The sequence below is a fragment of the Chiloscyllium plagiosum genome, unplaced genomic scaffold (assembly GCF_037043375.1).
Source record: "Chiloscyllium plagiosum isolate Xiang-an unplaced genomic scaffold, Cpla_swu_hap1 HiC_scaffold_21, whole genome shotgun sequence".
Taxonomy (NCBI): domain Eukaryota; kingdom Metazoa; phylum Chordata; class Chondrichthyes; order Orectolobiformes; family Hemiscylliidae; genus Chiloscyllium; species Chiloscyllium plagiosum.
The window spans coordinates 25,210,246-25,282,334 of NW_028270159.1; the positions used below are offsets into that span (position 1 = coordinate 25,210,246).

The following is a 72,089-nucleotide window of genomic DNA, read 5'->3' on the forward strand; positions in this document are numbered from 1 at the left end:
TTGTGGTAGGAGAGTCCCTTGTAGATTAATCATGGACCATCTTTCCACAATCGTTTTCTTGCCTACATACAATCATGATGCCCAGGCTGTGTTTTGCCCAAGGTACAAAACCTTCATGCTGACTAGAATTGCTGTGAACAATAATAGACTTTTTAATTGGCTTCAGTTGGCAACCTGACACTTGAGGGTGGATAGCCTTTCTGACCTCAAACCAACCTTTTTCGAAATGGCAGTTTCCCTCATGGTAGTTCAGCTACCAGCAGCTGTGCTGCAAACACTTGGGTAGCACAATGTAAGAGCATTAAGACAGGCAAAGACACCACAAAACAGCAATTGATAGAATAAGTCTATTTTTTGAATTTTGATGGAAGTTGTGTGTTTCATTGGATAAAGCTATGGAATAGTTGTCTTGTGATGAATTGTATTTTGCATTTTGTGGTCAAGGGAATGTTCTGATGGGAATTTTCCGATGGGTGATGAGGTTGGAACACAATGAAGTATCGGATTGTAGTCACAGGAACTAATTTTAACTTTATTACCAGACTGGAATATGGATATGCTGGCTATTTTCTGCCTTCTCTTCCCTTGTCTTGAATCACTGGTGGCAAGATAGTGCTCTTATGGTAGTCTGGATGTGGATAATGGAGCACCATAAATCTACATTTTCACTCCAGCGACTGCTGCAAGGCTCCTCCAGATTGCTGAAGCACCAAAATCATGCTTCAGTACCCCAGTTGATGCATGGCAGCATACCTCTCATTGCAAACATGCTGACAATTTAATTGCAATGGAAGCCAGTTTTAAAATGGCTAACCTTTGTCACCTAGCAGCAGGATTTACTTGATGACTGCATATTAATAGATCAGTGGATTGTGCAAAATTAATAAATCATGTCTGCTGCAAGGTAGTGGAATAGCAAAAATGATTTGAGTGTGATCACATACCAACTACACATTAAGTGACTTGCAATCTTTATTCCATTATCAACATTTTAACAAGCTAGTTCAATATATCTCATGGAATGGCTTGCCAATATGCTGAACTTTATGGAATCCCCACTCTCAACACCTTAGAAGTAAGTATTGACCAGAAACTGAACTGCATGAGCCTTAAAAATACTGTGGCTTCAACAGCAGCTCAGAGGCTAGGAATTTTGCAGTGAGTAACTCACCACCAGAATCCACAAACTCTGTCCAGCATCTACATGGTACACATCAGGACTATCTGGATGAACCCAGCTCCAATAACACTCAAGAACTCTGATGCCATCCAGAACAATGCAACACAACCACATTTACTCCTCTGCCACTGATACAAGGGAACACCAGTGTGTGCCATCTACAAGAAATCCACCAAAGCTCCTTAGACAGCATCTTCCAAACCCATGAAAACTATCATCTAGAAGGACGAGTAGTGGATACCTGGGAACACCACTATTTGCAAGTTTCCCCTCCGGGCCCCTCTGCATGCTAACTTGGAAATATATCACTATTCCTTCTGCGTCGCTGAGTCAATATCCTGAAAGTCCTTCCCTAACAGCATTGTGTGTGTACCTGCGATAAATGGACAAAAGGCAGCTCACTACAACCTTTTCAAAGGCAACTAGGGAATGGCAATAAATTCTAATCCAGTGTGCAATGCTCACATTCCATGAATTAATAAAAAAAACCTCATTACTCATTGTTTGAACTAAAATGCTGACAGGTGTACATGAAATGCAAAATTGACAGGATAGAAACAAAATCCCAAAGAACGTATCCCAAATTATTTTCTTAATTCTCATCTAGTATCTGAATTGACTTTTCAGAGAAATGAAATGGCCTACATTTTGCACAAATGCATTTTTCACAAAAAAATGATAAAGATACACAACAGAACCTTGTGCCTTCTTTGGCAATGAGCTTGGAGATGGACAGGTTTTTAATTAGGCAGAATGGCACTATACCTAAACACTGTTGTCTGTTCATCTCCACTACCAAGTAAATTATAGGCGGAAGGGTCCATGATCAACAATCCCACCCAGCTGTCAATTGAAACCCTTAAGTGACCACTAAGGGCATTATTCCATCACCACTGGATTAACTCAGCTCCAGAATGGCCCATGCACGGCTACTTAAATCAAGTTAAATACCTTGATCAAGTGTGGTAAGGACCTGATTGAGGGACTCAATATTGGGGAGAAACTGATGAAAAAGCTGCTCAGAACAACCTCCTTGCCCTTGCTGTTGACACTCTTGAAGTCCTCTTCCCATGACCGTTAACGTATGAAAGCAGCCAGGCCCATTCCAATATTACAATTGTGACCTGGGTCATTCAGCAATCCCGGGATTCCAAAGCCTGTTCTTCGAGCAACACCCATTGCCTCCCCGGCATCAGAGAGACTGGCAACTCTTGGTAAAACCTTTTCTTCATGACCTTGATTTCAGGAGAAGGCCTGCTTGATAGTCTCGACATTCTTGACTTAATTATGGATTGGTGAGCTTTATTGAAAAACATGAATGTTGTGCTCTTCCAGCTAACAGGTGAGAGTCCTGACATTTCAATACGATTACACCCACGATACTGACAAACACTGACAATTCATTTTGGAATTTCTCATAAGCTAATTGTATACAGAAAAATATAGTAATGGCTTTTTCATTAAAAACACAGCAGAGCTGAGGTCGGCAAATAAATTGGGCATTATACATATTTCATCCATGCACATTTGTTCAATTATTTATTCTGAATTGATCTGTGCATGAATAAACACATAGAAGTTTGTAGAAAGTTACCAGTATGTTTGGAGCATATGATATGAACAATGGACCATTTTGCAGCCCTTTATTACTACGTTATTATTTTATGCCAAATGCCTCACTGTACCTGTGGTTAGATGTAGAAGAATAATTCCCACAAATCATCATGATGGTGAATGTTACAGAGTATGTAGGATAAGTGATGTTAAATGGCTGTTTCAGGTCTCTATATCAGCATATTTCTCTGTTGAATACTGTATATTTAAATGCTTACCTAATTTTAAGAAGTATTGGATTGGAACACTGCTTACTATTTATTGATATTGCCTTGCCTCAAAATTATGAGTATACCAGATAAGTATGCATGATATTGCATAATGAACATTGGTCACAAATATTGGACTTTGCTATTTGTCAAAACATTGGGGATAACTAACCAAATAACAAGATATGATTACTTCCTTGCTGGCTTTATTCTATTTTGAAATTCTATTCAACATAATTTTGGAATTAAAACACTGTGTGCAGATAATCAATATGAGCTTAGCCTGAATTTGTTAATTCAAAGTAATTGCGGAAGTCTGGTACCCTGTATGTAGCTGAGTATTGAACAACAACTTGCAATGTGCATAATTCATTATTCTCATTAAAACAAAATAGTGACTCCTGTGTGCAAAGTACCATAGTTGAATATTTTATAATAATTTTAGTGAACTATCACATGGATGTCTTCTGGACATGGGGTTAAATCATCTCACTGTATCATCATTATTCTAAACTTCTCAGGCAATCAAAAATCAACAACTATATTGCAATTAAAGATATTTAACAACAAAATATAATTGTATGATATTTCAGGATTTACAGTCCCCAGAACAAAAGAAATTTGGTTACGTGACATTATAATTTACATTAGAGTTTGTGTACTAATTTTTATTCAGCTTCTTCAAATTAAACTAGATAGAAATATTCAATCAAAATAAATTGCTTGAAATAATTTCTGAAACTTAAAAACGGTGTCTACAATACAGAGTTCAAATATAGCACATAACAGCTGTAACCTTCCGAACAGCTACAATAGAACCAAGTGTCATGATCAATTATTGGCTAAAGTGAGCTGTGATAATGTGGTTGTTAACCTGAGCTCACTTTTCATAGTAGTTAATTTGGCTTATATTGACAGAATCTCAAAAGCAGATGGAATAACATATTGACCAGGAAACCCTAATTGTCAGCACAAAAATAAAGGGGGTGGTAAGTATTTGACACAAACATCTTTCACAAGAGTTCATTAGCAGGGTCAAACTGGAAAAACGGCATCCAAGGAAACTGGCACCATCCCCTACCTGCTGCAGCTACCAGATTATTCATAAGGGCAACTTAAAGCTCATCATACCAATTAGAATGCAATTAAAATAAACTAGAAAAGATGGGTACCAATTCAATTTTGAACAAATGTTTGTATGCCAAAGCTTGACCAAGACCATCAACTATTGCCTGCTTAAGATATTCACATAGTACTTAAATCTGCTTCTCCAAGCTTATTTTTGGCTTTCACATCAGTCACTAGATAAATGATTAAAACAATATTTGTAAATGGTTATGAATGTTTGGATTCTTTGAAATTGATATATCTTTGTAGTGATATCAAAGACTGCAGATATCTACAAAACAAATCATTCCTTACTTGATAACCTGTCATGTCCATTCCAGATTTGGTTGTGATCTTAACTTTAAAATAATTCCTTATTACACAACAATGCTCATGTACTATTCTGGACTACAGCAGAAGCCATTGGTTTATTATGCCTGTGATAATTCTCTGTGCAGCTGTGCAAATAATTTTGCTGCTCTTTGACAAAAACCCTGTTAATATTTCTTTTTCAAGTATATGTCCAATGGCATTTGATATTTACTGCTGAGTTTACTTCTCACAACCTTTCGGGGAGTGTTATCCAGATCATTATAACTCACTTTATAAAAGAATCTCTCTTCCACTCCAAATTAGTTCTTTTGCCAATTATCTTAAACGTGCCATTTCTGGTTATTGATTCTCCTGCCAGTGTAAAGTTTCTCCTTTTCTATGAAAATCCCTCATAAACTTATAAATCTTCATTAAGTTCTTCCTTAATCATCCCTGAACTTCCTACGTAATCAAATAATCAACTTTTTAAGAGGAAGCACTATTGTTTGGTATGTGACAGCTTATTTTGGACCATTTGTACACTTGATATACATGGTTTATGCTGAATATTCTGAGGTCTAGCCAAGAAGTTAGTTTGGTCAATGACAACATAGCGTTGTGGTTTCCATGTACTGGATCCAACGGTCTTTGATTTTTCTTTGTCATTTTTTGCACAGGAAGTAAGAGAAAGATTTTCATTAGCATTTGATTGTGAATTGTTGACATGTGTGTTCGCCTGGAAACTGTGGTCCTCATCCAGTTCAGTTTCCAAGTCATATATAGTTAAATCAACTACTGGACGGTTGACATAATTGTGCTTTAATGGTTGTGTTTGACTTAGTCTGTTCCAGGGATGCTCTGATATTTCAGAATACTCATTTTCTTCTATAGAATAAACAGTAACTACAGGAACAGGAACACTCTTCCTTGCACGTGTTAGCCTTCTCTGCATCTGATCCTGGAGCCCAATACCATGTGCAGATGCCCAGGCAGAATCTTTAACCCTGTTGCCATTCTTATCATCTTGCTTTGTTTTAGTATTTTTGCAATTCTGTTCTCTCTTTAAAACTCCATTGGTTATGACAGGATCCTGTGAAACATCTGCAGGTGGTTCCCTGTGAGATAAGTTAAAACAAAGATTTCTCAAATGTTGAAATACCAGCTTTTTCACTATTCTTTCTTTTTCCAGCAATTTTTAGTTACATTACTAACTTTTATAGATATGACCCTGAATGGTGCATGCTTTGCTGAAATTTCTGAAAGGATAATAGCTTAATTTGTCAATAGTATGTAACCATTCATATTACAAAGACAAGGTCTCAAATTCAATTTGCGGTGTGTGCTGAGTTAAGCTCATATACATTAGAATTAAGGTGGGAAAGGTCAATGTATTGAGTATCGGAGTTGGGATGTTGTGTTGCAGCTGAACAGGACATTGGTTAGGCCACTTCTGGGATATTGTGTTCAATTCTGGTCTCGCTGCTACAGGAAAAATGTTGTTAAACTTGAAAGGGTTTAGAAAAAATTTACAAGGATGTTGTCAGGGTTGAAAGGTTTGAGCTATAGGGAGAGGTTGAATAGGTTGGGGCTATTTTTCCTAGGGCATTGGAAGCTGAAGGGTGACCTTATCGAGACTGATAAAATCATGGGGGCCATGGATAGGTGAATAGGCAAGGTCTTTTACCCAGGGTAGAGGAGTCCAAAACTAGAGGGCATAAGTTTAACTTGAGAGTGGATAGATTTAAAAGAAGCATAAGGGGCAACGTCTTCATGCAGAGGGTGGTGTGTGGATGGAATGAGCTGCCAGAGGAAGTGGTACAGGCTGGTACAATTACAACATTTAAAAGGCATCTGGATGGATACTTGAATAGGAAGAATTTACGGTGCCAAATGCTGGCAAATGTGACTGGATTAATTTAGAATATCTGGTCAGCATGGAAGAGTTGGACCACAGAGTCAGTTTCTATGCTGTATAACTCTATGACTCTAGGTAGTGGCATGATAATTGATGATATAACTTGGGAAGGAGTAGAATAGGAAGCCAGCATTTATGCTTCTGATTGCTATTCAATGTCATCAATCTCTTCATTAAAAACTTACTTATGTGAATTTTGCGTTAGAACAGGCTCACCCATAACAACTTATACTGTGAACTAGCCTGTCAACACCACAAATATATATATCCTCTCTCATGTGAAAAATACTTACTTTGTTAAGGTACAGTGCTGCTGCCTGTACCCCTGGAACTGTTTGCTAGCATGAATTTTACTTCTTCAGGAGATGACATGTTTTATTCCAGGTTTCATTTTGCGAAATGTCTCTACAATGGTCGTACAATTAATTAATGTACAATTACAATGGTTGAAATATATTTCCATTTTGAAAAGACTTTTGATTAGATACTGCATGGTGGAATCATGACTAAGGTTAGAACATGTGGCATCCAGGAAAGGTTGCAGAATACACAGTAGTTGTTAAAAGTAACTATTCAGATTGGTGAGAAGACGTGTTCAACAAGGATCAGTGCTGGGGCCACCGATTCATAATTTATATTAATGATATAGACCTAGGAATCAGAAATTTATTTTCAAAATTTACAGCGACACTAAATAGGGTTGCGCAGTTGGTACAAAACAAGAATGTGATAAAATACAGGAAGATACTAAGAAGCTTATAGAATAAAAAATTAAGTGACAAATCAATTTCTTCTTAGTAAGGGTAGTACATTTTAAAGGGAAGAATAACATTTTGTTTGTACAAGTCTGAAGTGGCTAGAAAGGAAGTGATTGTGAAGTATAGATATGCAATTCATTAAGCAGATAAATAATTGAATATTTTAAAATAACTGAAATCACCGGGTTCGTTATGAGAGAGCTGGAATCGAAAAGCAAAGAATCTGAGTTAATCTTGTGTGTGGTGTTTGCTAGACCATGTTTGTGAATATCATGTGCAGTTTTAGTCTCCAGATTGTAAAAATGATATTGAAGATTTTGTGGATCTTCTTTGCACTTTCCCCAAAGATTTCACACAGAGGGTGGTGCGTGTATGGAATGAGCTGCCAGAGGACGTGGTGCAGGCTGGTACAATTGCAACATTTAAAAGGCATCTGGATGAATAGGAAGTGTTTAGAGAGATATGGGCCAAGTGCTGGCAAATGGGACTGGGTTAGGTTGGGATAGCCAGTCAGCATGGATGAGTTGGACCAAAGGGTCTGATTCCATGCTGTACATCTCTATGACTAGGATACTAGGGCTTATCAGGAAGGCTGAACAGGCTTGGATGGTTTTCTCCAGAAAAAGGAAGGTTGAGGGGTCTTGTGAGGATTTGATAGAGGACCTAAATATATTGACACTTTGGGTTTGTGGTGAAGTGCAAAATTCGAGATCACAAACACAAAATAATAATTGCTAATAAACCTAACAGGAATTTCAGGTTAAAACTAAACGCTCTTCACCCAAAGAGTGGAGTAATTGAGAAAAATAGCCAATATGCTTTAATTGCTTAACATTGCACATCTTACGTATACAGTTTTTAATCATTATTTTTTACTTGAAAATAACTAATTATCTGCGTTATTAGTTTGCATTCCTATTATGAAAGGATTGTTATATGGCCACTTTTAGTTTATATTATCTTAACACTTTTTTCTTTTTAACTATGTGATTGTCATGAGAAGTAAATTAAAATTACTTTATGATTAAATGATTTCAAAAAGTCAGTTCATTAAATTGACAGAACAGTTTTGCCTGTTATTGTGCAATTGAAATTTTCTGCCTGATTTTGGATATATGTTTTTAATTGGCAATGCATTTACGTATTAATTTCTAATTCTATATACTTAAATTATCTAAAATGAGTTATATTTAAAGAAACGCTAAACATCTAAATTCAACCTGAACAACTAAAGGAATAATTTAGATTATAATTGACTTCTCTGTAATAAGACTGCTGTAACATCTGGTTTTGAGTAGTAATTCATTTTCAACATTTCAAATTGATAATTTAACATTGAATTTTCCATTTTGCAAGTTCATTTGTACATTTTGTGACATAATGGTGATGGAATTGATGTTTAAAAATAAATAAGACTTTTATTATCATGAAATTTATTTTTAAAAGCAAATGTGACTCTTATTTGGTTTGAGAATAGTTATCTTGCGTTATCGTAAAGGTTTTAAACAAAACACACAGGAACTTGTGATATTTTTCTTTTGTCATATTGTGAGATAAAATTGTACTTTAATTTTATCAAAACATTTTTGTTGATCTGTCCAAAACAGTAAATGGGGGATATTCATTTTGAAATGGTTTTTGCTTATAGAGATCCATTTTAGTGCAGGAAATGGATATTGTAGAGTGTGGACAGGAAAACAATAAAACTTTACATTACACTTATGTAAATACGTCGAAGAAACCAGCAATAACTAATTGTCTGATTGTTATGACTAACAAATCACAAAATGATCTTTTGCTGCTACCAGCTGTCAGGCATTGACAATTCAAATATAAAACACATATTCTCAACTTAAGGGACAACAATATTTTGCAAATGTGTGACACCCAAACAGATATTTTTTAGTTGATGATACAAGTTTTGGCTTTCAGATTTTTGGTATAACTGACCTCATACAAGTAGCCAGCTGCTGTTTGATTCTCAAAGCATTGTCAATCTGAGTTTTGCAGGTAGCATTTCAGCATTATAGGTCATTCACTATCATTCATTTCATTTCATAACAATGTATGATTATCATTGAACTGTAGTTTGGGTTCTTTCCAGCAAAATTGCAAAGCTAAGGACTAAGAATGATGTACAGCCAGATAACATGCAAAGGCCATTATTCTTCTGCTCTGTTTCTGCCCCCAGTCATATCTGTATATTCCAAATCAGTGTTTAAGGTCCTTTCAACACTCATATGTTTGAAGATACGTCCTGGCATTAGAGTACAAAGCACTGCAACTTTGGCAGTTCAACGTCATTTCAGGAAAATCAAAGATGACAATTAAAAAAAGTTGAGGAATTGATCCAAATTGTTTTGTACTCAGTCAATTGTGACAAGCTTCAAGGTAGTTTTGTGGAAAGCTTGGCATCTAGAAACTGTATAAATAGTTATTTGCAGATAACTTGTATTTCCCCTGTTATCTTTGATCAAATTATTTCCAGCTTGCTACCGAGAAATTTATGTTAAATTAAGGCCCTCATTCAGGGTATCCTGGATTTACTAACAAAAAAAATTATCTTATTCTAATCTTGCCAAATAGATTTGATTCTTGCAAAAATGTTACATGAGTTAGTACATCCCATTTTGTATACAAAACACAAAATTAAAAAAGTCAACCTGACTCTTCAAATTAGTTTTATTTCCAATTTTCTGCTGAGGTGTTTTGAGTCTGATGCTTTATTTAGAAATATATTACATTTGGGTATATAGAGTTTTGAATAAAGAATTTGTTTGAAAATATGATTAAAAATAGTGAGAATTGTGACCATAATTATTTGTAATTACCTTCACTAATGGTGACACTCTGCAAAATTCTAATAAAATGTAGTTATACACGTTCCACTTAACTAATTTACCATTAATTATTTTATATAACTAACCCTCACTATGTCAAAACTACTTCCAGTTTAAACATGATTTTTAAATTGAATGTTCGCGTTGACCCATGTACTGCGTCTAGATTATATGAACCTAGCATTCCCAGAAACTGTTATTGTTTTCAATATCCTTTCCTTGATGAAATCTGCTTATGTTAGAATCCACATCATTCAGCATACTGCTAAAACAACTGTACCATTCAAGATCAGAGATGGTTACAGAGAGTGGTGAACACGGCCCAGACAATCACAAAAGCCAACCTCCCATCTACAGAATCCATCTTCCTGGCCTGTTGTCAAGGAAAGGCTATCAGCATTCTCAAAGATCCATCCCATCCTGGCAATGTTTTTCTACAACCTCTACCATCGGGGAGAAGGTACAGAAACCTGAATACACGCACCAGCCAGTTTCGAAATAGTTTCTACCCACTGTTGTTAGAATACTGAATGGACTCACAAACTCTTAACATTCGCCTGTACCTGTGTTTTTGTATTTTCTGCTGTTTATTATCTATGATACTCTACTATGTGATCTGCCTGTATTGCTTGCAAGACAAAGCTTTTTACTGGGCCTCAGTACATGTAACAATAAATAAATTCAATTCAATAATAGACATTATCATGCAATGTGTTTACTCTATATTTTCCTGTAATCATCCCTAGCTACTTCCAATAAAATTATAAGCATGTTCTTGTATGCTCATTGATACTTTCACCAGTTGTACTCTAATTTCGAGAGAACAAGGGCCAGAATTACCCCATATTAGAAAACTACTACCATAGGTAGTACCATAATATAGACAAGAAACATTTGTCCCATTGCATCTTTGCTGGAATGTTGATAAAACACTCCAAAATAATCTTATTACCTTGCTCTCTCATCTTAGCCCTATAATACCTTCTGTTTCAACTATTTATCATCCACTTGGTCTTTACCACCTTTATTACTCCATATGACAAAGTATTACATGTTGACACTTCTCTGTGTCATAAATTCCTCTTAATTTTCTTGATGATAACTTTAAATTGGTAACCCCTCATTACTGATTCCCTAAACAATTTATACTTTTAGAAATATATTTCTAAATAGGAATTAGAAATTTCTAACCAATTGGAGATAATTCCAATACATCAAGCCTCTGCTCATATTTATAGTTTCCATTCCTGGTATCATCCTGTAATTTAGAATCTCAACGATATTCCTGCAAAACACCACCAAGATTGTACACATTACTTTGGCCTGTCACCTTCTACAAAGTTAAAAGTGACTTTATATCTATTTATAAAATCTAAAAGGTTATTCATTTTATAACTTGACCTACCTGTAGTTTAACAATCAAGGTATTTTGGTCTCCTTACTTAAGAAAAGGTGTACTGGCACTGGAAGGGGTAAAGGGGAGGTTCACTAGGTTGATTTCAGAGTTGAGGGGGTTGGCTAATGAGGAGAGGCTGAGTATATTGGAATTATATTCATTGGAATTCAGAAGAATGAGGGGGGAATCTTATAGAAACTTATAAAATAGAAATAGATAGGATGTTTCTACTGGTGGGTGAGACTAGGACAAGAGGGTATGGCCTCAAGATTAGCGGAAGTACGTTTAGAACTGAACTGAGCAGGAATTCTTCATCCAGAGGGTTGTTAATCTATGGAATTCCTTGTCCAGGGAAGTAGTTGACGCTACGTCAGTAATCACTTTAAAGCTAAGGTAGTTTTTTGAAAAATAAAGGAATTAAGGGTTATGGTGAAAACGCAAGTAAGAGCAGCTGTGTCCACGAAAAGATTGGCCATGATCTTATTAATTGGTGGAGCAGGCTCGAAGTGCTGAACAGCCTACTCCTGCACTAGTTTTTGTGTTCTTATATATGTGAAAGTCGAGGTCTCTGTTTCGTGCTGTTCAATGTCTTTTGTTTCACCATGCTGTATTATTTTTATTCCCTCAGATCATATATGAAATCACACCTGTAAATATTAAATTATCAACTAACTGTTTTTCACTAATACCTGTCCTTTATAGACTTTTTCATTGTCTGCCAAAACCTTAACTTTAATATTGCTTGCAGTTTGAATTTTATGATTTCCTAGCTCAAGTCTTAATTAGGTTTACTGCTAACAAAAACAAAAATGTGGATCCAGCACTGAATGTTCAGTGTTTCACTTCCAAACTTTCTCTTTGTTGAATGACTGTTGGAGGATACACTAAGCATGCAGGGTTGGAGGATACACTAAGCATGCACCATTCCAAATTTACTTCCATGAGCTAAATTTCTATGTTGCTACATTTCCTCTTATAGTAAAACTTGTAATCAAAATCTTTCGCATGCATTCTGTAGCTTCTTTTGATAGACAAATTGCATCAGGACTTACTGTCTTATTGATATGAATTCTTTTTTTTTCAGAACTGGTTCCTTTTCTTTAATTGTAAGTGATAGGCACTGCCATGGCAGAATTCTACAACTGACCCATGATGGAGTGTTCGCTGGCTGCCATGTCAGCTTCCATCCACCCGAGGTGGAGGCCTCCTGAGGTCAGTGTTTCAACTGAAGCTCAGGTGGAGGTCATAAGATTCCTGGCCACTGGCATAGGAGCTTAAGTTGCTGGCATGTAGGCATAGATAGCTGCCACTGTAAATGCAGTTCTCAATGCTCTATAAGCCAAAATGGCTCCAATGGCAGCTCTACAATCTTTGCTCCAGCAAATTGACGATTAATGAAGTGACACCATAGAAATTGTCATGGCACTATGGAAGTGAACCTGCAAGTCTTGTTTTTGGATGACAGCATTTCTCCTTCTGCCACTGCTATTCTACTAGCATCTTTACTGTTGCCTCTCAACCAACGAGCCCAGATTGCTGTTGCCCTTGCTAAAGTGGTAACATGCAAAGCTGGATCCACAAAATCTAGAGGACATGCAGAAAGTCCATCTGCAGTCTCTTCCAGTGAGACTCAACAGTCTACCACTAGCCATGCTGCAGACATTGCAGTAGCTGTGCGCAGGCCCTCACAATCCCTGGATTGTTTTAAGTTTCCAGGACATAGTGGCTAAATCCTAACAATGAAAGTTAGGCAAAGTAAAGCACCACATCAAAGCTACCCTCTTCAGCATGTACTGCTGGAATCCCCAAGTGATCTAAGCAGCAAAACTTTTATATAGCAGACCGATGTCTTGCTCCAGTGTTGCAAATAATTCCAGGTTATTATTGAAGGGTGTCTGAGCTAACTCATTATCATGGAAAGGTATCATGAGAGTGTGGAAGTGTTAATCCTTATCACCTAGCAACCTTATTATGTTTTGGATAGCTGAAGATGATTGATATAGCTGACTATTATTAGTTAGATGCATCTTGGTTGCGGCTAGGATAACAGTCATTCAACAAAATTAACCTTCTAGTCTGGTCAGAAAACAAATAAACAATGAGAAGGTAGTGTTATGGTTGCATATCTCTATTGTTTACTTGGTAAGGCAGGATTGGAGGATACACTAAGCATGCACCATTTTGAAATCCACTATCTTGGTGAATTACTGTTCACCTTTGGCTTTCCTTCTCTGTGCATGCCTCTGTGATCTTCTAGTGCTTCTATGGAATTTGACTGTGTCACTTGTTGATGTTGCCAGCTCCCGTGTGAATGGATCTTGTGGCAAAGACTGCAAGAACAATGACAACCATTGGGAGCACTGTCCTCACCCTGGATTGTGCCTCCACCTTATCATGAAGAAAGTGACACAACTCTACCACTACTGTTTTGTGCAGTACTGTCTCAGCAAGCACTGTTTCTGGCTCATTGCTAAGTTGGAGTGATACATCTGGAAATTCCTTGCTGATACGCTCTTTTTTTTGGAGATCCCTCATTCCTCACAGAGCTTCCCCTCACTGCCTTCTCACCTGCATGCCATGCTTGTGTTAGAGTATGGTATTGCATCTACCACCCACATACCTATTTACAGCATTACCTTCTGCATTCCTGAGATCTACCTTGGAATTCTCCAAACTTACCTGATCCAAAGTAAGTCTGAAGTGCTTGGCTGCAACTTGCTGAGTGGCCCTTTAAAAGACCCGTATTGCATCAGCATTTGCATGTTAAAAGTGCAATTGTATTGCTCTTTTAAAGTCTTTGGGTACATGAAGAGAATGCAGCTACATTCTAATACTCCTGTTCAGTAATGCTATGTAGAAAATAGCCAGCAGTAATACATACACAATAAAATATCAGGTGATCTTAGTAGCAGCACGACACAAATGAATTTCATACCCTTACAACTCGCACTTGCATCTTCATTTATAAACACTGACATAAACCATTTACTTAATATATCGAACACATCTTTAACCTCCACCATGAGGCTTTCTGCATTGTTTATATGTAGGCCTGCTCTATATCTATACTATTTGCCAGATTCTTATTAAAACCCTTATTATCTGCTTCTAAAATTATTCATTAGTGCATTTCCTATTCCTTTTTAGCCCTTTTACGCCTTTACAACACTCGTTTGATTATATGCTGCATAAGATAAAGATGTAAGGCGTTACAGGCAATGTATTAGCATGGATACAGAATTGGTTAACCAACAGGAAGCAAAGAGTGGGAATAAATGAGTGCTATTCTGGTTGGCAATCAGTGACTAATAGTGTGCCTCAGTGATCAGTGTTGGGACTGCAATTATTCACAACTTACATAGATGATTTGGAGTTGGGGACTATTTGTCATGTATCAAAGTTTGCAGATGACACGAAGATGACTGGTAGAGCAAAGTGTGCAAACGACTGTGAAACTTTGTAGAGGGGCATAGATAATTTAAGTGAATGGGCAAAGGTATGGCAGATGGAGTACAATGTTAATAAATGTGAAGTCATCCATTTTGGTAGGAATAAAAAGGACCTGGCTGTTCCTGTGCATGAACCACAGAAGGTTGGTCTGCAGGTGTAACAGGTAATTGAGAAGGCAAACAGAATTTTGGCCTTCAATGTTAAACGGATTGAGTCTAAAAGCAGAGAGGTTATGTTGCAGCTGTATAGGGTGATGGTGAGGTCACACCTGGGGTACTGTGTGTAGTTTTGGTCTCCTTACTTGAGAAAAGATGTACTGCCACTAGAAGGGATGCAGAGGAGGTTCACTAGGTTGATTCTGGAATTCAAGGGGTTGGTTTATGAGGGGAGACTGAAGAGACTGGGATTATATTCATTGGAATTTGAAAGTATGAGGGGGGATCTTATAGAAACATATAAAATTATGAAAGGAATAAATAAGATAGGCATAGAGAGGATGTTTCCACTGGTGGGTGAAACTAGGACAAGAGGGCATAGCCTCAAAATTAGGGGGAGCAGATTTAGGATTGAATTGAGAAGGAACATTGTCACTAGAGGGTTGTGAAGTGGTTGAGGCTTCCTCAGTAAATGTTTTTAAACCTAAGATAGATAATTTTTTGAACAGTAAAGGAATTAAAGGTTATGATGAGAGGGCGGCTAAATGGAGGCCACGTAAAGATCAGCCATGATCTTATTGAATAGCAGAACAGACTTTAAGGGCTAGATTGCCTGCTCCTGCTCTTAGTTCTTCATTCTAATGTTCATTGTGTTCTTTAGCATTTTTAGTTATAGTTTTGTCATAGACTCCTTTTTTAAATGCTGGATTTTAAAAATATTTGTCTACTTGGACCAGATCACTCCAATTGTGATAACATCCTGAGAGACAGGTTGATGTGTTATCTTCATGCCACCAAAATCCCTTTCATGAAGCTTTAGTTCATCAGTTCTACTGGTTAGTGGGTGACAGAGTAGAGAATAAGTCTCTTAATTTGGAAGCTCTGACCTACACTGTTCCCCTCTTCCACTGAGATAGACAGACTTTCGAGCCTCTAAGTTTGAAAGGCTTGGCAATTCCTATTATTTGCTACTGGCTGCAGTGTCCATTAAGCTAACCACAAGTTCCATGATGAATTGCAGAATAGAAACTACCAGTGACAGCACCCTACCCGTTTGGAATACACTTCTTCATCCTCCCTGCAAGTCTGGAGAAACTGCCCAGGAAGACTGCCAAAATTCGCACATTTGCTACATCTACAATATTTTCCGTTTCAGGGCTGGACATCAGGGTTGCACACTTCTATCCTACTTAACAGAACTTAGAAAGGGTGGAACCTTCTGGAGCAATTCTCCTCTGCTTTCCCTATCACTATAATCTGCTCATGTTCATGTGTCATTCAGATTACCTACTTCACTAACAAGGCTATTTATTATGCCAATCTCTGCACTGGTTTCGGCAATGAATGAAACATTTAACAGTGCATCCTGGAGTGGGATTAGTTGCTCTGAGGAGCCTTTGTCCAGCATAAGCAATGGTTTGTGTTCTTAATGTGAAGGATCTGAAGGAAAGAAGGAAGGGTAGAGTTAATCATGATAATTTAAAAAAAATGATGCTTGGAACACTTGACTATATTGCTTAAGGAAAGTTATTGATGTCAGCTGATGGTGCCATTGGTTTTTTTAGTAATGAAAGTGTTTAAGGTTAAATCAGTCACTTTGCTTGACTGAGCTGCGATCTCACCATTGTCAATGTTTGTCAGTGTTATATAGGCCATTTAACTTCACTGCTCCACTTCTACCATGGTCCCAGCAACAAAAATAGTCTTTCACCAGTGCTGTCTCTCCCTTCTATTTTGTGTTTTCTTCTGCAAAAAAATGCTAGGACACCATTATGAGTTGTGGTAGGAGATGTCGACCATTTGCAATAATTAATTAGTGTAAATTGAGAAAGGCTGCCAAGAATAGGGGCAGATTGGTAAACTTACAGAAGATAGATGAGAAATTAATGAATAGCAGCAATGAATGGAGGAACATAAAACTTTTTTTAAAGTGTGAGACGTGATCATATGCTCGATGTGACTAATGGTGAGGAGAGTGAGGTGGGGTGAGGATTACTACGAATGGGAGGAGGACAAGAGGGAAATAAAGCAGACACATTACAAGAAATGACAAAGAAAAATCTGTACTGAGCTTTCCTGAAGTTACTGAATCATTTTCAACACCGGATCTAGGTCCTCAATCTCGGATTTCTGCTGCTGACTTTCTCCATACTCTCAATCCACATTCTAGTGGTGGAAGTAGAGTTAGTTTTCCAAGGTGCTCGGAATAACATCTGTTCTAGCCCTTGCTGCAGCTTACATCTTAGTGAGCTGTGAGAGAATCTGTGGTCTACCACATTTTTTTATAGCAGATATTTGGAAGCTTTCCATGAGTAATGCCAAATCCTCAGATTTGAGTGCAAGCTTACTTCAGCATCTCTTAATGGTGATGCACTGACACTTTAAGTTGAAGCTGGAATTCCCACTGGAAATGTATATTATGCACAGAATACGCATAGATGTGTTAACAATTCAGACAAGTCCGATAAATACAAAGAAAACTTACCCATAAAAAATCGACCAAGCATTCCTAATTCCTGCATTTATCTACTTACATCATTAAAAGCTTTATTCCCATCTCCACTTAAAACTGACTTCAATTTATCCAACAGATTAACTGATGCAGTCACATCTGATTACATATAAACTTTCAAACAAGCAGCAAGAGTAGGCCTTTCAGCCACCAAGATCATGACTGATCTGATTGTAACCTCAAATTCTCATTCTTGCCTACTCCTGAAAACATTTCACCTCCTAGTTTAATAATTCATCTGCTGACCAAATATCCATAAATTAATATAGTCCAGCATTTGGTCCATATGTCTCTAAATTCCTCCAATCATATACCCATCCAGATGCCTTTTGAATGTTGTAGTTGCACCAGCCTACACCATCTCCTCTGGCAGCACATTCTATACATGCATCACCCTCTACATGAAAATGTTGCCCCTTAGGTCCCTTTTAAATCTTTCTCCTCTTACCTCAAAACTATGCCCTCTACTTTGGACCCCTCTACCCTGGGGAATAGACCTTGGCTACTCACCTATGTATGCCTCTCATGATTTTGTAAACTTCTATAAGGTCACTCCTCAGCCTCCAATGTCCCAGCCTATTTGTCTCTCCCTATAGCTCAAACCCCATTTGTTAGATATTTGCCCAATCACTTAACTATATACTTTCCTGAAGTATATACAGGAAATCTATACTTTCCTGAAGAAGGGCTTATGCCCGAAACATCGATTCTCCTGTTCCTTGGATGCTGCCTGACCTGCTGCGCTTTTCCAGCAACACATTTTCAGCTCTGATCTCCAGCATCTGTGGCCCTCACTTTCTCTCACTTAACTATATAGCCTTGAGGCTTCCTTATGTACTATTCACAACTTACTTTCGCACCTATCTTGTATTGTCAGTAAACTTGGCAACCATACCTTCCTCCCTTCATTCAAGCTATTTACACACCATTCATTACATATTGCCAGCCTGAAAAAGACCAACTTGTATCTGCTCTCTGTTTTCTGCTAGCCATCCAATTTTTTAACCATGCCAATGTGCTGTCCCACACCCAAGCTTTTATTTTCTACATTAACCTTTGATGTGGCATTTTATCAAATTACCTCTGGAAATTTTAGCACAGTACATTCAGCGGTTCCCCATTATCCACAGCACTGTTACCTCCTCATCGTACTGCAATAGATTACTCAAACACAATTTCACTTTCACAAACTGTGCCTAAGTAATTTAAACTTATCTAAGCACACTATGCTTTTCCTGATAACAGATGTTAAGTCATCTGGACTGTTTCCTGCTTTCTGCTTCTCTTCCTTTTTGAATAAAGAAGTTATATTTATTATCTTCCAATTTAATGGGATTGTCCTCAAATCAACAGAGCTTTGAAAAAGTAAAGCCAACACATCAAACTATCTCACTAGACATTTCCTTTTAAGATGAGGTCCATCAAGACTCTGGTACTTGTCAGCCTACAGCACCACCAGTTTGGTCAGTACCTCTTCTTTGGTGACTGTAATTTTTTTGATTTCTTCTCCTTTTCATTTCCTGATTTATCACTACTTCTGATATGTTATTTGTAACCCCTCAATTTCATTAAAGCAAGTACCTAATAATTATCTGCAACTATGTATAATTAGATAAACATGCCGAATGCATGACAAAATATTTTGAATGTGATTTGCCATTTAAACTGGTTTTGATAACCAGGAGGGAAAGGTATTTGTCTTTAATGACAAAGCTGATTATATACAAGTAATGAAATGAATATCATACATATTGCACATGCATCATTGTCCACACATGTCAGGACAATATTTTGCATTTTCTTTTTGATCACAGTACTGAATTCAATGAAGCAACATGTGGAAGTTTTGTTTATCTAATAATTTGAATTCTAAGAAAACTGCTTTGATTAACAAGCTATGACTGCTTTTTGTCAAGTCAAATCTGTTCGTCTATGAATGCCATAATAGTGTTACTATAATTAACTCTAGGAATGTATCACAAATGGTACTCCTATTTACTTGCACTGGTATAACAGTTGCTCCTTGTATTCTTTGCAAATACAGAAAATATGCTGGAAGATGTATTTGCTTCATCCCTGGTGATAACTTACATGGTCGATCAAAATGTAGTACACAATTGAGTTCACAACATGTACAATAATGAGACATGTTTAAACGTTGTCACTTCTTCAATTGTGCTTGAGCTAGTTATTATGCAAAAATCAATACAATAGGGGTCTACCTCATCAAGGATACTTTTAATCTAGGCTTTCAAACTGTACTTTCAATTTATTTTTTTTGCTTATACAATCTGCAAAGATATTGTTTCCTGTATAGAGAGCACAGTTATGCATTTGATCCAATGTGTTGTAAAATCATGTACAGTGGCAGTTGATTCATATCCTCAACATTAACTGTAAAATGTAATAGAGAAAACATTTTCAGCATTGAATATTGAGAGAAATAAAACTATTATAAACATGAAAAATACTTATTAGTTTCAAGTACCCGATGATCAAGATAAAGAACAATAGAATGAACAGGTACAATTTATAAAGTGTCATGATGGATGACTTTGGTGCAGCACTTTGGAGATATCAAATTTCAGATGAAAGGTCAAACCAAGAGTTTCTGTTCTGTGAGATGGACAAAAGATCTCAAGACATTAGCTGAAGCAGAACAGAAGAAAATACCCAGTTTCCAGTTCAACATTTATTCCTAAACCGACCTCACGAAACAGACATTTATTTAATAAATTTGGGGATTTAGCAGTGACCACGTTGGCTCCTGTGTTACCCTACATTACAAAAGGAAATATACTTCACATGTGCCTAATTGTGCCTGAAACACTTTGAGAAATTTTGGGAATGTGAAAGGAATATACATGCAAGTTATTTCTTTACTTGCAAACAAAAACTTGCTAAGATAGTGAAGAGGGGTGGATAAGTGGCAGGAAGGGCACCCAGCTGAAATGAAAAAACTCACCAAATCCATTAAAAGAATGATGGCTTAGCCACAGGTTAATTAACCAGTGTTGTGATGCCTGGTAACATGGTAAAAGCTGAAAGAGGAAGGAAGAAAGGAATATAATGTAATAAGATTTACCCAATGGTTGTGAACTCCTCCTCATCTTGAATGTCATGGATAGGCAAATAGAAGTGAAGTGTTTCACGGATATTTACTTCAGTCCCCTGAAATTCTGAATCAAATGTCACAGATGAAGCAGCTGTTTCACATGGCGTTTCCATCACAACTTCTTTTCTTGAAACCTGGTCTTCAGCATCATACTTAGTACGTCTATTACCTTCTCCTATTAAAATCGAACCAAAGTATCAAGTTTGGTCGAGACCGACAGAATCATTAATTTTTCCTTCTTTTATGAAAAATAAGAGGATGAAGGATTAAAATCAACACTGAAGCAGGATTTGTGCTGTAAACCATTGGCTATCAAAATGGATACTTATAATTCATTAGTAAAATCTTTACTAAATAATAATTTGATTTCTATTGCTGCATTTTCTAGATTATTCAGATATCAAGAGGTGAGAGTTGTCAATCCTAGAATTTTTCTCTTCAAATAGTGAAAAGAATTGAATGATTTCTAAATGCGCATTGGCATATTTAGTCCGTTGGACTTTTTCCACATCTCAATCAGATTTATGATTGATTTGCATTACATCAATAATCCATACTCCAATGTCTTTTCTTGAGAAAAATCTATTGATTTCAGTCTTAAAAATTCCATTTGACCCAGCATTTACTTCCTGTTGGAGGAAGAACCTCTCATTTCACTATATTTTGCATATAAAATTACATCCTAATTTAACTTCTAAGGGTAATTTGAAGATTATGTCCTTTTATTCTGGAATGCTTCCATTTCATAAACTCAAGGGAACAAGAGAAAAGTTGTCAATAACAGATAAAAAACAATAGAACTCACGTTCCCAGACTTTATACGTGATATTAGATAATGAATATCAACAGTATATTAAATCGTAAGAAGTATCACAGCTGAAACTGATTCAACTTTCACCCAATGTTCACAAGTCCATTTCCCAGCTGGAATCACTACAAGTGCTTGCATCATCTTCAAATATAAATATGAAATGGATGATTGATCTCAGCCTCTTCCTAAGCTTTCTAACATCACATTTCATTTACTCTGATATAAAGAAATCGCTGAGCACACTGAATACAATAAAGGCCATGGGCCCTGACAATATCTTGGCTACAGTACGGAAAACCTGTAGAATTGACCACATCTCTAGCTGAACCATTCCAGTGCAGTAATAACATAGTTTCCCTCTGGCAAAATGAAATTGTCTACATATATTCTGTTGACCAAAGGGGAACAAAACCAACTTAAACCAGTTACTGCCCCATCAACTTACTCTAAATCAGTAAAGAAATCAAAAGCATCGTCAACAATTATACCAAACAGCACTTGCTTACCAACAATTTTCTGATCCATGATCAGTTTAGATTTTGCCTGACTGCTTGACTCCAGACCTCATTACAGCCCACATCCGAACATAGACAAAAGAGCTTTACTTAGTTTAAGGATGGAGGTGAATGTTACTATCCTTGACATCAAATCAGCACATAACTGATTGTAGTATTAAGGAACAGTAGTAAAACTAAAATCAATGAAAATCAGGGAGAATTTTCAACTAATTCACATAAAGGAAGAATATTACAATTGTTGGAGGTCAATCATCTGTGTCCCAGGACATCATGGCAAGAGTTCCAAATGGCTATGTCTTAGATGTATCCATTTTCAGTTCCTTTGCTAATGACCTAGCCCACCTTTATAAGATCAGAAGTATGAACTTTTGTTGATAATTTAGTGTCCAGCTCTAATTACAATTGGCTGAATTTTATGTTTTGTTGGTTGAGTGTGAATTGCGTTGAGATGTGTGGAGTAATTCTTGCCAAGAAGTAGAACAAGATTTCTCAATGTATTTTAGCAAATGTGTGTCATTAAGTATCTACCCCATTCCTGTGACATCCCTCGCATAGGAATCTTGCCACATTTTACCATACATATTCCTGGAACAACCCACCACTCGGTTGAAAGACCAACATCCCTTATGCCAGAATTATCTTTAAAAGCTCATTGTGCAGTCAGAAAGCCTATTTGTCCAGGGGAAATTTGCAACTCACTCTGCAGATAGGGGTCTGGAGATGCTGCTGGACCGGGTGGTACAGATGTGGAACGTTCTCTTTCCCCAGAACAGTAATAGTAGTCACAACACCAGATCATGAGAGCCTGGTTCAAGATTGCCTGGTTCATTGCAGTCTCAGCCATCAGGAGAAATGCACAGCAGTATAGGAAGATCTTCTTCGCTCTATCAGCATAAGTGTCAACATTGTTTGATATCTCAAACTCACCTCTAGCTCTGCTATTATACTGCCTCAAATCTGAGCTCACGTTCTATTACTTTCACTATTGTCTGCAAAATCTTTTCATATCACTGTCACTTACACTAACCTCCGACAACTGTGATTCCCGCATGTCCTCTGCACCACCTACTAATTCAGCCAAGACACCTCCCAATCTGCCACCCATTTTCAACTCCCTTAATACCTATCTCTTTCTCATGCCAGGAGGAAAACAGCCCCATTAGGGCAAAAAGACTAAAAACAGATACTGAGCTGCCCAACATTTGCCTCCTCCCCTTTATGACTCTGACTACCAGGAAATTCTGACTGAAAGTATCCAAGCCCTCTGGACTAGTATCAGAGTATGCCCTTGACTTACTGTACCAAGATCCCTGAATGAAGGTTATCTTCCTTGATTTCACTGAAAACTGCTGAAGACCTTGACAAGTTTTCTGATTTTGTCTGTGCACTAAATGACACAACAATATAACAGTACTGTGAGCCTGGTATCTCTGCTGAGGAGGCATTGCACAAAAAGGCAAGACAATGCAAGGGAGAGATGCTGTGAGTGCCTAGATAAGCTTAAACTGTACGATGGGAAGTGAAGAGCCCAGAAATGCCACCTGATCCAGTCCACGTCACTTAGCACAAAGTGTCCTTGCTGCAGAAATACAATGAGAGTTGCTGATGCAGCCCAAGAAGCAGCATTGAAGTGAACAAGTGTCCTATAAGTAGATTGGAGATGTATCATGAAGGTATTTAGCTGGCAAAAGTGGAATGCCAATGTCCATGGAAGTGCGGTACATATGGTCAATACCTATGGAATGGGAATCAATGCTTTGGAGCACAGAGTCCAACAGGTCATTTGGACCAACCAGTGAGCTGAAGTTGCCAAGTACCTACTCTGACATCTATAACAAGACTTCTCAACATCTATCTTAGTTTGGTGCATTTGGTAAAGTAGGAAGCTGAATTTTTTTTAATTCAACATTATACAAATTGATAATACACATGACACTAACAGCTAACAGTCAAACAAATCTACAAAAAAAAGGCCTCAAAGACAAATGCTTTAAATCCCCATATAACCAACAGGAAAAGCAGTACACAGAACCAACAAAATAAACCACATCACAATCCTCCAAATGAAAACACAAAGCGAACAGCTGGAAAACAGTGCATAAAAGGAAACCCACACGCCAGCATCCCCAGTGAAATTAACTCTCCCCAGAAATAGGAGAAAGTGAGGACTGCAGATGCTGGGGATCAGAGCTTAAAAATGTGTTGCTGGAAAAGCACAGCAGGTCAGGCAGCATCAAAGGAGAAGGAGAATCGACGTTTCGGGCATAAGCCCTTCTTCAGGAATAGACAAAATGCAATACACAAATGGAAACACGATTCAATCACAACCTACATGATAAGGTACAATGCAAACACGATATATACATAAGGGTAAATGCAAACCGAAAGGGGACAGGGTCCACTCACAAGACAGAGTTCACTCACAAACTGGGGGCTGTGCCCAATACAGGAGCTACTCCTGGAGATCGCCATCTGATCTAGAATCCACTTCCCCAAACTGGAATCTCATCCAAGAGCAGGCTTTACTCCTAATGGCAGGTCCTCCTCCTGTCAGAAGGGTGCACACACTGCACAAGAAGGCTCCTCCATGAGGTCCGGTCCACTCACACCACCACAATCATTCCTGGAGGCCTAGCCCCATACAACGAATCGGCCTATTCAGTGAGATCTGGCCCACCACAGAGGTTCAGTCCACGCACAGGAATCGAGGCAGGACAGGTAAGAAATTCAGTCCAAACAGCTGACCATGGAGCAAAGAATAAGTCCCATCGATAAATTGCCTCTTCCACTCCCACATCTTCGCCAAAATAACAGTGCTGCAGGAAAATGAAGGTTAGTGAAGCAAATTGTAGCAATAATATGTCTAACAAGCTATGCTCCTCCATTATTGGCAGCTTGCTGCTGCCTAGTGAGAAACTTGCTTTACCTGCCTGGAAAAGAATAAAAGAAGTAGTGAGATGATCCTGATATTGAGATAAGAATTGCCAGATTTCTCATCAGATTCTGCCACAAATTTCATTATAGATCACATTGCTCAGACCCCAATAATATTTTGCCCATCATCTCAGATAATGAAGCCATCCATGTCTAAATGCAGCAAGACCTGAACAACACTGAGGTTTAGACCCATAAGTAACACATAACATTCAAACTACAAAACTACCAGGCAATGTCTATCTAACAGAATAGACTAATAATCACCCCTTCACATTTAGAGGCTGGGTATTCTGTAATGAACGGCTCATTTCCTAACTCCCTGGGAGCTTTCCACCTGTTGAGAGTATGTTAGAACACTCTTCACTTTCTTGGATGAGTGCATCTCCAACAACATTCAAGAAACTCCACATCATCCAGCCCATTTGATTAGCACCCTATCCATCACCTTAAATATTTACTCTCCCTACTGCCGGCACAGTGTGGCTGGAATGTATTAGGTGCCCTCCAGCATCTACAGCAAGCTCCTTAAACAACATCATAGAAAAGAACTTCAAATTGGGTTATTATTTCACATGCATGGAAACATCTGCATCTCATGCTATTTTGACAATACATCTTGAATAAAATGTAATCTATGTCCTGAAGTTGAGGAATGTATTGTTTAGCTTTATGTAATCAAAACAATTTTTAAATATGATTAAGTTAAAGGAAATGGATAAGACTGATGCGCAGGTTTTCTGTAATTTGATTTTTTAAAAAATCATTAAAATTGTCTAGGTAGCTTTTTGGTATTGGCTTTATTTGTGGGCAGATTTAGAATGTTAGAGCAACAAAAATATTTTATGATTTTGAGATGCCGGTGTTGGACTGGGGTGTACAAATCAATTAATAATGTACTAAAACCTTCAAATATCCTATTATACACATTACAGTTTTACATCTTGATTTGCTTCCTCTCTGGCCAATAAATATCCAAGAGACTTGGCTGCCAGCAAACACTGTGTCTTTGCTACATTTTGGCATTCATGCAATAGGGTAAACAATTGTGATGTGATTGCAAGATCTTCATCAAGAGATAGTATGAATATTGTCATCAGGATAGTTTATGTTTGGTGTTGACTTCATAGAAAAGAATACCAAGAATCCAATCTTTTAATCAAAATGGATGGGAATTTACCAGCTCATTGCAAATGATCAGGGACACGAGAGGGTTGGGAAAATGGCAGTGAAAGTGAAGCCCAAAGTCTTGTCACTGACAGGCCCTTCATTTCTGAGGCTGAAATAAATGGGATTCCGGCCGTAATAGTCATCCTCATGTTTTGCTGTTGCAAAGATCACCCTCTGATCTCTGAGACCTCATGGTTTGGCTATAGCACATCTCCAATTCTTATAGTGTCTGTGTGACAGCAGTTCAACATTCGCCAATAATTCATATGGGCAGGCCATCATGTTCAATCAGATATCTGTCCTTCTGATATGGCCACAGTGGTAATTTTGTTGTCAGTTGTGCAAAGTCTGGTGATTTGCTAGGTTCAAACAAAAGACCCATGGCTGGTGCCTGTAAAATCATGGTGGAAGCTTTCAAATAAAAAATCAAATGTTCTGAAGTAGAATATAGAGTACAAGTTTGTTAAAGGCAAACTTCCAATTTGTATTTCACCCAATATTTTTCCTGTTTTTATCCTGTCCGGGAGCAGCGGGAGAGAGAGCAGAGGTGATGTTTGGAACCAGGAGGTTGCTGAGAAGGTAAGGACTTAGTATAAATACTTAGCTTCGAAGACCGTGGCCTTTTTCCTGTCTGGGAGCAGCGGGAGACAGAGTGGAGATGACATTTGGGACCAGGAGGTTGCCGGGAAGGTAAGTGAACAGTAGATATTTGGGCAGCGGCTAAACTCGAGATTCTACACATGTAGTATCTCCCTCCCACACACACACACCCCCCCACCTCCAAATGAAAAGGACCCCGTAAGGTAAGTTTTTTTTTCTTTTATATGTTTAAGTGCATTGTTTGGTATTAGTTAGTTGAGTTAAAGCTAAAGCTAAGGCTTCGAATGGCGGGGGACCTTAGACCCGTGGTATGTGCCTCTTGTTTGATGTGGGAGCTCAGGGACGTGTCTAATGTCTCTGACTCTTACACTTGCAAGAAGCTTGTTCAGCTGCAGCTCTTGTTTGACCGCATGATGGCTCTGGAGCTGCGGATGGACTCACTGTGGAACATCTGCGTTGCTGAGGAGGTCCTGGATAGCACGTTTAATGAATTGGTCACACCTCAGATTAGAATTGCTGAGGGAAACAGTAACTGGATGACCAAAGGGCAGAGAAAGAATAGGAAGGCAGTGCAGGTATCCCCTGCTGTCATCTCCCTCCAAAACAGGTATACCGTTTTGGATACTGTTGGGGGAGATGGCTCAGTTGCCAGGATCAAGGGCTCTACTGTTCAGAAAGGCAGGAAAAAGACTTGTAGGGCCATAATCATAGGCGACTCTATTGCTAGGGAAGCAGAAAGGTGGTTCTGTGACTGAAAATGAGACTCCCAGATGGTATGTTGCCTCTCCCAGGTGCTCGGGTTAGGGATGTCACCGATAAGCTGGAGAGCATTCTGAAAGTGGTGGGGGTGGGGTGTAGTCAGTTGTTGTGGTGCATATAGGCACCAATGATATAATTTAAAAATGAGATGAGGTCCTGAAAGCAGAATGCAGGGCGCTAGGAGAGGAGTTAAAGAGGAGGACCTCAAAGATAGTGATCTCAGGATTGCTACCAATACCACGTGCTAGCCAGGGTAGAAATGAAATAATAGGCAGGATGAACACGTGACTTGAGGGATGGTTTGGGGGGGGGGGGGGGGGGGGTGGTTCAGATCTGTGGGACATCAGGACTGGTTCTGGGGAAGGTGGGACTATTACAAATTGGATGAACGACACCTGAACTACACTAGAACTAATGTCCTTGGGGGAGGTTTTGCTACTGCTGTTAGGGAGGGTTTAAACTAATGTGGCGGGGGCTGGGAACTAGAAGAGAAGATCAGTAGACAGTGAGGTGGAAACTAAAGACTGTAAGGAACAGGATCATGAAGTTAGCATTACCAAAGGGAAGTAGGCAGAACGCAAAGGAACTGGTGGTCTGAAGTGCATATGCTTTTATGCAAGAGGTATAGTGGGTAAGGCAGATGAACTTTGGGCTTAGATTGGTGTTTGGGAGTATGATGTTATTGTGATCACAGAGACTTGGTTGAAGGAAGGGCATGATTGGCAACTAAATGTTCCAGGATATAGATGTTTCAGACAGGACAGGGAGGGAAGTTAAAGTGGGGGAGGAGTTGCATTGCTGGTCAGGGATGATATCACGGTTGTGCTAAAGGAGGACACTATGGAGGGCTTGAGCAGTGAGGCATTATGGGTAGAGCTCAGAAATAAGAAGGGTGCAGTTATATTGTTGGGGCTGTACTACAGCCTCCCAACAGTGAGCGTGAGGTAGACAAGCAAATAGGAAAACACATTATGGAAAGATGTAGAGGCAACAGGGTGGTGGTGATGGAAGATTTCAATTTTCCCAACATTGACTAGGATACACTTAGTGTCAGAGGTCTGGATGGGGCAGAATTGTATGGGGCATCCAGGAAAGTTTTCGAGAGCAGTAGGTCAATAGTCCAACTAGGGAGGGTCATATTGGACCTGGTGTTGGGGAATGAGCCAGGCCAGGTGGGGGAAGTTACAGTGGGGGATTTCTTTGGGAATAGTGACCACAATTCTGTAAGTTTTAGAATACTCGCAGACAAAGATGAGAGTGGTCCTAAGGGAAGAGTACTAAACTGGGCCAAGGCAAATTATATCAAAATTTAGCAGGAGCTGGGAAATGTGGATTGGGGGCAGCTATTTGAAGGGAAGTCCACATTTGATATGTGGGAGGCTTTCAAAGATAGGTTGAAGATAATGCAGGATAGGCATGTCCCTTTGAAAACAAGGGATAGGAAAGGCAAGCTTCGTGAACCGTGAATGACAGGAGGAAAAGGGAAGCATACATAAGCTAAGAACAGAACAGGCTTTGGAGGAACATTGGGAGAGTAGAACCAATCTTAAGTGAGGAATTAAGCGGGCTAAAAAGAGTCTTGAAATAACTTTAGTGAGCAGAATTAAGGAGAATCCCAAGGCCTTTCATTCATATATAAGAGGCAAGAGGTAACTGGAAGAGTTGGTCCACTCAAGGATAAGGAAGGAAGGTTGTGTGTCGAACCTGAGAAAATGGGTGAAATTCTCAATGACTAATTTGCACCAGTGAGCCTGACGTCAGTGGTGGGAAAGTTGCTGGAGAAGGTACTGAGGGATAGGATCTATTCATATTTGGAAGAGAATAGGCATATCAATGATAGGCAACATGGTTTTGTGTGGGGGCAGATCGTGCCTTACTAACTTAATAGAGTTCTTTGAAGGAAGGGCTGTGTATGTCATATACATTAACTTTAGTAAGGCATTTGATAAGGTTCCCCATGGTAAACTAATGGAGAAAGTGAAGTCACATGGTGTGCAGGGTATTCTAGCTAGATGGATAAAGAACTGGGTTGAGCCACAGGAGACAGAGAGTAGTAGTTGAAGGGAGTTTCTCAAAATGGAGAAAGGTGACCAGTGGTGTTCCACAGGGTTCAGTGCCGGGACCATTGTTGTTTGCGATATACATAAATGGTCTGAAAGAGAGCATTAGTGGTCTGATCAGAAAGTTTGCAGATGACACAAAGATTGGTGGAGTAGCAGAAAGCATAGAGGACTGTCAAAGAATATAGCAGAATATAGATAGACTGGAGAGTTGGGCGGAGAAGTGGCAGATGGGCTTCAATCCGTTCAAATGTGAGGTGCATTTTGGAAGGTCTAATTCTAGAGCGAACTATACTGTAAACGGAAGAGCCTTGGGAAAAGTTGATGAGCAGAGAGATCTGGGAGTTTGGGTCCATTGTACCCTGAAAGTGGCTGCATAGGTGGATAGAGTGGTCAAAAGGCACATGGTATGCTTGCCTTCATCAGACAGGGTATTGAGTATAAGAGCTGGCAGGTCATGTTAAAACTGCACAAGACTTTGGTTCAGCTACATTTAGAATACTGTGTAACAGTTCTGGTCACCACATTACCAAAAGGATGTGGAGACTTTGGAGAGGGTGCAGAGAAGGTTTTCGAGGAGATGCTGCCTGGTATGGAAGGTGTTAGCTATGAAGAGAGGTTGAGTAGGTTAGGACTGTTTTCATTAGAAATAAGAGATGGGGGGGCACACCTGATTGAGGCCTTCAAAATCATGAAGGGTGAAGACAGGGTAGACAGAGATAAGCCTTTTTCCAGGGTGAGGGATTCAATAACGAGAGGTCACGCGTTCAAGGTTAGAGGAGAAAAGTTTAAGGGGGATACGTACGGAAAGTACTTTACACAGAGGATGGTAGGTGCCTGGAACGCGTTGCCAGCAGTGGTAGTAGAGGCAGGCATGGTAGATTCACTGAAGGTGTGTCTGGACAAATGCATGAGTAGGTGAGGAGCAGAGGGATACAGAATCTTAGGAATTGGGTGATAAGTTTAGACAGAAGATTTGGATCAGCACAGGCTTGGAGATCCGAAGGGCCTGTTCCTGAGCTGTAACTGTTCTTTGTTCATTGTTCTTTATTAGTAACACATGCCAAAAGCTAAGAAGTTTTTTGATATTTGCACTAAGGCATCATTTATTTAAAAAGATTGGCGATTTATCCTAGCTTTTGCTCTTTTTTTCTCTCTGATCTCCAGGCTGGATAATAATGATCTGACTGAATCTTGCAACAAGGATCTCAGTCCACTCAACACAAAATCAATCACTAATGGCTCTTCCTGTGTTATAATATAGTAAATGTAACTGTGAAATAAATATCAGTTGAATATATTACTAGGAAATCTTGTGCTCAGTACATGTGGAGGGCCACCTTTTACTCGCTTTCTTTATTTAAATACATATTAATTCACTTCAACACATATTTGAATGATTATACAGACACATAATATGTTGTTCATCAATAATCTGCTGAATAAGTTTTTCTAGTTCATCATCTTAACTTTAAATATTGATTTCTGATTCATTCTTTGGTGAATATAGGCTATAGCACGAAAAAGTTCTGCTACTTGTTCAATCCAGAAGCCACACTTCGTTGCATATGCTGCATTTGGACGTTAGGGGTTTGTGAGTGGGGGCCAAGCAGAACAAGAGCAAGAAATTAAATGTTTATTTTCAGGGTGAAGCATATAGACTGTCCTATTCTGTTTGAAGGAATCCAATTCCTTGGGGGGCGGTATGGTGGCTTAGTGGTTAGCACTGCTGCCTCATCGCACCAGGGTCCCAGGTTCGATTCCAGTCTTGGGCGACTGTCTGTGCGGAGTTTGCACATTCTCCCTGTGTTTGCGTGGGTTTCCTCTGGGTGCTCCGGTTTCCTCCCACAGTCCAAAATGCAGCACCCGGATTCCTCCCACAGTCCAAAATGTGCAAAAAAGGTGAATTGGCCATGCTAAATTGCCCATAGGTTAGGTGCGTTAGTCAGAAGGAAATGGGTCTGGGTGGATTACTCTTCAGAGGGTCAGTGTGGACTTGTTGGGCCAAAGGGTCTGTTTCCACACTATAGGAAATCTAATCTAATCTAATCAATTGGTGACCATTAGGATAGCAAATACTTACTGTTCATCCTTGCAGCTCATGGGCATTATGAGAAAAACAATTATATTCCAATATAATTGTATGTGAGACATTCAGAACATGGATATTTGTACACTGAATTCTGGAAATAATTTGTCGCAGGCAACTTTACTGACCTATCAAAATCATTCAAGGGATTTAAGCCTGAAAAGGGCTTGTATCTTTATGAAAAGAAACTTTGTCATTAGAACCAGTGTAGAAAATTCAACATTTTGTCTAATGTATAATTTAATAAAACCAATTCAAGCATGATTCCCTTACCACTTGGTAACAGACCACATTTTGGCAAAATTTATCTTAAATTAATGTCACATTAGTCGTATTACCTGTAATATAGAACATTTTGTTCTGAACTGGTGTTTTGCCTTTTGGATTTGTTGATCTGGAAGGGTATCTTTGAGGTTCTGTTGTTAGTGTACATTGCCTCTTTAATGATGCTGACATGGAACTTGCATTACCCCTTATAATTAAAACAAATGGATAGGAATTATTTATCAGGTTTTAAAATTATATGTTGCCATCCAACAGATGTTCATTATATTCATCTCTGGAGTCAACAGTCCAAGGATAACTTGCTTCTATGCTGTCACCAATGCCAAAAATTAGTTACAAAACGACTTTACAGTAACCCAAAAATTTTATTCGGTGTTTTATTCTTTCCTGTGAAAAATAATTATAATCTCTACCCTATTCTTAATTTCATGCACAAAGGCAAGAGGTATCAATATTTGGAGAGTATCAGATTAATTTTGTTTATATATTTCTTGATTTTGATTTGACTGTACATATTTCCATGTGTTATTCACTTACTTTTAAGCAGGAGGAAGTTGACAAGTAAGTTATGAATACTTATTAGTACTTCAAAGTTTGTGAGAAGATTTGTAGCTCGGGTGCTCGTTGTTGTGGTTCTGTTCGCCGCGCAGGGAATTGTGTTGCAGACGTTTCATCCCCTGTCTAGGTGACATCCTCAGTGCTTGGGAGCCTCCTGTGAAGCGCTTCTGTGATCTTTCCTCCGCCATTTGTAGTGGTTTGAATCTGCCGCTTCCGGTTGTCAGTTCCAGCTGTCCACTGCAGTGGTCGGTATATTGGGTCCAGGTCGATGTGCTTATTGATTGAATCTGTGGATGAGTGCCATGCCTCTAGGAATTCCTGGCTGTTCTCTGTTTGGCTTGTCCTATAATAGTAGTGTTGTCCAGTCAAATTCATGTTGCTTGTCATCTGCGTGTGTGGCTACTAAGGATAGCTGGTCGTGTCGTTTCGTGGCTAGTTGGTGTTCATGGATGCGGATCGTTAGCTGTCTTCCTGTTTGTCCTATGTAGTGTTTTGTGCAGTCCTTGCATGGGATTTTGTACACTACATTTGAACACTATCCTTAGTAGCCACACACGCAGATGACAAGCAACATGAATTCGACTGGGACAACACTATTATAGGACAAGCCAAACAGAGAACAGCCAGGGAATTCCTAGAGGCATGGCACTCATCCACAGATTCAATCAATAAGCACATCGACCTGGACCCAATATACCGACCACTGCAGCGGACAGCTGGAACTGACAACTGGAAGCGGCAGATTCAAACCACTACAAATGGCGGAGGAAAGATCACAGAAGCGCTTCACAGGAGGCTCCCAAGCACTGAGGATGTCACCTAGACAGGGGACGAAACGTCTGCAACACAAATTCCCAGCGTGGCGAACAGAACCACAACAACTTATTAGTACTTGATAGAAAATAGAATGTATTGCTATTCTTTTATTGTTTCCAAGAGGGTGCAGCCACCATTGTGGTAAAGCAATCTTTCCCAAAATAAGGTTGAAGTGATGAAAAAAAGGAACTAGCTGGACAGGTTGGCCCTGTGAAATTACTTGTTCCCTTCTTGGCACCTCACCAATTAATCACTGGATGAGAAAGTTCATTAAGGACTTTCTTGACTCACCAACAATTGTGGCTGTTGGTGATCAATTAATGGTCCGTTAAGGATTTCAATTCCCCGATTATCTGCCTTCCCGACAGCCAAGTAAAGTGGCTTGTTTCTCAACTGGGTAGTCAAGGCAAACTTCTGGGGGGTTGGAGGGGAAGGACTTAGTTTGCTCAAATCTGGAGGAATTGATAAGGGAATATGTGGTAGCTTCTGAAAGCCACTGCACTGCTCTTGCCTCAGTTCCCCTGACTTCCCCTGTCTCTACGACCCCTATCTTGTGAGAAGCAAAAGAAAAAGACCTACCTACCTGACATTAGGTTTTCTGAGATGCAGACTTCACTTTTAGGATCCAGAAGCTGCCAGTGTCTTATTGGCAGCAGCTTCTGGTGAGCTGGGACCCCACTGTCAAGGCCTGTAATTCACCAAGAATCCTGCTGGTCAGCACTTAATAAACTGATTGTCATGTGATTTGGCAAGCTTTGTTCGCAGTGAATATGTCAAGTTAGTTTATATCTAACAAGCCAGCTCTCACACTTCATCTGAAGATGATAAAATCACAATTAAATGTAAAATGCATAGAGAATAAATGCCAATTGGAGATTAGAAAAAAGAAAACAATATGGGTCCTTTTTTGGGAAGCTTGCATGGCTTCCCCAACAATTGTTAGGCTTCCACCCAAGAAAAGCAGACTAATGATGTAAAGGTCAACCAAGTTGCTAGTAGCATTCCTTCCCATCCCACTCTTCTAACCCCAAAGTTCAACAAAGGTTGATCCCTACATGGACAGAACTTTTTGTAGAATCCAGACAACAATCATATTTCTTTAATGTGTACGTGACTTGTTGACACATTTTTTATGCATTTAGTATTTGGTTCCTAAAAGATATCCTTAAGTGAAATCTTCTTCATTGTTAATCTGCTTAAGCTTTTCCCTCATTGTCCTGAAATGGTTTGTTTTTGATTTTGTATCTGTAAGTATAAAGTTGTACTATCAGTTTACCTGAGGTGATAGCACTAACTGTGTGATCAAATTTGCTTAAACCAAAGAATTATACCTTTTCCATTACCCTGGTGACGTGAGGTAACACTTTTCACATAGTCAACACACTGGTTCAGGAACAATCATGAGTTACATTCATCAGTTTATATTCTAGATTGCTGTCATTGTCACTTTCCTCCATATGAATCTTTCCTACTAACCTAAAAACAGACAGTAAAAATGTAGGTTTGCAAAACTCAAGAGCACGCAAACAGTTCTGCAGTAATTTGCTCAGCTAGCACTGTATAATATGTCTGAGCTGTTTGTCCAGTTATTACAAATCTATATGTTACTTACAGGGTTATCTGGAACTATGGGAACAGCCACATCAATTGGTGATGGATATTGCCTGAAGATTTCAGGAATAGACAAGATAAATAGGGCAATTATTTACAATACCCTGGATTAGTCTAACCCCACAAAATTAACTGGAATTCGCTTCCCTATGTTGTGCTGTGAGCAATGGCGAAAAAGTGGGAAAATATAGGAAGAATGAAAAGTCAGAAGTTTAGCAATGAGAAAATGTTTTATGATTATAAGCCTTAAATGATGAATTCAAAATCTTGAAATTGCGTGGTAAGTACCTTATTTCCACTAATTTGCATGTCACTAAACACTTTTTTTTTTAAAAGTGGCACTTTCAATTTTCCTCACCTTTTCCAAGAACTTAGAAAGACGCAAATACTGAAATGTAAATTAGAGTGGGTACTTAGTGGCAGCAGCTCTTTGAATACCTGTCCTGGCCATCAGTGAAACTGTTCCTTTACAACAACGCTCCTCATGCTTCATGGTCAGCATCCTCACTGACTGTTTGTCCCATGCAAATTGGCATTGACAAACACCAGGAGAAAGTAAGGACTGCAGATGCTGGAGTGTCAGTCGAAAAGTGTGGCATTGGAAAAGCACATCAGGTCAGGAAGCATCCTAGGAGCAAGAGAGTCAATGTTTCAGGCAGAAGCCCTTCATCAGGAATGGGAATATTGATGAAATGCTTACACCTGAAATATCAATGCTCCTGCTCCTTGGGTGCTGCCTGACCAGCTGTGCTTTTCCAGTGTCACACTTCTCGATTGACAAACACCAGCCTCAGTGCGTCATCGTGTCTTGTCCATCTTGTCACATGCCCTTCAATACTTTACTTTGCAATAAAGCAGTGACAAAATGTGAATGTCACTGTAATCCAGAATCACAGATTACTGTCCTGGGGACATAGCTTTAAATCCCACAATGATAATGGTGAAATTTGAATTTAATTAAATAACATGGAATAGATCCTGACCTAATGGTGACCATGTAACCACAATCAATTGGTGTAAAAATTCACCTTGATCACTAATATCCTTTAGGGAAGGAAATCTGCTATCCCCACCTGGTCTGGCCGACATGCAACTCAAGACCTATAGCAATGCAGTTTGACTCTTAATAGCCCGAAGAGTTGACACTAAGCAATTATGGATGGGCAATATATGCTGGCCTAGCTAGGCCTACATTCCATGAACGAATGAAAAAGAAACTTTTGAGCTCAGAGACACCTACATTTTGCATGCTTCTGCCAGATAACTTCAGTGAGCAGAGACATACACATCACCACACAAGATGAATCTTATGACTCTTAGCGTGCTTTCTGAGCACATGCTCATTTGCATTTATTTGGTGGCTGCCAGCCTCAGTATTCTTCAAATTGGTTTTACAGCGCTCACTCACTGACTTCAACATTGCCTGGATTGCAGTTTGGGTCCAGATTGGCTTGGTCAAGTGGCATGGCTTCCTGAGGCAATCTGCAGGAATAAGGATTGCCCTCCACTCTGCCAACTTGTCTGCTTGCAACCTGTCTGTGAAGAAGGGAACAAGCTTTCCTCTCCTCTGGGGGGCACCACAGTATGGGAAGAACGTGATTGTACTTAAAAGAATCACCATGTTATTGACTGGGATGGAGCATTTCAGCTATAAAGGGAGGCTGAGTAAGCTTTGGTTATTTTCTTTGGAGCAGAAAAGGTTGAATGGGGACCTGAATGATATGTATAAGATTATGATGGGCATGGATACGATGAATAGAAAGCAGCTGTTCCCCTTAGTGGAAGGGTCAATAACAAGCGCGCATAACTTTAAAGTGAAAATCAGGAGGTTTAGAGGGGATTTGAGGAAAAACTCTACTGCCCAGAGGGTAGTGGGGGTCTGGAATGAACTGCTTAGGAGGGTAATTGAGGCAGGAAACCTCAAGATCCTTAAAAAGTATTTGGATGAGCACTTGGAGTGTCATTACACTCAAGTCCACGGGCCCTATGTGGGAAAGTAGGATGAATGTAGATGATACCATATTTTCGGCAGTACAACTTAATGAACTGAAAGGCTTCTTCTGTACAGTATGATTCTACGACTATTCGCTTGCAGTGACTTTAGTAGTGTGCAGCTCGGCTTTATATATGACAACAGAAGTATTAATGATGGAAAGTCCTGGCAGTAATAAGAATTTCTGTCTCTCCTACCTCGAGATTCTATGAAAAAGGCCCCTTACAGCCCTGCTGCATAATTAATGAAGTGAAGAACAGAAGGTTGCATGATAAAAGTCTCTCCAAGTCATGGAGGTCAGAGTGTCATGAGTCTCAGTCAACAAAATATCTTAACTGAAAATTCAAAAATTCTGCCCATAGTTACACTGTGGATTACACTTAAAAGTTTCACATATTTCATCTCCACAAAATAAGTTGACTGCATTGATCACTTACCATGCAGTGACTTTACCTAAATTTAGTTGAGAAGAATCAGGAGGCTGTTTAAGAGATGGGCTTTGGTCTGTTGCTCTAATATCATACTTGTTCTTAATGGCAACTTTAAAGACTGTTGGCTTGATTGGTTCCAAGCCTTGTACACAGTTTACAGAAGAATCTAACTGGATCTATAAAAAGAAAAAAAAAATACTGACTAAGTCCTGTTGATGTCAGAAGTCACACAACACCAAGTTATAGGCCAACAGGTTTATCTGAAACCACAAACTTTTGCAGCCTGCTCCTTCGTCAGGTAAAGTGGATGGAAATATTCATGCAAATTATACCTCCTGAATATTCTGAAATTCTGCTGTCTGACCAACATTTAACTGGCATCTTTCCATTATAATCCAATGCTATACTCAAACCAAAACGATAGGCACAATGAATAATAAAATATAATTTCACCACAAAGGTTTATTTTTAGCTTGTTTTCATATGTATGTGGTGGGATGGGAAGAATCTTATTATATGAAAACGCCCTCTTCATGATACTCAACTTATTCTTCTGTCATTAATTAAAAGTTTTTGATTTTATTACAAAACACCAACAACATTTAGTCTTATTCAGAAAACATTCTTAGTAAATTACATTTTTAATGAAAAACACAGACAATTAAACCAAATTTACTGATTTTATTTTACAGATTAAAGATGACACTTCAAGGCAAACTAACAAATAAGGAGGCATATAGCATGCTAGGAGCAGTACCTAGGTATACTTGAAATGAGATGCCTACTTGGTGAAGTTATAATACTACAAACATTGGAAGCAGCATGCTTTTGACAGACCCTAAGTGATCCCATAACCAGAGACCAGATCAAAGCTCTGCATTTCTGTCACATCCAGTTGTAAATGGTGATGGACAGTTGGACAATTTTCAGAGGCCGCAGTTCCCAAAAACATTCCTGTCATTCATGATGTGAGCGCCCAGCAATAAAAAAGAATGAAATATTTGCAAAGTCTTCATCCAAAAGTACCAAATGAATGATTCATTTTGGCCCCCTCTGAGGTTCCAGGACCACAAATACCAGTCTTCAAACTCTTTGATTGCCTCAATGTGATGTTAAGAAACAGTTGAAGGCACTCGATACAATGTCTTTGGCTCTGACAATCCCCAGCTGTAAAACTAAAGATGTGCTCCAGAACCCTGCAGCCACACCCTTAGTCAAACTGTTGCAGCACAGCTATAAGCTGACATCTGTGTAGCAATGTGGAAAATTGAGCATGTAAGTCTTGTCCATAAAAAGCAGGGCAAGTCTAATGCAGTCAATTACCTCATCAGTCAATCCCAATCACAACAGAGGAAAAGTTGTGGTATTGACAGTACTATCTGCATTTACTCAGGAACAACTTAGCTCACTGATACTCAGTTTGGGTTCCACCAAAGTGACTGAGCTCCAAATCTCGTGACAGCCTGAGTCCACACATGGACAGAAGAGCTGAACTATGCAGGTGGGTGAAAATGTTTGCTCTTGATATCAAACCAGCATTTCACTGATTGTGTAATCAAGGGAGCCAGGCAAAATTATGACAATGAGAGTTGGGAGAAAGCTTTTCACTGGCTGAAGTTAGACCAAACATAAAGAGAGATGGTTATGGTTGTGGCAGGACAATCACCTAAGTCCAACAACATTACCCTGATGATCTCCTCCAGTCATGTCCTGAACTCAACCATCTTCAATTGGTTCATCAGTTAAGTTCTCTCCACCATAAGATCAGAAGTGGAAATATTCAATCATAATCGCACAGTTTTCTGTCTCTTTTGTAACTCCTGTTTGTTTGACGTTTAACATCATAACTATTGATGAAACTCTAACCACTAACACCCTCGGGTTCATTGACCAGACACCGAACTGGACTACTCACATAAATATTATTGTTGCAATAGGAGATCGAGGGTAATGAATTGTGTGACAAGTAACAAGTATAGGCCCCCCAATAGCAGCAGAGATGTGGAGAAACAGATTGGGAAACAGATTTTGGAAAGGTGCAGAAGCCACAGGGTCGTAGTCATGGGCGACTTCAACTTCCCAAATATTGATTGGAAGCTCTTTAGATCAAGTAGACTGGATGGGGCGGTGTTTGTGCAGTGTGTCCAGGAAGCTTTTCTAACGCAGTATGTAGATTGTCCAACCAGAGGGGAGGCCATATTGGATTTGGTACTCGGTAATGAACCGGGACAAGTGGTGGGCTTGTTAGTGGGTGAACATTTTGGTGATGGTGACCACAATTCTGTGACTTTCACCTTGGTTATGGAGAGAGATAGGTGCGCACAACAAGGTAGATTTTATAATTGGGGGAAGGGAAATTACGATGCTGTAAGGCAGGATTTGAGGAGCATACGTTGGGAGCATAGGCTGTCAGGGAAGGATGTGGTGGAAATGTGGAACTTTTTCAAAGAGCAGATACGACGTGTCCATGATATGTATGTACCTATCAGGCAGGAAAGAAATGGTCGTGTGAGGGAGCCTTGGTTGACGAGAGAGGTTGAATGTCTGGTAAAGAGGAAGAAGGAGGCTTACATAAGGTTGAGGAAACAGGATTCAGACAGAGCAGTGGAGGGATACAGGATAGCCAGAAGGGACCTGAAGAAAGGGATTAGGAGAGCTAAGAGAGGGCATGAAAAATCGTTGGCGGATAGGATCAAGGATAACCCCAAGGCATTTTATGCGTATGTGAGAAACCTGAGAATGACGAGAACGAGGGTAGGTCCGATCAAGGACAGTAGTGGGAGACTGTGTATTGAGTCGGAAGAGATAGGAGAGGTCTTGAACAAGTACTTCTCTTCAGTATTTACGAATGAGAGGGACCGTATTGTAGAAGAGGAGAGTGTGAAATGGACTGGTAAGCCAGAAGAGATACCTGTTAGGAAGGAAGATGTGTTGGACATTTTGAACAACTTGAGGATAGACAAGTCCCCCGGGCCTGACGGGCCCTAGGATTATGTGGGAAGCAAGAGAGGAAATTGCAGTACCGTTGGCAATGATCTTCTCGTCTTCACTGGCAACGGGGGTGGTACCAGGGGACTGGAGAGTAGCGAATGTTGTGCCCCTGTTCAAAAAAGGGAATAGGGATAACCCCGGGAATTACAGGCCTGTTAGTCTTACTTCTGTGGTAGGCAAAGTAATGGAAAGGGTACTGAGGGATAGGATTTATGAGTATCTGGAAAGACACTGCTTGATTAGGGACAGCCAGCACGGATTTGTGAAGGATAGGTCTTGCCTTACAAGTCTTATTGAATTCTTTGAGGAGTTGACCAAGCATGTGGATGAGGGTAGAGCAGTGGATGTAGTGTACATGGATTTTAGTAAGGCATTTGATAAGGTTCCCCATGGTAGGCTTATGCGGAAAGTCAGGAGGCATGGGATAGAGGGAAATTTGGCCAATTGGATAGAAAACTGGCTAACCGGTCGAAGGCAGAGAGTGGTGGTAGATGGTAAATATTCAGCCTGGAGCCCAGTTACAAGTGGAGTTCCGCAGGGATCAGTTCTGGGTCCTCTGCTGTTTGTAATTTTTATTAATGACTTAGATGAGGGAGTCGAAGGGTGGGTCAGTAAATTTGCAGATGATACGAAGATAGGTGGAGTTGTGGACAGTGAGGAGGGCTGTTGTCGGCTGCAGAGGGACTTGGATATGATGCAGAGCTGCGCTGAGGAGTGGCAGATGGAGTTCAACCCTGCCAAGTGTGAGGTTGTCCATTTTGGAAGAACAAATAAGAATGCGGAATACAGGGTTAATGGTAGGGTTCTTAGTCAGGTGGAGGAACAGAGGGATCTTGGGGTCTATGTACATAGATCTTTGAAGGTTGCCACTCAGGTGGATAGAGTTTGTAAGAAGGCCTATGGAGTATTATCGTTCATTAGCAGAGGGATTGAATTCAAGAGTCGTGAAGTGATGTTGCAGCTGTACAGGACTTTGGTTAGGCCACAGTTGGAGTACTGTGTGCAGTTCTGGTCGCCTCACTTTAGGAAAGATGTGGAAGCTTTGGAGAGGGTGCAGAGAAGATTTACCAGGATGTTGCCTGGAATGGAGAGGAAGTCGTACGAGGATAGGTTGAGAGTTCTCGGCCTTTTCTCGTTGGAACGGCGAAGGATGAGGGGTGACTTGATAGAGGTTTATAAGATGATCAGAGGAATAGATAGAGTAGACAGTCAGAAACTTTTTCCCCGGGTACAACAGAGTGTTACAAGGGGACATAAATTTAAGGTGAAGGGTGGAAGGTATAGGGGAGATGTCAGGGGTGGGTTCTTTACCCAGAGAATGGTGGGGGCATGGAATGCACTGCCCGTGGGAGTGGTAGAGTCGGAATCATTGGCGACCTTTAAGCGGCATTTGGATAGGTACATGGATGGGTACTTAATCTAGGTTAGAAGTTCGGCACAACATCGTGGGCCGAAGGGCCTGTTCTGTGCTGTATTGTTCTATGTTCTCTATGTTCTATGTTCACCTTGTAACCAGCATTCCCTTTACTTATCAGCTGTGAAAGCCTCCAAGGCTCCTTTGCCACTGTGACTTCTGGAAAGCAATGCTGTGATTGACCTGCCGACAGCACCATACTTGGAACATTGGAGTGCTTGCAGACCCATGCAGCTGCATACTTTAGAGGGAACATTGCTTCTGACCGCTCAAAGCCAATTCAACATTGATAAGCAACAAGTCAGCATTATGACAAATACTGACAATAAGAAATGCTGGAGATCACAGCAGGTGAGGCAGCATCCATGGAGAGAAAGCAAGCTAATGCTTTGAGTCTAGATGACTCTTCATCAGAACTGCTCTTCACTTGCTTGGATGAATGCAGCTCCAAAAACACTAGGGAAGCTTAACATAATACAAGACATAGTAGTTCACTTGATCAGCACCCCACATACCATCTTAAATATTCACTCCTTCCACAGCCAGCACACAGTGGCAGTTGTGTGTATCAAACATAAGAGCGATAAAGGTTTATAACATATTACAGCAAACATTTTATTGACCAGCACCTATGGGACCAGGAGTTTGCCGGTTGATCAAATATTCCTGATAATCAAGAGGTCCACATAATCAATGTAAACACACACACTAAGTAATGGAAGTGTAATGCAGGGGATACATACATCACTGTTATATTTTAATTCCTTAAGAACTTAAATGTGGAATTAGGAAGGCTAAAAGGAGCCATGAAATATCTTTAAGCAAGTATCCCAAGGCTTTTTATACAAGTATTTGAAAAATGAGGGTAACCAAGGGAAAGAGTAGGCTCACTCAAGGTCAAAGGAGGGAAGTTATGCGTGAAACCACAGGAAGTGGGAGAGATCCTTAATGAGTACTTTGTATTGGTAATCACGATGGAAAAGGACATGACTGATGTTGAGGTCAAGGATGAGTGTCTGAATACTCTAGAGAATGTTAATATATTGAAGGAGGATGTTTTGGGATCTTAAATTGCATTAAGGTTGACAAGTTCCAGTTGGGATCTATCTCAGGTACTGTGAGAGGCAAGGAAGAAATAGCTGGGGCATTAGCAGATATTTTCACATCCTCTTTGACCACAGATGTGGTTCTAGAGAACTGGAAATTAGCCAATGTTGTTCCCTTGTTTAAGAAAAGAAAAGCAGGGATAATCCAGGAAATTAAAGACCAGTGAGCCTGACGTCTGTGGTGGGAAAGGTCTTGGAGAAGATACTGAGGGACAAGCTATATGGAAGAAAATAGCCTAGTTAGTGACAGGCAGCATGGTTTTGTATGGGGAAGGTCATATCTCACCAACCTGATTGAAGAGATGGGAAAGGTAATTGATGAAGGAAGGGCTATGGATGTAGTTTATAAGGGCTTTAGTAAGGCATTTGATAAAGTCTCACATGGCAGATTGGTACAAAAACTAAAATCATATGGGATTCAGGGTGGGCTGGCAAGATGGATACAAAACTGGCTTGGTCCTAGAGAATAGCAGTGGAAGGGTGTTTTTCATAATGGAGACCAGTAACTAGTGGTGTTCCACAGGACTCAGTCTTAGGTCCTCTGTTGTTTATAATATACGTCAATGATCTGGAGGAAAATGTGTGTGGTCTGATTAGTAAGTTTGCAGATGACACGAAGATTGTTGCAGTTGCTGATGGTGATGATTGTAAAAGGATACGATAGGATGTAGATAGATTGGCGACTTGGGCACAGAAATAGCAAATGGAGTTTAATCCATACAAATGCGAGGTGATGCATTTTGGAGGATCAAATTTAGGTATGAATTATACTGTAAATGGCAGAACAATTAGGAACATTAACATAAAGATAGATCTGGGCGTGCAAGTCCACTGTTCCCTAAAAGAGGTAACATAAATGGCCAAGGTGATTAAGAAGGCATGCTTATAGTACAAGAGTTGGCAAACCATGTTGCAGCTATATAAAACCCTTGTTAGGCTACATTTGGAGTATTGTGTGCAGTTGTGATCGCCACACTACAGAAGGATGTGGAAGCTTTGGAGAGAATGCTGAGAAGGTCCACCAGGAGGTTGCCTGGTCTCAGAGGCATTAGGCGTGAAGAAAGGTTAAAAATTCTAGGATTGTTTTCACTGGAAAGATGGCAGCTGAGAGGGGGCCTGATAGATGCCTACAAAATTATGAGAGGCATAGCTGGGTGGAGAGTCAGAGATTTTTTCCCAGGGTTGAAGTTTCAATTACAAGGGGGCACAGGTTCAAGGTGAGAAGTGGAAACTTTAAGGGAAATGTGTGAGGGAAGATTTTCATGCAGAGAGTGGTAGGAGCCTGGAAAGCACTGCTAGAAGAGGTGGTGGAACCAGGTACGTTGGCGAAATTTAAGAGCTATCTGGATGGTCACATGAATAGGGAGGGAATAGAGGGAAACAGACATAATAAGAACAGAAGATTTTTTTTTAGTTTAGTTAGGGCATGATGCTTGGCACAAGGTTGGAGGGCTGAAGGGCCTGTTCCTATTCTGTACTTCTCTTTTGTTCTTTTTATTTATAGCATAAATTACTTAAATAAAACTTAGCCCACTCGGACCCTCAACTGATTATTCGAACATTGCGGTAGATTATTGTATTTGAGGAGAAATTGAATCAACTGTTGATACTTCATGTAGCCGTTCGACTGAACAACAAATATATTTATATGGAGATGAATGTATTAAAAAATTGTAATAATAAATTTTGGTTTTAACCTTGTGAAGCTGATTTCTTCTTTTTAAAACAGAAGGCTATTTTTGAACAGTAAGTTCAAATCTCATTTCCATGAAAGCATGTAACTTAAGCTAAATGATTAGATAAACTACCTGGAGAGTTAAATGATTAAATTTTATTCCATACAAAAAGACAGGCCACTGGCTGCAATTAGTTTTCAGTTGTGTAGAACAGTTTCATACCAACAGAAGGGTAGTTTACTTTTTTGGCAGTCTGGCCCAGGCCTTCAGACGAAAACAAAGTCTTAAAACTGCTTACATATGGGACTTCTTAAAATTCAGTTAGTGAAAGTCAATGAAGTAGCTATTATTTGTGTAGCTTAATGGAGAAATAGAGAGTAATGGACAGTATTGGTGAGAATCACCTTTGATGAATGTTAGAAAGTCACTTAAAAGGAAATGTTTGCGAACTTGTCAGTTAGGTAAGAAATTAAAAAGAGTTAAGGCAGGAGTGATACGTTCTTACTTTATTCTAAGGATATATGGGTGCACTGGCTCAGCCAGAATTTATTGCCAATACCCAGTTAGGCAACACTAAAAGAATGGCAATTTATTTCCAAGTCAGGATGATGAGTGCTTGGAGAGGAAGTTGCAAGTAGTGGAGTTCCCATATATCTGCCTTATCTTTCTTGATGGTGGTGCTTGAGGGTTAAAAGATGTGGGCTAAAAGCTTGGTGAATTTCTGCAGTGCACCTTGTTCATCTTGTACATACTGTTGCCACTTTGCACCAGTAGTGAAGGGAGTCAATGCTTGTGAATGTGGTGCCAAGTAAGAGGGCTGTTATGACCTGGACTTTGTCAAGTTTCTTCTCTAGGAATGAGTGGCGATAAAGGATATTACTAGGAAAAGATTATTTTGCTGTTACAATAAGATCTTTTCAATTTGTCTTTTCTATATACATGCACATACAGCTTTGTTTTATTTCTTTTTTTTATATAATAAACTTGCATTCTTTTGCTAAGAGAACATTGGCAGTATCGGGTGAATATATTCAAAAACTGACAACCATAGTAACCAAATTGGAAAGATAAAACTTATGATCGAACAAGCCAGGTTTCAACCTGAGATATGACTTGTGCAATATTACCGCAGGTGGAATCATAACACAAGATATACTGTGACAATATATCATGCCTTCTTCAAGAGCAGACACCAATTTCGCAACATCTACCACCTAGAAGGCTGAGCAGCAGATGTATGGAACATCACCATCTTTCAGTACCAGAAAAAGATTTATTATTTTTTACTATCATTTTGAAATTAAAAAGTAAAAGTTAATTCAACCTGTTTGGAAACTTCTCAAAGATGCTTGCATCCTAAAGTTATGAAGGTGTTTGATTATAAAATCAGAAATTAACTTCATGGCCTACACTGTGTTGTTAAAGTTTGGGAGGATGCTAGCATGGCCATATTATGAATGAACTGGGAATACACCAAGTGCGTTGTTCATGATGTCAAACAGCCTTTCAGGGTGATTTGGTACATATTCTGCAAACCTAAGTGAAACAAATGCAGTTAACAACCTCTCCCGGGGAATCACTCACAGTGGAATGTACATTCATTCCCAGGAAGGACTCACACCTTCAATATTTATAGGGTCAGCCATTGAAATGATAGGTAGAGGTGCTTTTGACTTACATTTTTGCTCTTACAAAGTTTGGGAAAGTACCAAGTTATAAATTGAAGGAGTATTGATGCCTTCTTGGTTTTAGACAGTTGTGTTGCTGCATCCTGGTAGGAGGTCAGAGGAATATTGTGACCTGTCCTCACAGAGGCTGCCATAGGTATGGGACCTCGTCTTCAAACCACACAGAAAGATTTCTGTAGCCGAGGATACGGAAATGGGAGCTGCGTGGAGAGGGAGGAGGACTAAGGCTTTTCTTGAAAGCTTTATCCATCAAAGGGCTTCAGGTAACATGTCTCATACCACTGCCTCAGCCAGGAGCAACACGTGAAACACTTGTGATTCACTGTGGAGGTGGTCACAGAAATATGCTAATTTCATCAAAATGTGCCTGCAGCATTAACAGCAGGCACGACAGTGAAACAAGTAGTTGACAGGGTCAAAGTTGTCTTCAATTTTTAGATCAGAATCTTCTCGGCAAGCGCAGGCAACATCACCAACATCTTACAATTTTGTCATTGATCGCTGTAGCCAAAAGATGATGGATGTTCTGTGAGGCTGAACCACGACACCTTCTCCTTATAAACATAGAGAAGTAGAAGGAATGGGCACACCTTTGCCATTGGTGTGGACAGCCATCCACACATTTATCACTCATACAAACAGGGGAGATTACAAAAGTTTCCACTTCATTACAGTGTACAGAGGAACCTTGATTATCTGGTAATCGATTATCAGAATTTTGGATTATCCAAACAAGTTCGCAAGGTCCTGATGCTTGGCTAAACTGTGTTATCTGGCATTCAATTAACCAAACAAAATATTCCCCGCCTGTGTCCTTCGGATAATCGAGGTTCCTCTGCAATTGGCATGTGTCCATGCTCAGCCCAAGGTTACCTCACCATCAAGGATATATTTCCCTCCCCACCCCTATCTGTGGTCCAGAGAGACCATTTCCTCCGTGACTCCCTTGTTAGGTTCATGTACCCCACCAACCCACTCTCCACTTCCAGCACCTTCCTCTACCACCCGCAAGAAGTGCAAAACCTGCGCCCACACCTCCTCCTTTACCTCTGTCCAAGGCCCAAAGGATCCTTCCACATCTGACAAAGATTTACCTGTACTTCCACACACTTCATCTATAGTATGTCTACATTGGGGAGACAGGATGCCAACTTGCGGAACATTTCAGAGAATATTTCTGGGAGACACGCATTAAACAACCCCACTGCCCTGTGGCTGAACATTTTAACTCCCCTCCCACTCTGCCAAAGACATGCAAGTCCTGGGCCTTCTCCTCTGCCAAACCCTAACCACCCAATGCTTGGAGGAAGAACATCTCATTTTCCACCTTGGGACCTTCCAAACACACAGGATTAATGACAATTTCACCAGTTCCCTCATTTTCCCTCCTCCCACCTTATCCCAGATCCAACCTTCCAACTCGGCACCGCCATCTTGACCTGCCTACCTGTCCATCTTCCTTTCCACATATCTGCCCAACCTTCTCTCCAACCTTATCACAATTATTCTCCCACCTTCAACTACCTACCATTCTCAGCTACCTTCACCCGAGCCCCACCCCTTTCCCATTTATCTCTCAGTCCTTAGGCCACAAGCCTCATTCCTGATGAATGCCCAAAACATAGATTCTCCTACTCCTCGGACGTTGCCTGACCGGCCGTGCTTTTCCAGCACCACATTCTTCGACTCTGACCTGCAGCATCTACAGTCCTCACTTTCTCCACTATACAAATGCATGTCAACATACAAGACTAAATTGCTAGCAAGTGGATAAACTGCCAATTTTTATTGAGAATGGGGATTATATATGAAGAATTGGAGCCGCGTGCGACCTGTTCTATTCCCTGGAACTTGAGTATACCTGTTTTTGCTGCGCTGCCGGATTCCCCCGAACTCTTCGGTAGTTCAGTAACGTTCTCCGTCTCTGGTTAATATCTGTGCATTTTTCCATCTCATTTTTCTCTGGAGACAAAACTGTTTACATTGATCCAAGTTGACTCTCGCTCCCTGAATGGCTTGTCCCACCTGTACGTTCGTTGGCAGAATTCGCGCGAGCTTGTTCCGTCGTCATGGTAACCACGCTCGCGCATATTAACGGGCTCTCGGCTTCGCTCAAAGTTAAATTTAAAAAAAAACGGCCACTTTGTCATATGCAAAATGACTGCTGTATTTCTTGGCACGTCGATTTGTCTATCGAAAATGTAAGTTTTTAATTTAAAACTGATGTAGAATATATGTTTGGTGAACTAGCTTTCGCTGCTATGATAGAAAAAGTCCCCTCTCTATTCCCCACTTTTTGCTTCTGTTAGCTAAATCTTTCTCTCACCAAATATATTATCACGAAAGACCATTGCATGTTTCAAATGGATATGTGAAAGTAGAACTGTAATTATACTCTTGTGTAATATTTTGGTACGTAGACCTATTTTGGTGCTTCCTCTTCCTCAAAAATTCCAATTAGCACTTAGAAAACAGGGTTACACGATTATTAATTTTGGCTAATAAAATACCGTCGTATTTGCATAGTACGATTACACCAAATGCTGCTGGAGACGTAAAGTGACAACAGAGGAATCATACACAATAACTGCAAACGTATGTGTTCAATGATTAAATTCTTCTATATTTGGTAATGTGTGTGCATTTATTAATGCTGTGTTTGATTATTTAATCCTGTTAATGCATTTCGAGTAACCTCCTAAAATTGAAACAAAATACTGCAGATGCTAGAGATCTGAAATAAAACATAATGCTGGAGAAATTCAGCAGACTTGGCAGCATTTATGAAGAGAGAAACAGAGTTAAATTTTTGAGTTCAGCGTGATGCCTCTTCAAAACTGAACAATGCTGCCAGCACTTTCTGTTGCATGCATGTAAACTTCATCTCTGGATAGCTCTGCAGTATAAAATATGCAAGGATCTACAAAAAAACAGACAGATAACCAGGTCGGACCTACAAAGAATGAAACCTGAAAGCAACAATACCCCCAGATTCTATGGACTACCTAAAGTGCACAAACCAGACATCCCAATCAGACCCATAGTATCACTACCAGGGACACCATCACACAAACTAACTAAAGAACTACAGCAAAAACTGAAACACCTGATCAGCGGATCCAGACAATCTATACAATCAACACAGGAATTCTTGGACATCATCAGAAATATACACATAGACAAGGAAGAAACTATGGTCTCATTCGACGTAACAGCCCTGTTCACCTCTATTGACAAAACCCTAGCCAGAGAAACAATAGCCAACCTGCTGGACATACAGAACAGACAACAGGACGTTGAACCTATCAACAAAGACGGCATACTTAAACTACTGGACTTGTGCCTCACAACACACTTCACATTCAACAACCAGATATACGAACAAATCAACGGAACACCCATGGGCTCACCGATCTCTGGACTCATAGCAGAAGCAGTAATGCAAAGGTTAGAACAAACAGTCTTACCACAAATTCAACCCAAACTCTGGGTCAGATATGTTGATGACACCTTTGTAATCATTAAAAACACAGAAATAGAGAAAACACACTGGATCATCAACACCACACTCACAAGAATCTGATTCATGAGAGAAGAAGAAAAGGATAACCAACTCCCATTCCTAGACGTGATGGTACAGAGAACACCGAACGGAGAATTCACCACAAAGGTATACAGGAAAGCCACACAGAGACCAAGTCCTGAACTATGAAAGCAACCACCCCAACACACACAAAGACACTAGACTTTGCATCAAGACACTATTCAAAAGGGCCACAACACACTGCAGCACACCAGAACTGCAAAAAGAGGAAGAGGAACACCTGTACAAGGTATTCACCAAAAACGGATACCCGCGCAATTTCATCAACAGAGGCCTCAGAGAAAGACAACGGAATGAGGACATGCCGCAACCCAAAGGACTAGCCACACTACCATACATCAGGAGCATTTCAGAACTGACAGCCAGACTACTACGACCACTAGGACTTATAACAGCACACAAACCAACAGCCACCCTCAGACAACAACTCACCAGAACGAAGGACCCGATACCCAGCATGAGCAAAACTAATGTAGTGTACAAAATCCCATGCAAGGACTGCACAAAACACTATATAGGACAAACAGGAAGACAGCTAATGATCCGCATCCATGAACATCAACTAGCCACAAAACGACACGACCAGCTATCCTTAGTAGCCACACACGCAGACGACAAGCAACATGAATTTGACTGGGACAACACTACCATTATAGGGCAAGCCAAACAAAGAACAGCCAGGGAATTCCTAGAGGCATGGCACTCATCCACAAACTCCATCAACAAACACATCGACCTGGACCCAATATACCAGCCACTACAGCGGACAGCTGAAACTGACAACCGGAAGCGGCAGGGACAGGCCACTATAAATGCCAGAGGAAACACCACAGAAGCGCTTCACAGGAGGCTCCCAAGCACTGAGGATGTCACCTAGACAGGGGACGAAACGTTTGCAACAAAAATTTCCAGCTCGGCGAACACAACCACAACAATGAGCACCCGAGCTACAAATCTTCTCCCAAACTTTGAACATTGAAACATGTTAGAGATGCCTTTCAACAAGCTGACTGAATTTGAATGCAATGAATGAATGTCATGATTCCATTATTTCCTTGGAGTTCCACCAATGTATTTGAGGAAGATCAAATTAAATATTTTTTGTTGTTATGGACCAGACCAAACCCCCTCAAAACATGTCAAGGAGATAGCCTGGACCTAACTTTTTCTTATTACAAAGACAAGTGCCAGGCATTGTGGTCTGGATGCAATTTGATTAGTCAAACTACCAGGTTTGAAGCAAAACACACTTTATTCATACACTATAGTTAAAATACAGGCAAAATAAATGAAAAATATTGGCTTAATTGTGACTCTATTGACATACTTAACAAAATAATAAACTACTCACTAGCCGTTCTAATATAGTAACATCGCATGAGGACACCGTTAGCAAAGGCAAAGTCAGTAAAATAGATTGCCTCAAATGTAATTTGAGCAGCAGGAAGAGAACCCAAACTGCTGGCTGTAGCAAAGAGAGATAGAGAGACTGAGATGTAGCAGCTTTCACCAGCTTTTCTGTGGGAGCTTGACTCCACCCATTCAGGTTGCTTCTATTGTTCCAACTTTAAAAACATTCCAAGGCCTCAAAGGTTGTTTACTTTATTGGTTTGAAGCAGAATGCCCAGAACCTTGGTCTCAGTTCTCTTCATTTAATAAAATATACCTCTTAAAGCCATAGTATTGTCACATTGTGTACCAGTTTTCTAGTAATTATGTCAATCTCCTACTCAATTGATTATGTTTTAGTGATGGATTACAGATGTGTAAAGTAGAATTATTAATCAAACAAAGATGTGCTTTAACAAGCATCAGATAATATTTTAAGTGCAGCCAGTCATAAACATTTAGAAATAGGATTTCTGTTCAATGAACTGCAATCATGTGTGACATACTGGTCTTTAAATTTCCTGAATAATAGTTTATTGATTTTTTTAATCCACAAAATGAATGTAATTGACAAGGCAATCAAGTATTGCTTGCTCCTAATTGGCCTTGAAAGGGTTGTGGTGAGGTTCTCTTATTTTTTTTAAGCAAAAGCGTCTACACTAAGACACCAACCACAGTATAGCCCAAACAGGAAGAAATGAATATATTTTGCAATATAGTAGATCCTCCCTTGTGCCAATCATAAATTGGAATACCAGCATTTGGATTCATTAAAGAGGTTAATGTCGTGTCGGGAATTGGTTGTGTTCTGTGCTTAACAGGGTGGATTATTGAGATTCTATGTGGTAAAGATTTTACAGATAGCAACATATTCAAATAATAGTCATTATTACAACAGGTTTTTTTCATCTCAAAAGTGATATTACGAGCTGAAGGGAATAAACAGCTCCCCTCTTCAATTTCTCCAGTTGATTGCAAGAAATATTTATTTTCTTTTTATCACAAGGCTATATCTTCATTCAAATAAAATATATTAATTAACTACTACAGTAGCAGTAAGGAGGCAATCACAAAGTTTTAATGAGTTGGAAATGAGCAAATTTATTACAATCTAAACCTGAGAAAAATAAAAGAAATATGTTATCTTAATACCTTTACACAGTCTCTTAGTACACATGCATGTACAAAGTTAAAATGGTGATAGAGTCTTTCTTTTAAGATAGAATACTTAGGTAATTCCTTAGGTTGGTTAGTGGTACCTTAGAGGAACAGAAGTTGCAGATATCTTTTAAATTCTGATAACAGGATATTACTTTCCAATTTGTATTGTCATTGGATGCTTTTTCTCCTTGAGAGGCAGAAAGAGAAAGATTAGTCCATGCTGGTTTCAGATCTGCAGTCAACAATCAATCTTTTTCTGCTCCACAAACAGCTGCTTGAAATCCTGCTTATTTGTCTATCATGGATGTGTTCATAGTCTACAAACTTGATAATTATAGGTGATATTTTCATCTTCAACATATGAAAAAAACCATAAAGGTGAAAATAAAATAAAAATACGAAATAAGTGCCTTTTGCATCTCTCCAGACTGGTTTAATTGGGTAAAACTTGAATTTCAGCTTAGCTATGTGTTATCTAATACACATTGATTTGGCCACTTGTGGTCAGGAAATGCTTGTGGCCATTTTGGATTAGAGTTTTTGTTTCTTTTTAAAAACATTTTAGACATAAAAGTTCCAGATATTAAAATGGATGTTTGAATTAAAAAATCAACAGTCCACAGTTTATTTTATTGTGATGAAGAATTTAAATCGATGCTGTAGTTTTTTAGTAGACTCATACTGTGGTGGTGGTAGAAGCTTATAGACAATCAAAGTTTACATGTTCCATCAACTTCTTAACCATTCCATTCTAGTTCTTTTGCCAGGTTAGTGGCCATAGAAATATATGTTTTAAAAACCTTTAAAAACTGCAGCATTGGAGCAAATTATACTTTATTTGCACCATTGTGCTGAAGGAGATAATACACATGCAGTTTGCATGTTAATTTTATTTTTACATTACTTTTATGAACCTAAAATGTAGTAAAAAGTAGTAAAATGTAAAATATCAGCTGTCATAAATTATGTATTGCTGAATATGCATTTGTCTTTTATTCATGAATAGTTCAGAAACAAATTCTGAGGCATTGATTGCATTTGTGACCTACTTGCTGAAAATTAAAAAATTGATTATTTAAAACTGTAAGATAGTGTTCACTGTCATTTAACTTTTACTAAGCTAAAGAAGCTAAGAAAGCAGAGTGCTCTTTTGCTGGGACCCTGATAGAACAATTTATCAAAATCAAAATTTGTCATGTAATTGACTGATTTAATTCATTGAGTGTCACTTACTGAGAAACAATGCATTCGACAACATGACTGCATCTTGATATCCACACAACTTCCCCAAATATGCAACCGTAGCAATTACTTTCACACAAAAACAGAAATTGCTGGAGAAACTCAGCAGGTCTAGCAGTATCTCTGGAGAGAAAACAGAGTTAATGTTTCAGATCTCATGGCTCTTCAGATTGTTTATGACAATGTATTAGTATTAAAATGTGACAGAGAAAGAAACATAAAAATGTTGATCATTTTTGGGGATATCACCTAGTTTGATATTCACTTATTCATTTTAGAATATGTGTAATTTCTAGATAAGTAAATACCTACAAGCAGTGCAGTTAGACCTTCAACATTTGAAAAATTAATTGACTAGCATGCACTGCACAATCCATCGATTGCTCCATGAAGTTTGAAATTGGGTTTCACGGCTGAGCTAGGAAATCACTTTGCATATTCAAACATCTATTACCCACATTGGGTCTCACAAAGATTCTATGAATCACACAGCACCAAGTTACAGTCCAACAGGTTGATTTGGAAGTATAAGCTTTCGGAGTGCTTTTTTTTGTCAGGTAGCTACCTGACAAAGGAGCAGCTCTCCGAAAGCTTGAACTTCCAAATAAACCTGTTGGACCATAACCTGCTGTTTTTTGATTTTTAATTTTGTCCACCCCAGTCCAACACCGGCATCTCCACATTAAAGATTTTATGGTCATTGAATAGGTGCTGTGTTGCTGCTTGCCACTTTTATGCTGCAGGGAGATCAGCTGGTTTGCATAGATCCAGCTACAAGACACAATCTGTTGTGGGGAGAGTGCATTTTGGAGGTGGAAGGGCAATGACACGTTAGCAACAGGCCTTTAGATTTTATATAAATGGTTCTCCTGGCCATAAAAATATCTTAACAAGATAGAAGAATTTACCTTTCCACAGCAGTTAACGAAGGTTCCTTTAATGATAGTTAATAAGGGCACTTTGGAAAATGTACTGGGTCTTTACTTGGCATTCTTCAACTGTTTCTCCCTGAAAATTATACACAATGTTTTAGCAGCTTCTCAACTGTTTTAAAGTTGCATTTGGGCATCTTGGGATGTGATGACATAGTGGTATTATCACTAGACTATTAATCCAGAGACCAAGGGAATGTTTTGGGGATCTGGGTTCAAATCCCACCATAAATTTGAATTAAATAAAAGCCTGCAATTAAGAATCCAATGGTGACCATGAAACAAATGTTGATTTTTGGGAAAAAGAAATTGGTTCACTAGTGCCCTTTAGGGAAGAAAACTGTTGACCTTACCTGTTCTGGTCTACATGAGACTCCAGACTACAGGAATGTGGTTCACTCTTAACTGCTCTCTTAATGGCCTAGCAAGCCATTCAATTGTATCATTCAGCTAGAAATGGGCGGCACGGTGGCACAGTGGTTAGCACTGCTGCCTCACAGCGCCTGAGACCCGGGTTCAATTCCCGCCTCAGGCGACTGACTGTGTGGAGTTTGCACATTCTCCCCGCGTCTGCGTGGGTTTCCTCCGGGTGCTCCGGTTTCCTCCCACAATCACAAAGATGTGCAGGTCAGGTGAATTGACCATGTTAAATTGCCCGTAGTGTTAGGTAATGGGTAAATATAGGGGTATGGGTGGGTTGCGCTTCGGCGGGTCGGTGTGGACTTGTTGGGCCGAAGGGCCTGTTTCCACACTGTAATGTAATCTAATCTAGAAAGGAGCACATGGACTGCAGTGGTTCAATGAGGCAGTTCACCACCACCTTGTCAAGGTCAACTACAGACAGGTAATAAATTCTGTTCCCGCCATGCTGTCCACACTCCATGAGTGAATTTTAAAAAATCTATTTGAAGATCTGCCTGAAAATTCAGAGGTAAGGAGTCCCCACCAGTTTTTCCTTTGTTTCTCACCTGTAATTCAGGTGAGAAATTGGAAGAAAGTAGTTCAAAAAGTTTCATCTGGAGATTCTCCTCTCTTTAAAATCGAGTGACATCATTTACACCATTACTTACTGTGACTATCAGCACTAGGGTTCTGCTTACATTCCTCTCATTGTAATCATGAATTCTAAATGCTGTACTGTGCTCCTGCACTGTAAAGCTTGAGGGTATAACACACATGTAATTAGAGGCAAAGATCAGATGAGAAGAGGTCAGATTTCTGTCATATTTGCAAACAGATGGGGCCAATTACATTTTGATCTGATATGCTATCACATTAAACTTTGGGAAACAATTATCATGACCAGATTTGAGATTTGAACCTGTGCATAACCAGAAGTTTCATTATGGAAATCATGAAACGCAACTCCAGATATGAATGTGGACATTGTATTTGACTATCTTCAGAACATTTATTTTTTAAAAAGAGTTTAGATTAAATATGAGCAAAGTAAATCCCCAAACAACGCCTAAGGTATTTCATATCAAAAGGCAAAACCTTCAATTACTGGAAATTTAATCTCAGTCCTTCTTTATTATATAAATTATTTGTATAGTGAGAATGTCCTTCCACCAGAGCATTTGTGTGTCAGTGTGTTTCACATAAGGAACTTGAAGCAAAAGTATCATATTAATTGGTCCAACTACTTTAATGCCTCGATTCAAATCTGAGATATCAGAGAAAATGTTTTAGAATTGGAGTTTTTTTAGAATTAGAATTAGATTTTAATTAACATGTGTACTAAAGTACAGAATACAGGAGTAGTGAAAAGTGTAAAAGTTGCCATTCCTGGAACCATCTTAGGTACAAAAGTACATAGATACAAAAACTTAGGTACAGTGTATTAAAAATAAAGAAATAAACTTAAACATTCAACATTAAAGTCATTCTTAGTATAAAGTAGAAACTTAAAGGTCACAGGCCTCCAAACTGAACAACGACACTTTACCACCATCCTGTTTCTCCTTCCAAGAGCCCAAGTCTTTATCCAATTGGCTCGCCCTCCCTGGATCTATTTGGTATTTTGGGTTCTAAAATGAACATAACCATGTATATAAAACAGTAAGACATAGGAGTGGAAGGAAGGCCACTCGGCCCATCGAGCCCACTCCGCCATTTAGAGTCATAGAGATGTACAGCATGGAAATAGACCCTTCGGTCCAACTCGTCCATGCCAACGAGATATTCCAACCCAATCTAGTCCTACCTGCCAGCATCTGGCCCATATCCCTCCAAACCCTTCCTATTCATATACCCATCCAGATGCCTTTTAAATGTTGCAATTGTACCAGCCTCCACTGCTTCCTCTGGCAGCTCATTCCATACACGTACTACCCTCTGAGTGAAAAAGTTGCCCCTTAGGTCTCCTTTATATCTTTCCCCTCTCACTCTAAACCTATGCCCTCTAGTTCTGGACTCCCCAGCCCAGGGAAAAGACTTTGTCTATTTATCCTATTCATGCCCTTCATGATTTTATAAACCTCTATAAGGTCACCCCTCAGCCTCCAGGGAAAACAGCCCTAGCCTGTTTAGCCTCTCCCTATAGCTCAAATCCTCCAACCCTGGCAACATCCTTGTAAATCTTTTCTGAACTCTTTCAAGTTTCACAACATCCTTCCGATAGGAAGGAGACCAGAATTGTACGCAATATTCCAACAGTAGCCTAACCAATATCCTTTACAGCCACAACATGACCTCCTAGCTCCTGTACTCAATACTCTGACCAATAAAGGAATGCATATCAAACACCTTCTTCACTATCCTATTTACCTGTGACTCCACTTTCAAGGAGTTATGAACCTACACTCCAAGGTCTCTTTGTTCAGCAACACTCCCTAGGACCTTATCATTAAGTGTATAAGTCCTGCTAAGGTTTGCTTTCCCAAAGTGCAACACCTCACGTTTATCTAAATTGAATTCCATCTGCCACTCCTTAGCCCATTGGCCCATCTGATCAAGATCCTGTTGTAATCTGAGGTAACCTTCTTTGCTGTCCATTACACCTCCAATTTTGGTGTCATCAGCAAACTTACTAAGTGCACCTCTTATGCTCTTATTTTTATCTGAGGATGGGGATATGATTTGAAGCCCTTCAAAGGGCAATAACGTTAAACAGACAGCCACACTATACAAGTGAAAGGATTTTGTGATAACAAATGCCTATCAATGGATCTCTGTATTGATCTACCTTATCAACTGCAAGTACTGGTCACATGTACTCATGACCACATCATTCAACATTTCAAATCAATCCTACTAATTGCTGTGAGGGACCAGCATCATCTTGTGGGCTGAAAAGATTACTCTATTTGTCAAAGTAATAAGGTTTCACAGGCTGCATAAAGTGCAGGAACTGCTCACTTCACATCTTGGACCATAAAATGTCTACACCATTATCTTGTTCTGGTCACCCTGCTATTGAAAGAATACTATTAAACTGGAGAAGGTTCAGAAAAAAAATTACCAGGATGTTGCCAGGAGTGGAATGTTTGAGTTATAAAAATAGGCTGGGACTTTTTTCACTGAAGCATAGGAGGTTGAGGGGTGACCTTACAGAAGTTTATAAAATCATGAGGGATATAGACAAGGTGAATAGCAAAGGTCTTTTCTCTAGGACGAGATAGTTCAAACTAGGGGGCATATTTTTAAGGTCACAGGAGAAAGTTTCAATGATTTAATTTGTCTTGATTTATCTATTGTTACATGATTTTGTTACAAAATACAGAAGACAGTGTTGTATAGTGTTTCTACTCTCTGATGCCATCTTAAAACACAGAAAAATAAACTAAAACATAGAATATAAATGCAGAAAAATAAAGAAATTAAAAAGAAGTTTTGGACATTACAGTCCTTCTTGTTAAGTGCTCCAGCATGGGACTGGTGTCTAGGTATGAGTGCCATTTGCTGCGCCGCCACCCTTGGAATGAAAGTCGCCACTCTTTGGCACCATCTCATCTCCTCTGAAGCCCTTGATACTGTGAGTCCTTACTAACCTCGCCATTGCAGATACCATCGATGTACCACACAGGCCAAACTCAAATCTGCCATTACCTTGAGTCTGTTTCAGGCCCAACTCACTGATGCAGCCACTGCCAATGCTATTGGGTCTTGTACTGGGCCCAAACCCACTTCCATGAATCTGCTGGATGCCAACACTGCCCAGAACACAAATTCACCTCTGCTGCAGCAGCCATGAATCGGTGCTAGAACCGGCTCATCAATGCAGAAGCCGCTGGGAACCCAAGCTAGCCTCCTATGCTGCTGCCATGAGTCTGCATTGGCCCCATTTGCTGCCGCTGATCCTGCCACCGCGACTGAACTCTTTACCAAGAGGTAGAAGAAAAAGCAGAAAAGAGAGAGAGAAAAAGAAAAGAAATGAAATGAAAAGTGGATGGAGCGGACAAGCCGGGGATCAGAAGCCCTACTTCACTGCCATCTAATACGACTAGTTTAGGTACATGTTCGGGTACATTCCTTTTGTAGCCAGAGTGCCATTGTTCAAATGCAGCCTTTCATGGTTACTGTGGGGGGGTCAGAGAGAGGTTCTCATGATTTTTATCATCTATAGGATCTGCTACTGGATGTGTGCTAAAAAGCTTGAGCAACATATGTCTGAATCAGTGCAAATGATATGCAGTGTCCAGGAATAGGCATCTTCCTGGACTCCATATCTCAGTGTTTGGAGGACATTCTTCAAGTGTTATTTGTCTGTGCTGTGACTGCTGAATGATCACATTACTGAGCAACTGCTTTCTTTCTGATATTGCCCACATAGTTTCATTGGATCCAACCCCAGTAGATCTGAGCACAGAAGCTGTGGTCATCCTTGTCACTGCTGCACTTAAGCCTGCTGAATTAATAGATGAGGAGCACATACATGTGGAAGCCTAGGAACAGCATCAATCCCCCCTCGGATATGGAGCTATCCTTTATTTTGGAGCCCGCAATCATAGATGCCTTCTTAATGTGGTGAAGGTGCAGGGAGGCCTTGTATCCTTGGATTGCCTGCAGATGAAAGAGGGCAATGGTGCTATACGCTGTCCAGAAGCAGAAGTCAGAATGCCATGTCCAGTGAGTTTTTGAGGATGTGACCAAGAGGATCGATGAAAGTAGAATGGTTGACATTTCTACATGAACTTAAGTTGAAAAATGTGGTGCTGGAAAAACACAGCAGGCCAGACAGCATCCGAGGAGCAGGAGAATCGACATTTTGGGCATAAGCCCTTCTTCAGGCTTATGCCCGAAACGTCGATTCTCCTGCTCCTCGGATGCTGCCTGGCCTGCTGTGTTTTTCCAGCACCACATTTTTCAACTCTGGTACTCCAGCATCTGCAGTCCTCACTTTCTCCTACATGAACTTAAGCAAGGCTTTCAAAACTATTTGAATGAGACTATAGGAGGCATGCTCAGTAAGCTTGATGGTATAGTGGACAATGAAGAAGGTTATCTAAGAGTACAATGAGAGCTTTATTAACTGGGCCAATACCCGAGAAATACAGGTGGAGTTTGGTTTGGATAAATGTGAGGTGTTGCATTTTGGTAAGATGAAACAGGGCAGGACTTACATAGTTAATGGTAGGGCCCTAGGGAGTGTTGTCAACCAGAGAGATCTAGGGTTTCAGGTACATAGTTCCTTGAAAGTGACATCATAGGTAGACGGTGGTGAAGAAAGGATTTAAAATGCTTATCTTCATGAGCATAGGAGTTGGGACATTATGTTGCATCTGTACAAGACATTGGTGAGGCCACTTTAGGAGTAGTGTGTACAGTTCTGGTTGCCCAGCTATAGGAAGGATATTATTAAACTCAACAGAATGCAGAAAAGATTTACAAGGATGTTACTGGGACTAGAGAGTTTGAGTTATAAGAAGAGGTTGGATAGCCTGGGACTTTTTTTACCAGGAGGTTGAAGGGTGACCTTATAGAGGTTTATAAAATCATGAGATGCACAGATAGGGTGAATAGCCAACCTCTTTTCCCCATGGTAGGGGAATCCAAAGCTAGAGAGCACAGGTTTAAGTTGCGAGGGGAAGATTTAAAAGGGACCAGCGTAGTAACTTTTTCAAACAGAAGGTGCTATGTATGTGGAATGAACTGCCAGAGGAAGTGGTAGAGGTGGATACAATTACAATATTTAAGAGACATTTGGACATGAATAGGAAAGGTTTAGAGGGATACAGGCCAAACACAGGCAAATCAGAATAGTTCAGTTCAGGAAACCTGGTCGGCATGGATGAGTTGGACCAAAGGGTCTGTTTCTGTGCTATATGACTCTATGATTCTATCTGCAATGCAACACCTTCTTCCACTGGGGACATTGCAAGGTATAAATTGGCCCCTACACATCAGGTTTCCAGGCAGGTCATGTCTGTGTTTTCATACTAGAAATGGATGAGGAACTGAGCAAGTACTTTGTGTCAATCTTCACGGTGGAAGACACGAGCAATATCCCATAGTTTCAAGAGAGTCGGGGGGGTGCAGAGATGAGTATGGTGGCCATCACCAAGGAGAAGGTGCTGGGAAACTGAAAGAGTTAAAACTGTATAAATCATCTGGACCAGATGGGCTACATTCCAGAGTTCTGAAGGAGATTGCTGATGAGATAGTGGAGGCTTTAGTAAAGATCTTTCAGGATTCACTGGAGTCAGAGGGGTTCCCAGAGGAAAATCGCTAATGTAGCCCCACATTTAAGAAGAGAGTAAGAAAAAAGACAGGAAATTATAGGTCGATTAGCCTGACCTCAGTGGTTGTGAAGGATGAGATCTCTAAATACATAGAAATGCACAATAAAATAGGGCTAAATCAGCATGGTTTCATCAAGGGTAGGTCATGCCTGACAAATCTGTTAGAATTCTTTGAGGAAAGTCAATGGATGTTATCTATCTGGACATCCAGATGGCCTTTGATAAGGTGCTGCACAGGAGGCTATTGAGTAAGACAATGGTATTAGAGGCAAGGTACTAGCATGGATAGATGATTGACTGTATAGCAGAAGGCAGGGAGTGGAGATAAAAGGGTCCTTCTCAGGATGGAAGCCTGTGGTGTTCCACAAGGATCAGTGTTGAGACCACAACTTTTCACTTTATACAATAATGGTGTGGATGAAGGAACTGAGGGCATTCTGGCTAAGTTTGCAGATGATACAAAGATAGGTGGAGGGGCAGAAAGGGGAGGCTGCAGAAAGACTTAAACATATTAGGAGAGTGGGCAAAGAAGTGGCATATGGAATACAATGTGGGAAGGTGTGAGGTCATATACTTTAGTAGGAAGAATAGAGGCATGGACTATTTTCCAAATGTGGGAGAAAACTCAGAAGTCTGAATTGCAAAGGGACTTGGGAATCCTAGTCCAGGTTTCTCTTAAGGTAAACTTGCAGGTTGAGTCAATAGTTAAGAAGGCAAGTGTAACGTTGTCATTGATCTCGAGGGGACTAGAATGTAAAAGCAGGGATGTACCTCTGAGGCTTTATAAAACTCTGGTCAGACCATATATAGAGTCGTGTGAGCAAATTTAGGCCCCATACCTCAGGCACGATATATTGGCCAAGAGCAGGTCCAGAGGAGTTTCACAAGAATTATCCCAGGAATGAAAGGCTTAGCATATAAGGAATGTTTGAGGACTCTAGGACAATATTCGATGGAGTTTAGAAGGATGAGGGGGAATCTGATTGAAACTTACAGAATACTGAATGGCCTGGACAAGTGACATTGGGAAAATGTTTCCATTGGCAGGAAAGACGAGGATCCGAGGGCACAGCCGTAGAGTAAAGGGAAGATCTTTTAGAGTGAAGATAAGTAGGAACTTCTTTAGCTAGAGAGTGGTGAGTCTATGGAATTCATTGCCACAGAAGGCTGTGGAGGCCAGGTCACTGAGTATATTTAAAACTGAGAAAGATAAATTCTTGATTGCCCAGGGGATCAAAGGTTACTGGAAATAATAGGAAAATGGGATTGAAAAGCCTGTCAGTCACGATTGACTGGCAGAGCAGACTCAATGGGCCGAAGGGCTGAATCTCTGCTCCTATGTCTTATGATCATACGGTACCTGTGCAAGAAGAAAATATTGCTTGATCCTTAGAATGTCTACTCAAGGCAACTGATAGATGCACAAAGGCTATGGGATGGATAATGGGGATCTGTGAGAGCTGCAGGATTGCACCATTTAAGAACATGAGAATGTTCTTCAGGCAGAACATTGCCTTCAGCATCCTACAGTACAGCATCATCAGTAAAACTACATGGGCAGGATTTCTTTGTGAACAATCACCAGGGTGAAAAGAGATTACATAAATATTTCCATCCACAATGATAGAGGACAGCAGACATCCATTGCAGGTCTGGGAGAGAGTGGCCCTGAGCTGAGGTAGGCCTGACTGTAGGTAGAGTAGGTGGCTGAAACATTGATTTTCCTGCTCCTTGGATGCTGCCTGACCTTCTGTGTTTTTCCAGCACCACACTCTTGACTCTGATCTCCAGCATCTGCAGTCCTCACTTTCTCCACAATGATAGAGGAGTCTAGTACATTGGTGCAAAAGAACTCTTTGCACCATTTTCAATCAAGGGTGTTGAGTGAATGATTCATTTTGCCCTCTTACTGAGATGTCCAGCGTTACAAATGCTAATTCATTTCAATCCACATGATGTCGAGAAATAGTTAAAAGCACTGGATTCTGCAAAAGCAATGCACACTGACAACATTCATGGAGTAGTACTCAAGACATCAGCTCCAGAACTATCTGTGCCCTAACCAAGTTGTTCCAGCATACCTACAACATATCAAATTGAAAGAAAAAGAATACAGTTACATGAAGAATAGTTGTAGGTCAAAAGATTGGACATAATACATAAAGTAGCAAAAAAAGGCTGAAAAAGAAAATAATTCAAATTCAAGGGAAAGTTAGCTATAAACATAAAAAGAAAGTAAGTTTCTCCAGAATAATAAAATGAGTCTTCGCCCTCTGGCATGAAATTCTATGAATTTATAATTGGAAATAAAGAAAGCATCGGTGCAATGAACAAATATTTTGGGTGGAATTTTATATTGACCTGAATGACATGGGGTATGACATGACTTGTGATAAAATCAGATAAGAAATGCAGCAAGGCCTATCTCAACATTGAGAGCAACTCATGACGTTTTCATGCATTTGCCAAGTGGCGAGGCAAGCCTTTTGCTAGACAATTGTGGGTTGCCAATTCAGGGGCATTCTTGCTTGTTAAATATCTTGTTATAGCTATAACTCACCTTATAATACTCAGCTTTCAATATTACCAAATGTGCTGAGCTGGGTAGATTTCAGAGCAGGTGGCAACAAGAAGCCTTTATTTAGCTGAGCACCTCAGGGTATGATGCATGATTACGAGCCATATTCAATCTTGATCCACGGACATTGTCATAAAAACATAGGAAAAAGGAGCATGATTAGGTAATACAGCCTTTCAAGTCTGCTGTACCATTCAGTGCGATCATAGTTGATAATCTAACTCAATACACCCGTTGTTCCTGCTTTCTCTCCATACCCTTTGATCCCTTTAGCCCTAATAACTGCATCTAACACCCTCTTGAAAATTTTCATAGGGTCACCACTGTCTGAGTGAATATACTTCTCATCTCAGTCCAAAAGACCTATCCCGCATTCATGACATTTGCCAAAGTCAAGTCCTCCTGGTACCTCTTTGATTCACTTGCAGGCTATTAAAGAAGCACAGAATTGTATTGCAGGGTGAAACAAGCATTCAAAGGCTATTGCAAGAGCACTTTGCACATAAAAACCAGCACCCAGCTCACAGACTGTACCAGACTACGTCTCAGGGCTGCTAGTTATCTCTGTTAGTGATCACTCATTTAGCATTTACATGATTGCGGCATCATGACCTTATCTTGCTTTGTCAGGCCTAATAGTGCAGTCAAACAACCAACCAGCTTGCCTTGTTAGGCAAGGGTCGGATTGTCTGTGTTCTTGCAATCTGGGGAATAGAACATGGCCAGTACTTTGGCTCCTTAGTGGCCAGTTCAGGGGAGAGGACTAATGGATCGGGGAGAAGTACTGGCATCATTTATGGTTCTGGTCACTTTTCATCCAGGGCTGACCAGTTATGTTGCTCAGGGAATAGGCCATGGATGGTCTGTCTAAGGGGAAAGGGTTTGGAGGGGGTAACAACTATCCAGAGCCAGCAAACAGAAATATTTTATCCCTTCTATTGCTGTGAGCAAAAAGGCAAAAAACAAAACAAGAGACTTCGAAGAAAGAATACTGGTGCATCCAATCAACTGTCGACTCAAAGAATGACATTGTCTAAAGGCAACAGTGTATAATCATTGCTAAAATTAAAAGAATTCCGAGAGATTATTCCCCACCTTGTGACCTGGACTTCTAATTTTCAGAATTTTATTTTCCCTGACAATATTTCTACCACCCATAACATGTGTCAAACCACATGCCTTCTGTCTCTCTTATTTGGGTTTTAGAGGGACATAGTTTAAGTCGCATTGTAGTAGATTAGGAATCTATTCTTTTTTCTCTACTGTCTGTTAGAGAATAAATGTGTTTATAATAAATTGAATTATTTTCCTATTAATGATGAGACCTTTTGTGAATTGTGAATTGCTTTTATCCTAAATAGCAGTCAGTGAGGCAACTTGCTTATTTTCATTGTTTAAATTTGTGATGGCTTGTGGAATATTGGAGTTTGATTATCAATACATTCTTCCCAGTAATAAGGTGCTGAGGGAACCTGTTAGAGTGGATGTTGAAAATATGTTTCCCTTGTAACAGAGTCTAGAATAAGGGGGCAAAATTTAAAATAATGGCTCTCTGATAACACAGAGATGCAAAGTTTTTGTTTCTCTCACAACAGGTCATGTGTCTGTGGAATTCTCTTCACCAGAGAAGCAGTGGAGGCAATGTTATTGAATATTTCTAAGACTGAGTTAAATAGATTTTTGATTGACAAGGGAGCCAAAGGTTAGGGAGATAGACAGGATTGTAGACACGAGGCTTGGTATTACGAAATGGTGAAACAGGGTCAAGATGATGTGCGAAACGTCGACTCTCCTGCTCCTCAGATGCTGTCTGACTAGCTGTGCTTTTCCAGCACCACACTCTTCGACTCTGATCAGGGTCAAGAAACATATTTATCTACTCTTGATTCATATGGTGCTTTGTTTTAATAAAAACACATTGAAAATACTTAGTCTCATGATAAACTTAGACTTATGATTATTTTTGGTTTCAGTGTATTTAAATTTGTCTTTTAACACTTGTGCAGTTCTGATCCTTGTTAAGAGAAAATGCTCATTATTTCTTTATTGTCTGGGAGGGCAGTTGAATGTACGGATATCAGATGACATTTTTTTTATGTCCTATCAGTAGACAAGATTTAAAATGGATTCCAAGAGGAAGGATCTTAAGCCTGAAGCATACCAACTAGCTTCTATTTCTCCAAAAATGTTAGCTGACTGGCTGAGCATTTCCAGCTTTTTATTTGTTTTAAAAGTTCCACTACTTGTTGTATTTTACTAATTGTTATTAGGTAACGTGTTTATCTTTTCAATCCACAGGGGGGTGCTGTTGTAACTATCAACAACAAAATTCTGCAAATGACCTCACTGCATACTTCTTCAAAATTAATGATTCATTGAAAAAGGTTATTTAATTTCAAAAATAGATGTGTTAGTAGATAAATGTAATCTGTACAAGTACCACAGATAAAGTTTATTTACACATTAATTAATCCTGTGTAAGGGTACAGTTTTATTTTAGTAATGAGACCAGACTTTGTTAGACATTGCAATGATGTCCACTTTAAATTCATAATTGCTTAACATGGACAGTCCTAAACTGCTATCTTTGCCCCCATCTGTTTCAATCTTCTTTTTATCACATCATAGAAATAAAATTGTGTGCTTTTATCATTTTCTTGTTCTTTGTTCGAATGCATCAGTGTGAGGTTTGTTGATCTTCTGTTGAACTAAAACTAGGTTGAGATTGCCCAAGCTTGTAATTTACAATAAACATTGCCTGTTGAATTCAGAAGATGCTAACAAAATAATGGTTAGATAAAGCCGTATACTATTATTGATGCATTAAAAAATTGCAGCAGTCTATGGAAAGAAAGACATGTCATGAATTGCAAATCAGCATCTCTTTCTGAATGCTATCACTTTACTGTTGGTCTTGGAAGACCAGAAAGAGAACAATTGAAAAGGGGGAATTTCATTCCTGTAATAAGTCATTGTAAGAAGCTTGTTAAATTTAAAATTAAAGTTTTATTAGCTTTTCTTTTCTTGCTCCATTCCTCTCTCCCTCAATCCATGCTCTGTTTATTTTTCAGATGTAATTTGATGCTGATTTATCCTTTTTTTCTCCATTCTGCATCTGCAGTACAATTGGAAAATCATAATTTAATCAAGCAGAGTCAGCGTGATATCACAAGAGGAAAGTTGTGTCTGACTAACTTATTTTTGAGCTTTTCAAACAAGTCTCAACCAGAGTAGATAGAGAGGAACTGGTAATTTGTTGTGTTTAGACTTGCAGAAGACATTCAACAAGGTCCCTCATAAATCGTTGTTTTAAAATAAGAGGCTGTGGTGTTGGAGATATTAGAGGAGAAAGTGAGGTCTGCAGATGCTGGAGATCAGAGCTGGAAATGTGTTGCTGGAAAAGCGCAGCAGGTCAGGCAGCATCCAGGGAACAGGAGAATCGACGTTTCGGGCATAAGCCCTTCTTCAGGAATGAGGAAAGTTAGTCCAGCGGGCTAAGATAAAAGGTAGGGAGGAGGGACTTGGGGTAGGGGCGTCGGAAATGTGATAGGTGGAAAGAGGTCAAGGTGAGGGTGATAGGTCAGACTGGGGTGGGGGCGGAGAGGTCGGGAAGAAGATTGCAGGTTAGGAAGGCGGTGCTGAATTCGATGGATTTGACTGAGACAGGGTGGGGGGAGGGGAAATGAGGAAACTGGTGAAATCCGAGTTCATCCCTTGTGGTTGGAGGGTTCCTAGGCGGAAGATGAGGCGTTCTTCCTCCAACCGTCGTTTTGTTGTGGTCTGACGATGGAGGAGTCCAAAGACCTGCATATCCTTGGTGGAGTGGGAGGGGGAATTGAAATGTTGAGCTACAGGGTGGTTGGGTTGGTTGGTCCGGGTGTCCCAGAGGTGTTCTCTGAAATGCTCCGCAAGTAGCCGGCCTGTCTCCCCAATATAGAGGAGGCCACATCGGGTGCAGAGGATGCAATAGATGATGTGCAGGTGAATCTGTGGCGGATATGGAAGTTTCCTTTGGGGCCTTGGAGGGAGGTGAGGGGGGAGGTGTGGGCGCAAGTCTTGCACCTCCTGCGGTTGCAGGGGAAGGTGCCGGGAGTGGAGGTTGGGTTGGTGGGGGGTGTGGATCTGACGAGGGAGTCACGGAGGGAGTGGTCTTTACGGAATGCTGATAGGGGAGGGGAGGGAAATATATCCTTGGTGGTGGGGTCCGTTTGGAGGTAGCGGAAATGACGGCGGATGATGCGCTGTACATGGAGATTGGTGGGGTGGTAGGTGAAGACCAGTATGGTTCTGTCCTGGTGGCGGTTGGAGGGGCGGGGCTCAAGGGCGGAGGAGCGGGAAGTGGAAGAGATGTGGTGGAGGGCATCGTCGACCACGTCGGGGGGGAAATTGCGGTCCTTGAAGAAGGAGGCCATCTGGGTTGTGCGTTTTTGGAACTGGTCCTCCTGGGAGCAGTTGGAGATATCTCCTGTTGGAGATATTAGCATGGATAGAAAATTGGCTAATGGGCAGGAAACAGCTAGTGAGAGTAAGGGATTCTTTTTAGTTTGTCAACTTGTAACCTGTGGGGTTCCACAGGGATTAGTGCTGGGACTAAAACTATTTACGATATATGTTAATGACTTGGAGGAAGAAAACAAATATACTGTGGCCAAATTTGCAAGCAGAAAAGTAGGTGGAAAGCTAATGCGAGAGTGACAAAATCAGTTTACTGAAAAGTATTGATAGATTAAGTACATAGGCAAAAGGTTAGTGGATGGTGTATAATGTGGGATGATGTCAATATATTCATTTTGGAAGAGAGAACAAAAGAATAGTATTATTTAAATGGAGAAAAACTGCAGAAAGCTGGAATACAAAGGAAATTGGGAGTATGTGTGCATGAAACACAGAAAGCAAGCACACAGATGCAACAGGAAACAGGAAGGCTAAAGGAACTGTAGTGATTCTAACAAGTTCAGACAGCTGGACATCAGAGAATATGAGTTTCCTGAATGAGTCTGTTAATCTGATCTAATGAGGGATCCTTGGCTGATAGATGAAAAGAGGAGTATCTGAGATTCTGGCACCCTGATAGATGACTTTGAAGAGGCAGTACTAAAGTCAAGGACTGCTCATGTGTAAATAAAAGATGACTTGGTGACAGAATACCAATCTCTGTAGAGTTTTTTCAGTAGTGATGAGAATAAAACACATTCCTGAAGAAACTCGCTCACAACAGTCGTCTTTGAGTTGTTGTAAGCATTTCTTACATCATCCCTTTGTTTGGGAAGCTTGACTTGTTTGACCCTGTCATCGAGGATTGGGCCCAGTATATGGAAATAATGCGTTATCTTTTTCTAGGCAAATAACATTGTGGCAGATGAAAAGCAATGCGTAATTCTCCTAACAGCCTGTGCAGCCACAGCTTTTTCTGTTATTAAGAACTTAACTTTCCCAAAGGAATCAGATACTAAAATCTTTCAAGAAGGATGTTATGATACTTGGAACGGTTCAGAAAAGATTTAGAAGGATGTTGCCAGGATTAGAGAGCTTGAGCTATAGGTAGAGACTGAATATGCTTGGACTGTTTTCCCTGGAGTGTCGGAGGCTGAGGGGCGACCTTATAGAGGTTTATAAAATCATGAGGGGCATACATAGGGTAAATAGACAAAGTTTTTTTCCCTGGGATTGGGGAGTTCCAGAATTAGAGGGTATATGTTTAAGGTGAGAGGGGTAAGATTTAAAAGAGACCTAAGGGGCAACTTTTTCACACAAACGGTGGTGCGTGTATGGAATAAGCAGCTAGAGGAAGTAGTGGAGGCTTTCCTGGAAGACCTCCAGGTATTAAATTAGGACTTCACTCAGGCAGTCATTTTCCAATAGAAAAGTACTGAGCCAATGTAGGTGAATCTCTCGAAAACAATTTCCCCTTATGGGAGAGTCTAGGATGAGTCTGACATAGTCTCAAAACAAAGAGGTGCCAATTTAAGACTGAGATGTGGAGGAATTTCTTCTCTCAGAGGGTTATAATTCTTTGGAATTCCTTGCTACAGAGAGCTGTGGGAGCACAGTACATGTGTATATTTAAGGTTGAGAGGTGGATTTGTGATCAGTAGGGGAATAAAGGGTTATGGGGAAAAAATGGGAAAGTGGACTGAGGAATGTTGATCACCCATAATCGTATTGAATGGTGGACCAGGCTTGTGGAACCAGAAGACCTATCCCTGATCCTATTTTTCATATTCTTGTGATCGTATCTTCTTCTATCCTTAAGTCCATCATACTGAGATACCTTGCTGCATCAATTTCTGGGATAATATCTTGCATTTGCAATTTTCTTAACCTATTATCTGGAAAGAAAATTATCTGGGAAGGTCACATTAAAAAGTATTAAATTATATGATACGGCTATCTTTTTAATATTAGTTTTTCGTTCTGGAGGTTTGTGTTACTTGTTGTCCAGATCCAGTGATATCATAAACAGCAATTTCCAACAGTCATCTGAGCAGCAAGGTTGGATTACAACTTTCCAATTCATTCTCCAATTTCTTAATTTATAAAGTATATTATTTCAAATGTATGTAAGGAGTTAGTGATATGTTGCACTAGCAACAGCTATTTTTGCTAAACTAGACAATGAGGCACTAAGTCTAAAATCTTGGACAAAACCTGATCATGAAGAAATTCCAAATCAATCAATGTTTATAAGTGTTTTCCAGATATCATTCGATTTGACTTAATGAAAGTATAAATATTCCATAGAAATTGTGGATACTCCCAAAGACTTCCTTTTAACAGTTCTCAAAACACCTTTTGTAATATTCTTTCATAGAGTGTGGTTGATGCTGGCAAGGCCACATTTTTACCTGTCCCTAATTGCCTTGGAACCAAGTGGCTTGCGAGCCATTTCAGAAAGTAATTATATTGTGAACCTGGAGTAAGGCTAGCAGATTTCCTTCTCTGAAGGACATGAGTGAACCAGATGGGTTTTTAACAACAATTTATGATAGCTTCTTGGGCATCATCACTGATACTAGCTTTATATTCTATATTAATTAATTGAATTTCCAACAGCTCCCAATGGGATTTGAACCAATGCCCCCACAGTCTTAGCACTTAAATTACTAATTTACTAGTCCATTGATACTATACCACCTTCTCCCAAATTCAAATGGATTTTTCAGTTTGCACTGATTTTTCAGTTATGTCATGTAATATTCGTGGTCTTTTGTTTTAATCAATTTGTATTTACCAGTCAGACTTTTTTATTCCTGCTAAGTCTTGTGAGTGATAACTTATTTTCTATTAACAAATAAAAATACCAACAAGACATTTGAAAAATATAAAACACTGCTGATATATTTTTATGGGATTCGAATGTGGGAGATAAATATTATTCAACATGATCTATTGGACTTCAGAAAGGCATTTGACAAGGTTCCCCAAGGGAGACTGGTTAGCAAGGTTAGATCTCACGGAATACAGGGAGAACTACCGTGTGGGCGGCATGGTGGCACAGTGGTTAGCACTGCTGCCTCACAGCGCCAGAGACCTGGGTTCAATTCCCGCCTCAGGCGACTGACTGTGTGGAGTTTGCACGTTCTCCCCATGTCTGCGTGGGTTTCCTCCGGGTGCTCCGGTTTCCTCCAACAGTCCAAAGATGTGCAGGTCAGGTGAATTGGCCATACTAAATAGTGTTAGGTGAGGGGTAAATGTAGGGATATGGGTGGGTTGCGCTTCGGCGGGTCGGTGTGGACTTGTTGGGCCGAAGGGCCTGTTTCCACACTGTAATGTAATCTGTAATCTGTAAAAAACTAGCCGTTTGGATACAGAACTGGTCGAAGATAGAAGACAGAGGGTGGTGGTATTATTCAGACTGGAGGCCTGTGACCAGCGGAGTGCCACAAGGATCAGTGCTGGGTTCACTACTTTTGTCATTTAAGTAAATGATTTGGATATGAACATAGGGGGTATAGTTAGTAAGTTTGCAGATTATGCCAAAGTTGGAGATGTAGTGGACTGCAAAGAAGGTTACCTCAGATTATTACAGGATCTTGATCAGATGGGCCAATGGGCTGAGGAGTGTCAGATGCAGTTTAACTTAGATAAATGCAAGGTGTTGCATTTTGGGAAAGCAAGTCTTAGCAGGACTTATACAGTTAATGGTCAGGTCCTGGGAGTGTTGCTAAACAAAGAGACCTTGGAGTCCATGTTCATAGCTCCTTGAAAATGGAGTCGCAAGTAGATAGGATAGTGAAGAAGACGTTTGGTATGCTTTTCTTTATTGGTCAGAGCATTGGTCAGGAGTTGGGAGGTCATGTTGCGTCTGTACAGGACATTGTTTAGGCCACTGTTGGAATATTGCGTGCAATTCTAGTCTCCTTCCTATCAGAAGGATGTTGTGAAACTTGAAAGGGTTCAGAAAAGATTTACAGGAATGTTGCCAGG

At 39.9% G+C, this 72,089-nt stretch overlaps 1 protein-coding gene across 1 annotated transcript; it reads right to left on the reverse strand.

The window, feature by feature from the left end:
* Positions 1-3,467: 3,467 nt before the first annotated feature.
* LOC122564660 (uncharacterized) lies at positions 3,468-48,024 on the reverse strand. The gene is made up of 5 exons (XM_043719743.2): positions 47,935-48,024; positions 37,205-37,374; positions 31,843-31,976; positions 20,534-20,738; positions 3,468-5,537 (listed from the first exon to the last, which is right to left on the reverse strand). The coding sequence occupies exons 1-5, from the start codon at positions 48,022-48,024 to the stop codon at positions 4,922-4,924; spliced, it is 1,215 nt and encodes a 404-aa protein (XP_043575678.1). The 3' UTR covers positions 3,468-4,921.
* Positions 48,025-72,089: the final 24,065 nt, after the last annotated feature.

Excerpts from the sequence above, each read along its gene's own strand:
- LOC122564660 (XM_043719743.2), bottom strand. The coding sequence starts at position 48,024 with ATGGAAAAATGCACAGATATTAACCAGAGACGGAGAACGTTACTGAAC. Across the intron at positions 37,375-47,934 it reads CGGCAGCGCAGCAAAAACAG|ATCCAGTTAGATTCTTCTGT; the intron begins GTATACTCAAGT and ends TTCTTTTTATAG. Across the intron at positions 5,538-20,533 it reads GAGGAGTTCACAACCATTGG|GGAACCACCTGCAGATGTTT; the intron begins GTAAATCTTATT and ends CTTATCTCACAG.